The sequence below is a fragment of the Rhododendron vialii genome, chromosome 5a (assembly GCF_030253575.1).
Source record: "Rhododendron vialii isolate Sample 1 chromosome 5a, ASM3025357v1".
Classification (NCBI taxonomy): Eukaryota; Viridiplantae; Streptophyta; class Magnoliopsida; order Ericales; family Ericaceae; genus Rhododendron; species Rhododendron vialii.
In genome coordinates this window covers 21,717,052-21,789,140 of record NC_080561.1, presented here as the reverse complement: position 1 = coordinate 21,789,140, position 72,089 = coordinate 21,717,052, and positions in this window count along the sequence as shown.

The following is a 72,089-nucleotide window of genomic DNA, read 5'->3' as shown; positions in this document are numbered from 1 at the left end:
ATGGATGTACTCGTACGGTATTGTACTGTTTTGGTGTTGTTTGGTACCGTAACGAAGTACTCATACGGTATTGCACCGTTTTGGTGTGGTTTGGTACCGTATGGATGTACTCGTACGGTATTGTACCGTTTTGGTGTGGTTTGGTACCGTCACGAAGTACTCGTACGGTATTGCACCGTTTTGGTGTGGTTTGGTACCGTAACGAAGTACTCATACGGTATTGCACCGTTTTGGTGTGGTTTGGTTCCGTATGGATGTACTCGTACGGTATTGTACCGTTTTGGTGTGGTTTGGTTCCGTAACAAAGTACTCGTACGGTATTGCACCGTTTTGGGGTGGTTTGGTACCGTATGGACGTAGTCGTATGGTATTGGACCGTTTTTGTGTGGTTTGGTACCGTAACGAATTACTCGTACGGTATTGCACCGTTTTGGTGTGGTTTGGTATCGTATGGATGTACTCGTACGGTATTGCACCGTTTTAGTGTGGTTTTGTGCCGTGACGAAGTTCTCATACGGTATTGTACCGTTTTGGTGTGGTTTGGTACCGTAACGAAGTACTCGTACGTTATTGCACCGTTTTGGTGTGGTTTGGTACCGTAACGAAGTACTCGTACGGTATTGCACCGTTTTGGTGTGGTTTGGTACCGTATGGATGTACTCGTACGGTATTGTGCCGTTTTGGTGTGGTTTGGTACCGTAACGAAGTACTCGTACAGTATTGCACCGTTTTGGGGTGGTTTGGTACCGTATGGATGTACTCGTACGGTATTGTACCGTTTTGGTCTGGCTTTGTACCGTAACGAAGTACTCGTACGGTATTGCACCGTTTTGGGGTGGTTTGGTACCGTATGGATGTACTCGTACGGTATTGTACCGTTTTGGTGTGGTTTGGTACCGTCACGAAGTACTTGTACGGTATTGCACCGTTTTGGTGTGGTTTGGTACCGTAACGAAGTACTCATACGGTATTGCACCGTTTTGGTGTGGTTTGGTACCGTATGGATGTACTCGTACGGTATTGTACCGTTTTGGTGTGGTTTGGTACCGTAACAAAGTACTCGTACGGTATTGCACCGTTTTGGGGTGGTTTGGTACCGTATGGACGTAGTCGTATGGTATTGGACCGTTTTGGTGTGGTTTGGTACCGTAACGAATTACTCGTACGGTATTGCACCGTTTTGGTGTGGTTTGGTACCGTATGGATGTACTCGTACGGTATTGCACCGTTTTAGTGTGGTTTGGTGCCTTGACGAAGTTCTCATACAGTATTGGACCGTTTTGGTGTGGTTTGGTATCGTAACGAAGTACTCGTACGTTATTGCACCGTTTTGGTGTGGTTTGGTACCGTAACGAAGTACTCGTACGGTATTGCACAGTTTTGGTGTGGTTTGGTACCGTATGGATGTACTCGTACGGTATTGTGCCGTTTTGGTGTGGTTTGGTACCGTAACGAAGTACTCGTACAGTATTGCACCATTTTGGGGTGGTTTGGTACCGTATGGATGTACTCGTACGGTATTGTACCGTTTTGGTGTGGCTTTTTACCGTAACGAAGTACTCGTACGGTATTGCACCGTTTTGGGGTGGTTTGGTACCGTATGGATGTACTCGTACGGTATTGTACCGTTTTGGTGTGGTTTGGTACCGTAACGAAGTACTTGTACGGTATTGCACCGTTTTAGGGTGGTTTGGTACCGTATGGATGTACTCGTACGGTATTGTACCGTTTTGGTGTGACTTTGTACTGTAACGAAGTACTCGTACGGTATTGCACCGTTTTGGTGTGGTTTGGTACCGTATGGATATGCTCGTACGGTATTGCACCGTTTTGGTGTGGTTTGGTACCGTATGGATATGCTCGTACGGTATTGCACCGTTTTGGTGTGGTTTGGTATCGTATGCACGTACTCGTACGGTATTGCACCGTTTTGGTGTGGTTTGGTGCCGTATGGATGTACTCGTACGGTATTGCACCGTTTTGGTGTGGTTTGGTACCGTATGGATGTACTCGTACGGTATAGCACCGTTTTGGGGTTGTTTGGTACCGTAACGAAGTACTCGTACGGTATTGCACCGTTTTGGTGTGGTTTGGTACCGTAACGAAGTACTCGTACGGTATTGCACCGTTTTGGTGTGGTTTGGTACCGTATGGATGTACTCGTACGGTATTGCACCGTTTTGGTGTGATTTGGTACGGTAACGAAGTACTCGTACGGTATTGCACCGTTTTGGGGTGGTTTGGTACCGTATGGATGTACTCGTACGGTATTGTACCGTTTTGGGGTTGTTTGGTACCGTAACGAAGTACTCGTACGGTATTGCAACGTTTTGGTGTGGTTTTGTACCGTAACGAAGTACTCGTACGGTATTGCACCGTTTTGGTGTGGTTTGGTACCGTATGGATGTACTCGTACGGTATTGCACCGTTTTGGTGTGGTTTGGTACCGTAACGATGTACTCGTACGGTATTGCACCGTTTTGGTGTGGTTTGGTACCGTATGGATTTACTCGTACGGTATTGTACCGTTTTGGTGTGGTTTGGTACCGTAACGAAATACTCGTACGGTATTGCACCGTTTTGCTGTGGTTTGGTACCGTAACGAAGTACTCGTACTGTATTGGACCGTTTTGGTGTGGTTTAGTACCGTAACGAAGTACTCGTACGGTATTGCACCGTTTTGGTGTGGTTTGGTACCGTATGGATGTACTCGTACGGTATTGCACCGTTTTGGTGTGGTTTGGTACCGTAACGAAGATCTCCTACGGTATTGTACCGTTTTGGTGTGGTTTGGTACCGTAACGAAGTTCTCGTACGGTATTGCACCGTTTTGGTGTGGTTTGGTACCGTATGGATGTACTCGTACGGTATTGCACGGTTTTGGTGTGGTTTGGTACCGTAACGAAGTACTCGTACGGTATTGCACCGTTTTGGTGTGGTTTGGTACCGTATGGATGTACTCGTACGGTATTGTACCGTTTTGGTGTGGTTTGGTACCGTAACAAAGTACTCGTACGGTATTGCACCATTTTGGGGTGGTTTGGTACTCTATGGATGTAGTCGTACGGTATTGGACCGTTTTGGTGTAGTTTGGTACCGTAACGAAGTACTCGTACGGTATTGCACCGTTTTGGTGTGGTTTGGTACCGTATGGATGTACTCGTACGCTATTGCACCGTTTTGGTGTGGTTTAGTACCGTAACGAAGTACTCGTACGGTATTGCACCGTTTTGGTGTGGTTTGGTACCGTAACGAAGTACTCGTACGGTATTGCACCGTTTTGGTGTGGTTTGGTACCGTAACGAAGTACTCGTACGGTATTGCACCGTTTTGGTGTGGTTTGGTACCGTAACGAAGTACTCGTACGGTATTGCACCGTTTTGGTGTGGTTTGGTACTGTATGGATTTACTCGTACGGTATTGTACCGTTTTGGTGTGGTTTGGTACCGTAACGAAGTACTCGTACGGTATTGCACCGTTTTGGTGTGGTGTGGTACGGTATGGATGTACTCGTACGGTATTGTACTGTTTTGGTGTGGTTTGGTACCGTAACGAAGTACTCATACGGTATTGCACCGTTTTGGTGTGGTTTGGTACCGTATGGATGTACTCGTACGGTATTGTACCGTTTTGGTGTGGTTTGGTACCGTCACGAAGTACTCGTACGGTATTGCACCGTTTTGGTGTGGTTTGGTACCGTAACGAAGTACTCGTACGGTATTGCACCGTTTTGGTGTGGTTTGGTACGGTATGGATTTACTCGTACGGTATTGTACCGTTTTGGTGTGGTTTGGTACAGTAACGCAGTACTCGTACGGTATTGCACCGTTTTGGTGTGGTGTGGTACCGTATGGATGTACTCGTACGGTATTGTACCGTTTTGGTGTGGTTTGGTACCGTAACGAAGTACTCGTACGGTATTGCACCGTTTTGGTGTGGTTTGGTACCGTATGGATGTACTCGTACGGTATTGTACCGTTTTGGTGTGGTTTGGTACCGTAACGAAGTACTTGTACGGTATTGCACCGTTTTGGGGTGGTTTGGTACCGTATGGATGTACTCGTACGGTATTGTACCGTTTTGGTGTGACTTTGTACTGTAACGAAGTACTCGTACGGTATTGCACCGTTTTGGTGTGGGTTGGTACCGTATGGATATGCTCGTACGGTATTGTACCGTTTTAGTGTGGTTTGGTATCGTATGCACGTACTCGTACGGTATTGTAACGTTTTGGTGAGGTTTGGTGCCGTATGGATGTACACGTACAGTATTGCACCGTTTTGGTGTGGTTTGGCACCGTATGGATGTACTCGTACGGTATAGCACCATTTTGGGGTTGTTTGGTACCGTAACGAAGTACTCGTACGGTATTGCACCGTTTTGGTGTGGTTTTATACCGTAACGAAGTACTCGTACGGTATTGCACCGTTTTGGTGTGGTTTGGTACCGTATGGATGTACTCGTACGGTATTGCACCGTTTTGGTGTGGTTTGGTACCGTAACGAAGTACTCGTACGGTATTGCACCGTTTTGGTGTGGTTTGGTACGGTATGGATTTACTCGTACGGTATTGTACCGTTTTGATGTGGTTTGGTACAGTAACGAAGTACTCGTACGGTATTGCACCGTTTTGGTGTGGTGTGGTACCGTATGGATGTACTCGTACGGTATTGTACCGTTTTGGTGTGGTTTGGTACCGTAACGAAGTACTCGTACGGTATTGCACCGTTTTGGTGTGGTTTGGTACCGTATGGATGTACTCGTACGGTATTGTACCGTTTTGGTGTGGTTTGGTACCGTAACTAAGTACTCGTACGGTATTGCACCGTTTTGGTGTGGTTTGGTACCGTAACGAAGTTCTCGTACGGTATTGCACCGTTTTGGTGTGGTTTGGTACCGTATGGATGTACTCGTACGGTATTGTACCGTTTTGGTGTGGTTTGGTACCGTAACGAAGTACTCGTACGGTATTGCACCGTTTTGGGGTGGTTTGGTACCGTATGGATGTACTCGTACGGTATTGTACCGTTTTGGTGTGGCTTTGTACCGTAACGAAGTACTCGTACGGTATTGCACCGTTTTGGTGTGGTTTTATACCGTAACGAAGTACTCGTACGGTATTGCACCGTTTTGGTGTGGTTTGGTACCGTATGGATGTACTCGTACGGTATTGCACCGTTTTGGTGTGGTTTGGTACCTTATGGATGTACTCGTACGGTATTGTACCGTTTTGGTGTTGTTTGGTACCGTAACGAAGTACTTGTACGGTATTGCACCGTTTTGGGGTGGTTTGGTACCGTATGGATGTACTCGTACGGTATTGTACCGTTTTGGTGTGACTTTGTACTGTAACGAAGTACTCGTACGGTATTGCACCGTTTTGGTGTGGGTTGGTACCGTATGGATATGCTCGTACGGTATTGTACCGTTTTAGTGTGGTTTGGTATCGTATGCACGTACTCGTACGGTATTGTAACGTTTTGGTGAGGTTTGGTGCCGTATGGATGTACACGTACAGTATTGCACCGTTTTGGTGTGGTTTGGCACCGTATGGATGTACTCGTACGGTATAGCACCATTTTGGGGTTGTTTGGTACCGTAACGAAGTACTCGTACGGTATTGCACCGTTTTGGTGTGGTTTTATACCGTAACGAAGTACTCGTACGGTATTGCACCGTTTTGGTGTGGTTTGGTACCGTATGGATGTACTCGTACGGTATTGCACCGTTTTGGTGTGGTTTGGTACCGTAACGAAGTACTCGTACGGTATTGCACCGTTTTGGTGTGGTTTGGTACGGTATGGATTTACTCGTACGGTATTGTACCGTTTTGATGTGGTTTGGTACAGTAACGAAGTACTCGTACGGTATTGCACCGTTTTGGTGTGGTGTGGTACCGTATGGATGTACTCGTACGGTATTGTACCGTTTTGGTGTGGTTTGGTACCGTAACGAAGTACTCGTACGGTATTGCACCGTTTTGGTGTGGTTTGGTACCGTATGGATGTACTCGTACGGTATTGTACCGTTTTGGTGTGGTTTGGTACCGTAACTAAGTACTCGTACGGTATTGCACCGTTTTGGTGTGGTTTGGTACCGTAACGAAGTTCTCGTACGGTATTGCACCGTTTTGGTGTGGTTTGGTACCGTATGGATGTACTCGTACGGTATTGTACCGTTTTGGTGTGGTTTGGTACCGTAACGAAGTACTCGTACGGTATTGCACCGTTTTGGGGTGGTTTGGTACCGTATGGATGTACTCGTACGGTATTGTACCGTTTTGGTGTGGCTTTGTACCGTAACGAAGTACTCGTACGGTATTGCACCGTTTTGGTGTGGTTTTATACCGTAACGAAGTACTCGTACGGTATTGCACCGTTTTGGTGTGGTTTGGTACCGTATGGATGTACTCGTACGGTATTGCACCGTTTTGGTGTGGTTTGGTACCTTATGGATGTACTCGTACGGTATTGTACCGTTTTGGTGTTGTTTGGTACCGTAACGAAGTACTCGTACGGTATTGCACCGTTTTGGTGTGGTTTGGTACCGTAACGAAGTACTCGTACGGTATTGCACCGTTTTGGTGTGGTTTGGTACCGTATGGATGTACTCGTACGGTATTGTACCGTTTTGGTGTGGTTTGGTACCGTAACGAAGTACTCGTACGGTATTGCACCGTTTTGGGGTGGTTTGGTACCGTATGGATGTACTCGTACGGTATTGTACCGTTTTGGTGTGGCTTTGTACCGTAACGAAGTACTCGTACGGTATTGCACCGTTTTGGTGTGGTTTTGTACCGTATGGATGTCCTCGTACGGTATTGCACCGTTTTGGTGTGGTTTGGTATCGTATGCACGTACTCGTTCGGTATTGCACCGTTTTGGTGTGGTTTGGTGCCGTATGGATGTACTCGTACGGTATTGCACCGTTTTGGGGTGGTTTGGTACCGTATGGATGTACTCGTACGGTATTGCACCGTTTTGGTGTGGTTTAGTACCGTAACGAAGTACTCGTACGGTATTGCACCGTTTTGGTGTGGTTTGGTACCGTATGGATGTACTCGTACGGTATTGTACTGTTTTGGTGTGGTTTGGTACCGTAACGAAGTACTCATACGGTATTGCACCGTTTTGGTGTGGTTTGGTACCGTATGGATGTACTCGTACAGTATTGCACCGTTTTGGTGTGGTTTGGTACCGTAACGAAGTACTCGTACGGTATTGCACCGTTTTGGTGTGGTTTGGTACCGTAACGAAGTACTCGTACGGTATTGCACCGTTTTGGTGTGGTTTGGTACCGTAACGAAGTACTCGTACGGTATTGCACCGTTTTGGTGTGGTTTGGTACCGTAACGAAGTACTCGTACGGTATTGCACCGTTTTGGTGTGGTTTGGTACTGTATGGATTTACTCGTACGGTATTGTACCGTTTTGGTGTGGTTTGGTACCGTAACGAAGTACTCGTACGGTATTGCACCGTTTTGGTGTGGTGTGGTACCGTATGGATGTACTCATACGGTATTGTACCGTTTTGGTGTGGTTTGGTACCGTAACGAAGTACTCGTACGGTATTGCACCGTTTTGGTGTGGTTTGGTACCGTATGGATGTACTCGTACGGTATTGTACCGTTTTGGTGTGGTTTGGTACCGTAACGAAGTACTCGTACGGTATTGCACCGTTTTGGTGTGGTGTGGTACCGTATGGATGTACTCGTACGGTATTGTACCATTTTGGTGTGGTTTGGTACCGTAACGAAGTACTCGTACGGTATTGCACCGTTTTGGTGTGGTTTGGTACCGTATGGATGTACTCGTACGGTATTGTACTGTTTTGGTGTGGTTTGGTACCGTAACGAAGTACCCGTACGGTATTGTACCGTTTTGGGGTGGTTTGGTACCGTATGGATGTACTCGTACGGTATTGCACCGTTTTGGTGTGGTTTAGTACCGTAACGAAGTACTCGTACGGTATTGCACCGTTTTGGTGTGGTTTGGTACCATATGGATGTACTCGTACGGTATTGTACTGTTTTGGTGTGGTTTGGTACCGTAACGAAGTACTCGTACGGTATTGCACCGTTTTGGTGTGGTGTGGTACCGTATGGATGTACTCATACGGTATTGTACCGTTTTGGTGTGGTTTGGTACCGTAACGAAGTACTCGTACGGTATTGCACCGTTTTGGTGTGGTTTGGTACCGTATGGATGTACTCGTACGGTATTGTACCGTTTTGGTGTGGTTTGGTACCGTAACGAAGTACTCGTACGGTATTGCACCGTTTTGGTGTGGTGTGGTACCGTATGGATGTACTCGTACGGTATTGTACCATTTTGGTGTGGTTTGGTACCGTAACGAAGTACTCGTACGGTATTGCACCGTTTTGGTGTTGTTTGGTACCGTATGGATGTACTCGTACGGTATTGTACCGGTTTGGTGTGGTTTGGAACCGTAACGAAGTACTCGTACGGTATTGCACCGTTTTGGTGTGGTTTGATACCGTAACGAAGTACTCGTACGTTATTGCACCGTTTTGGTGCGGTTTGGAACTGTATGGATTTACTCGTACGGTATTGTACCGTTTTGGTGTGGTTTGGTACCGTAACGAAGTACTCGTACGGTATTGCACCGTTTTGGTGTGGTTTGGTACCGTAACGAATTACTCGTACAGTATTGCACCGTTTTGGTGTGGTTTGGTACCGTATGGATTTACTCGTACGGTATTGTACCGTTTTGGTGTGGTTTGGTACCGTAACGAAGTCCTCGTACGGTATTGCACCGTTTTGGTGTGGTTTGGTACCGTAACGAAGTACTCGTACGGTATTGTACCGTTTTGGTGGTGTTTGGTACCGTAACGAAGTACTCGTACGGTATTGCACCGTTTTGGTGTGGTTTGGTACCGTAACGAAGTACTCGTATGGTATTGCACCGTTTTGGTGTGGTTTGGTACCGTATGGATGTACTCGTACGGTATTGTACCGTTTTGGTGTGGTTTGGTACCGTAACGAATTACTCGTACGGTATTGCACCGTTTTGGGGTGGTTTGGTACCGTATGGATGTAGTCGGACGGTATTGTACCGTTTTGGTGTGGTTTGGTACCGTAATGAAGTACTCGTACGGTATTGCACCGTTTTGGTGTGGTTTGGTACCGTATGGATGTACTCGTACGGTATTGCACCGTTTTGGTGTGGTTTGGTACCGTAACGAAGTACTCGTACGGTATTGCACTGTTTTGGTGTGGTTTGGAACTGTATGGATTTACTCGTACGGTATTGTACCGTTTGGGTGTGGTTTGGTACCGTAACGAAGTACTCGTACGGTATTGCACCGTTTTGGTGTGGTTTGGTACCGTATGGATGTACTCGTACGGTATTGTACCGTTTTGGTGTGGTTTGGTACCGTAACGAAGTACTCGTACGGTATTGCACCGTTTTGGTGTGGTGTGGTACCGTATGGATGTACTCGTGCGGTATTGTACCATTTTGGTGTGGTTTGGTACCGTAACGAAGTACTCGTACGGTATTGCACCGTTTTGGTGTGGTTTGGTACCGTATGGATGTACTCGTACGGTATTGTACTGTTTTGGTGTGGTTTGGTACCGTAACGAAGTACCCGTACGGTATTGTACCGTTTTGGTGTGGTTTGGTACCGTATGGATGTACTCGTACGGTATTGGACCGGTTTGGTGTGGTTTGGTACCGTAACGAAGTACTCGTACGGTATTGCACCGTTTTGGTGTGGTTTGATACCGTAACGAAGTACTCGTACGTTAATGCACCGTTTTGGTGTGGTTTGGTACCGTATGGATGTGCTCGTACGGTATTGCACCGTTTATGTGTGGTTTGGTACCGTATGGATGTACTCGTACGGTATTGCACCGTTTTGGGGTGGTTTGGTACCGTAACGAAGTACTCGTACGGTATTGCACCGTTTTGGTGTGGTTTGGTACCGTAACGAAGTACTCGTACACTATTGCACCGTTTTGGTGTGGTTTGGTACCGTATGGATGTACTCGTACGGTATTGTACCATTTTGGTGTGGTTTAGTACCGTAACGAAGTACTCGTACGGTATTGCACCGTTTTGGTGTGGTTTGGTACCGTATGGATGTACTCGTACGGTATTGTACCGGTTTGGTGTGGTTTGGAACCGTAACGAAGTACTCGTACGGTATTGCACCGTTTTGGTGTGGTTTGATACCGTAACGAAGTACTCGTACGTTATTGCACCGTTTTGGTGCGGTTTGGAACTGTATGGATTTACTCGTACGGTATTGTACCGTTTTGGTGTGGTTTGGTACCGTAACTAAGTACTCGTACGGTATTGCACCGTTTTGGTGTGGTTTGGTACCGTAACGAATTACTCGTACAGTATTGCACCGTTTTGGTGTGGTTTGGTACCGTATGGATTTACTCGTACGGTATTGTACCGTTTTGGTGTGGTTTGGTACCGTAACGAAGTCCTCGTACGGTATTGCACCGTTTTGGTGTGGTTTGGTACCGTAACGAAGTACTCGTACGGTATTGTACCGTTTTGGTGGTGTTTGGTACCGTAACGAAGTACTCGTACGGTATTGCACCGTTTTGGTGTGGTTTGGTACCGTAACGAAGTACTCGTATGGTATTGCACCGTTTTGGTGTGGTTTGGTACCGTATGGATGTACTCGTACGGTATTGTACCGTTTTGGTGTGGTTTGGTACCGTAACGAATTACTCGTACGGTATTGCACTGTTTTGGTGTGGTTTGGAACTGTATGGATTTACTCGTACGGTATTGTACCGTTTTGGTGTGGTTTGGTACCGTAACGAAGTACTCGTACGGTATTGCACCGTTTTGGTGTGGTTTGGTACTGTATGGATTTACTCGTACGGTATTGTACCGTTTTGGTGTGGTTTGGTACCGTAACGAAGTACTCGTACGGTATTGCACCGTTTTGGTGTGGTGTGGTACCGTATGGATATACTCGTACGGTATTGTACCGTTTTGGTGTGGTTTGGTACCGTAACGAAGTACTCGTACGGTATTGCACCGTTTTGGTGTGGTTTGGTACCGTATGGATGTACTCGTACGGTATTGTACTGTTTTGGTGTGGTTTGGTACCGTAACGAAGTACTCGTACGGTATTGCACCGTTTTGGTGTGGTTTGGTACCGTATGGATGTACTCGTACGGTATTGCACCGTTTTGGTGTGGTTTAGTACCGTAACGAAGTACTCGTATGGTATTGCACCGTTTTGGTGTGGTTTGGTACTGTTTGGATTTACTCGTACGGTATTGTACCGTTTTGGTGTGGTTTGGTACCGTAACGAAGTACTCGTACGGTATTGCGCCGTTTTGGTGTGGTTTGGTACTGTATGGACTTACTCGTACGGTATTGTCCCGTTTTGGTGTGGTTTGGTACCGTAACGAAGTACTCGTACGGTATTGCACCGTTTTGGTGTGGTTTGGTACCGTATGGATGTACTCGTACGGTATTGCACCGTTTTGGGGTGGTTTGGTACCGTAACGAAGTACTCGTACGGTATTGCACCGTTTTGGTGTGGTTTGGTACCGTAACGAAGTACTCGTACACTATTGCACCGTTTTGGTGTGGTTTGGTACCGTATCGATGTACTCGTACGGTATTGTACCGTTTTGGTGTGGTTTGGTACCGTAACGAAGTACTCGTACGGTATTGCACCGTTTTGGTGTGGTTTGGTACCGTAACGAAGTACTCGTACACTATTGCACCGTTTTGGTGTGGTTTGGTACCGTATCGATGTACTCGTACGGTATTGTACCGTTTTGGTGTGGTTTGGTACCGTAACGAAGTACTCGTACGGTATTGCACCGTTATGGTGTGGTTTGGTACCGTATGGATGTACTCGTACGGTATTGTACCGGTTTGGTGTGGTTTGGTATTGTAACGAAGTACTCGTACGGTATTGCACCGTTTTGGTGTGGTTTGATACCGTAACGAAGTACTCGTACGTTATTGCACCGTTTTGGTGTGGTTTGGTACCGTATGGATGTACTCGTACGGTATTGTACCGTTTTGGTGTGGTTTGGTACCGTAACGAAGTACTCGTACGGTATTGTACCGTTTTGGTGTGGTTTGGTACCGTATGGATGTACTCGTACGGTATTGTACTGTTTTGGTGTGGTTTGGTACCGTAACGAAGTACTCGTACGGTATTGCACCGTTTTGGTGTGGTTTGGTACCGTAACGAAGTACTCGTACGGTATTGCACCGTTTTGGTGTGGTTTGAAACTGTATGGATTTACTCGTACGGTATTGTACCGTTTTGGTGTGGTTTGGTACCGTAACGAAGTACTCGTACGGTATTGCACCGTTTTGGTGTGGTTTGGTACCGTAATGAATTACTCGTACACTATTGCACCGTTTTGGTGTGGTTTGGTACCGTATGGATGTACTCGTACGGTATTGTACCGTTTTGGTGTGGTTTGGTACCGTAACGAAGTACTCGTACGGTATTGCACCGTTTTGGTGTGGTTTGGTACCGTATGGATGTACTCGTACGGTATTTTACCGGTTTGGTGTGGTTTGGTACCGTAACGAAGTACTCGTACGGTATTGCACCGTTTTGGTGTGGTTTGATACCGTAACGATGTACTCGTACGTTATTGCACCGTTTTGGTGTGGTTTGGTACCGTATGGATGTACTCATACGGTATTGCACCGTTTTGATGTGGTTTGGTACCGTATGGATGGACTCGTACGGTATTGCACCGTTTTGGGGTGGTTTGGTACCGTAACGAAGTACTCGTACGGTATTGCACCGTTTTGGTGTGGTTTGGTACCGTAACGAAGTACTCGTACACTATTGCACCGTTTTGGTGTGGTTTCGTACCGTATGGATGTACTCGTACGGTATTGTACCGTTTTGGTGTGGTTTGGTACCGTAACGAAGTACTCGTACGGTATTGCACCGTTTTGGTGTGGTTTGGTACCGTAACGAAGTACTCGTACGGTATTGTACCGTTTTGGTGGTGTTTGGTACCGTAACGAAGTACTCGTACGGTATTGCACCGTATTGGTGTGGTTTGGTACCGTAACGAAGTACTCGTACGGTATTGAACCGTTTTGGTGTGGTTTGGTACCGTATGGATGTACTCGTACGGTATTGTACCGTTTTGTTGTGGTTTGGTACCGTAACGAATTACTCGTACGGTATTGCACCGTTTTGGGTAATTTGGTACCGTATGGATGTAGTCGGACGGTATTGTACCGTTTTGGTGTGGTTTGGTACCGTAACATAGTACTCGTACGGTATTGCACCGTTTTGGTGTGGTTTGGTACCGTATGGATGTACTCTTACGGTATTGCACCGTTTTGGTGTTGTTTGGTACCGTAACGAAGTACTCGTACGGTATTGCACCGTTTTGGTGTGGTTTGGAACTGTATGGATTTACTCGTACGGTATTGTACCGTTTTGGTGTGGTTTGGTACCGTAACGAAGTACTCGTACGGTATTGCACCGTTTTGGTGTGGTTTGGTACCGTAATGAATTACTCGTACACTATTGCACCGTTTTGGTGTGGTTTGGTACCGTATGGATGTACTCGTACGGTATTGTACCGTTTTGGTGTGGTTTGGTACCGTAACGAAGTACTCGTACGGTATTGCACCGTTTTGGTGTGGTTTGGTACCGTAACGAAGTACTCGTACGGTATTGTACCGTTTTGGTGGTGTTTGGTACCGTAACGAAGTACTCGTACGGTATTGCACCGTATTGGTGTGGTTTGGTACCGTAACGAAGTACTCGTACGGTATTGCACCGTTTTGGTGTGGTTTGGTACCGTATGGATGTACTCGTACGGTATTGTACCGTTTTGTTGTGGTTTGGTACCGTAACGAATTACTCGTACGGTATTGCACCGTTTTGGGGTTGTTTGGTACCGTATGGATGTAGTCGGACGGTATTGTACCGTTTTGGTGTGGTTTGGTACCGTAACGAAGTACTCGTACGGTATTGCACCGTTTTGGTGTGGTTTGGTACCGTATGGATGTACTCTTACGGTATTGCACCGTTTTGGTGTTGTTTGGTACCGTAACGAAGTACTCGTACGGTATTGCACCGTTTTGGTGTGGTTTGGAACTGTATGGATTTACTCGTACGGTATTGTACCGTTTTGGTGTGGTTTGGTACCGTAACGAAGTACTCGTACGGTATTGCACCGTTTTGGTGTGGTTTGGTACCGTAATGAATTACTCGTACACTATTGCACCGTTTTGGTGTGGTTTGGTACCGTATGGATGTACTCGTACGGTATTGTACCGTTTTGGTGTGGTTTGGTACCGTAACGAAGTACTCGTACGGTATTGCACCGTTTTGGTGTGGTTTGGTACCGTATGGATGTACTCGTACGGTATTTTACCGGTTTGGTGTGGTTTGGTACCGTAACGAAGTACTCGTACGGTATTGCACCGTTTTGGTGTGGTTTGATACCGTAACGATGTACTCGTACGTTATTGCACCGTTTTGGTGTGGTTTGGTACCGTATGGATGTACTCATACGGTATTGCACCGTTTTGATGTGGTTTGGTACCGTATGGATGTACTCGTACGGTATTGCACCGTTTTGGGGTGGTTTGGTACCGTAACGAAGTACTCGTACGGTATTGCACCGTTTTGGTGTGGTTTGGTACCGTAACGAAGTACTCGTACACTATTGCACCGTTTTGGTGTGGTTTCGTACCGTATGGATGTACTCGTACGGTATTGTACCGTTTTGGTGTGGTTTGGTACCGTAACGAAGTACTCGTACGGTATTGCACCGTTTTGGTGTGGTTTGGTACCGTAACGAAGTACTCGTACGGAATTGTACCGTTTTGGTGGTGTTTGGTACCGTAACGAAGTACTCGTACGGTATTGCACCGTATTGGTGTGGTTTGGTACGGTAACGAAGTACTCGTACGGTATTGCACCGTTTTGGTGTGGTTTGGTACCGTATGGATGTACTCGTACGGTATTGTACCGTTTTGTTGTGGTTTGGTACCGTAACGAATTACTCGTACGGTATTGCACCGTTTTGGGGTTGTTTGGTACCGTATGGATGTAGTCGGACGGTATTGTACCGTTTTGGTGTGGTTTGGTACCGTAACGAAGTACTCGTACGGTATTGCACCGTTTTGGTGTGGTTTGGTACCGTATGGATGTACTCTTACGGTATTGCACCGTTTTGGTGTTGTTTGGTACCGTAACGAAGTACTCGTACGGTATTGCGCCGTTTTGGTGTGGTTTGGAACTGTATGGATTTACTCGTACGGTATTGTACCGTTTTGGTGTGGTTTGGTACCGTAACGAAGTACTCGTACGGTATTGCACCGTTTTGGTGTGGTTTGGTACCGTAATGAATTACTCGTACACTATTGCACCGTTTTGGTGTGGTTTGGTACCGTATGGATGTAATCGTACGGTATTGTACCGTTTTGGTGTGGTTTGGTACCGTAACGAAGTACTCGTACGGTATTGCACCGTTTTGGTGTGGTTTGGTACCGTATGGATGTACTCGTACGGTATTTTACCGGTTTGGTGTGGTTTGGTACCGTAACGAAGTACTCGTACGGTATTGCACCGTTTTGGTGTGGTTTGATACCGTAACGATGTACTCGTACGTTATTGCACCGTTTTGGTGTGGTTTGGTACCGTATGGATGTACTCGTACGGTATTGCACCGTTTTGATGTGGTTTGGTACCGTATGGATGTACTCGTACGGTATTGCACCGTTTTGGGGTGGTTTGGTACCGTAACGAAGTACTCGTACAGTATTGCACCGTTTTGGTGTGGTTTGGTACCGTATGGATTTACTCGTACGGTATTGTACCGTTTTGGTGTGGTTTGGTACCGTAACGAAGTACTCGTACGGTATTGCACCGTTTTGGTGTGGTTTGGTACCGTAACGAAGTACTCGTACGGTATTGTACCGTTTTGGTGGTGTTTGGTACCGTAACGAAGTACTCGTACGGTATTGCACCATTTTGGTGTGGTTTGGTACCAAAACGAAGTACTCGTACGGTATTGCACCGTTTTGGTGTGGTTTGGTACCGTATGTATGTACTCGTACGGTATTGTACCGTTTTGGTGTGGTTTGGTACCGTAACGAAGTACTCGTACGGTATTGCACCGTTTTGGTGTGGTTTGGTACCGTATGGATGTACTCGTACGGTATTGTACCGGTTTGGTGTGGTTTGGTACCGTAACGAAGTACTCGTACGGTATTGCACCGTTTTGGTGTGGTTTGATACCGTAACGAAGTACTCGTACGTTATTGCACCGTTTTGGTGTGGTTTGGTACCGTATGGATGTACTCGTACGGTATTGCACCGTTTTGGTGTGGTTTGGTACCGTATGGATGTACTCGTACGGTATTGCACCGTTTTGGGGTGGTTTGGTACCGTAACGAAGTACTCGTACGGTATTGCACCGTTTTGGTGTGGTGTGGTACCGTATGGATATACTCGTACGGTATTGTACCGTTTTGGTGTGGTTTGGTACCGTAACGAAGTACTCGTACGGTATTGCACCGTTTTGGTGTGGTTTGGTACTGTAAGGATTTACTCGTACGGTATTGTACCGTTTTGGTGTGGTTTGGTACCGTAACGAAGTACTCGTACGGTATTGCACCGTTTTGGTGTGGTGTGGTACCGTATGGATGTACTCGTGCGGTATTGTACCGTTTTGGTGTGGTTTGTTACCGTAACGAAGTACTCTTACGGTATTGCACCGTTTTGGTGTGGTTTGGTACCGTATGGATGTACTCGTACGGTATTGTACTGTTTTGGTGTGGTTTGGTACCCTAACGAAGTACTCGTACGGTATTGCACCGTTTTGGTGTGGTTTGGTACCGTATGGATGTACTCGTACGGTATTGTACCGGTTTGGTGTGGTTTGGTACCGTAACGAAGTACTCGTACGGTATTGCACCGTTTTGGTGTGGTTTGATACCGTGACGAAGTACTCGTACGTTATTGCACCGTTTTGGTGTGGTTTGGTACCGTAACGAAGTACTCGTACGGTATTGCACCGTTTTGGTGTGGTTTGGTACCGTATGGATGTACTCGTACGGTATTGTACCATTTTCGTCTGGTTTGGTACCGTAACGAAGTACTTGTACGGTATTGCACCGATTTTGGGTGGTTTGGTACCGTATGGATGTACTCGTACGGTATTGTGCCGTTTTGGTGTGACTTTGTACTGTAACGAAGTACTCGTACGGTACTGCACCGTTTTGGTGTGGTGTGGTACCGTATGGATGTACTCGTACGGTATTGTACCGTTTTGGTGTGGTTTGGTACCGTAACGAAGTACTCGTACGGTATTGCACCGTTTTGGTGTTGTTTGGTACCGTATGGATGTACTCGTACGGTATTGTACTGTTTTGGTGTGGTTTGGTACCGTAACGAAGTACTCGTACGGTATTGCACCGTTTTGGTGTGGTCTGGTACCGTATGGATGTACTCGTACGGTATTGTACCGGTTTGGTGTGGTTTGGTACCGTAACGAAGTACTCGTACGGTATTGCACCGTTTTGGTGTGGTTTGATACCGTAACGAAGTACTCGTACGTTATTGCACCGTTTTGGTGTGGTTTGGTACCGTATGGATGTACTCGTACAGTATTGCACCGTTTTGGTGTGGTTTGGTACCGTATGGATGTACTCGTACGGTATTGTACCGTTTTGGTGTGGTTTGGTACCGTAACGAAGTACTCGTACGGTATTGCACCGTTTTGGGGTGGTTTGGTACCGTACCATACCAAAACGGTGCAATACCGTACGAGTACTTCGTTACGGTACCAAACCACACCAAAACGGTACAATACCGTACGAGTACTTCGTTACGGTACCAAACCACACCAAAACGGTGCAATACCGTACGAGTACATCCATACGGTACCAAACCACAACAAAACGGTTCAATACGGTACGAGTACGTTCATACGGTACCAACCCAAACCAAAACGGTGCAATACCGTGCGAGTACATCCATACGGTGCCAAACCACACCAAAACGGTGCAATACCTTACGAGTACTTCGTTACGGTACAAAACCACACCAAAACGGTGCAATACCGTACGAGTACATCCATACGGTACCAAACCACACCAAAACGGTGCAATACCGTACGAGTACTTCGTTACGGTACCGAACAACACCAAAACGGTACAATACCGTACGACTACATCCATACGGTACCAAACCACCCCAAAACAGTTCAATACCGTACGAGTACTTCGTTACGGTACCGAACCACACCAAAACGGTACAATACCGTACGAGTACATCCATACGGTACCAAACCACACCAAAACGGTTCAATACCGTACGAGTACATCCATACGGCACCAAACCACACCAAAACGGTGCAATACCGTACGAGTACTCTGTTACGGTACCAAACCACACCAAAACGGTGCAATACCGTATGAGTATATCCATACGGTACCAAACCGTATCAAAACGGTGCAATACCGTACGAGTACTTCGTTACGGTACCAAACCACACCAAAACGGTATAATACCGTACGAGAACTTCGTCACGGCACCAAACCACACTAAAACGGTGCAATACCGTACGAGTACATCCATACGGTACCAAACCACCCCAAAACGGTGCAATACCGTACGAGTACTTCGTTACGGTACCAAACCACACCAAAACGGTACAATACCGTACGAGTACATCCATACGGTACCAAACCACCCCAAAACGGTGCAATACCATACGAGTACTTCGTTACGATACAAAGCCACACGAAAACGGTACAATACCGTACGAGTACATCCATACGGTACCAAACCACCCTAAAACGGTGCAATACCGTACGAGTACTTCGTTACGGTACCAAACCACACCAAAACGGTACAATACCGTACGAGTACATCCATATGGTACCAAACCACACCAAAACTGTGCAATACCGTACGAGTACTTCGTTACGGTACCAAACCACACCAAAACGGTGCAATAACGTACGAGTACTTCGTTACGGTACCAAACCACACCAAAACGGTACAATACCGTACGAGTACATCTATACGGTACCAAACCACACCAAAACGGTGCAATACCGTACGAGTACTTCGTTACGGTACCAAACCACACCAAAACGGTACAATACCATACGAGTACATCCATACGGTACCAAACCATACCAAAACGGTGCAATACCGTACGAGTACTTCGTTACGGTACCAAACCACACAAAAACGGTGCAATACCGTACGAGTACTTCGTTACGGTACCAAAAACCACCAAAACGGTACAATACCGTACGAGTACTTCGTTACGGTACCAAACCACACGAAAACGGTACAATACTGTACGAGTACTTCGTTACGGTACCAAACCACACAAAAACGGTACAATACCGTACGAGTAAATCCATACGGTACCAAACCACACCAAAATGTTGCAATACCGTACGAGTACTTCGTTACGGTACCAAACCACACCAAAACGGTGCAATACCGTACGAGTACATCCATACGGTACCAAACCACACCAAAACGGTGCAATACTGTACGAGTACTTCGTTACGGTACCAAACCACACCAAAACGGTGCAATACCGTACGAGTACTTCGTTACGGTACCAAACCACCCCAAAACGGTGCAATACCGTACGAGTACATCCATACCGTACCAAACCACACCAAAACGGTGCAATACCGTACGAGTACTTCGTTACGGTACCAAACCACACCAAAAAGTTACAATACCGTACGAGTAGATCCATACGATACCACACCACACCAAAACGGTGCAATACCGTACGAGTACTTCGTTACGGTACCAAACCACACCAAAACGGTGCAATACCGTCCGAGTACATCCATACGGTACCAAACCACACCAAAACGGTGCAATACCGTACGAGTACTTCGTTCCGGTACCAAACCACACCAAAACGGTACAATACCGTACGAGTACTTCGTTACGGTACCAAACCACACCAAAACGGTGCAATACCGTACGTGTACATCCATACGGTACCAAACCACAACAAAACGGTTCAATACGGTACGAGTACATTCATACGGTACCAAACCAAACCAAAACGGTGCAATACCGTGCGAGTACATCCATACGGTGCCAAACCACACCAAAACGGTGCAATACCTTACGAGTACTTCGTTACGGTACAAAACCACACCAAAACGGTGCAATACCGTACGAGTACATCCATACGGTACCAAACCACACCAAAACGGTTCAATACCGTACGAGTACATCCATACGGCACCAAACCACACCAAAACGGTGCAATACCGTACGAGTACTTCGTTACGGTACCAAACCACACCAAAACGGTGCAATACCGTACGAGTAGATCCATACGGTACCAAACCACACCAAAACGGTGCAATACCGTACGAGTACTTCGTTACGGTACCAAACCACACCAAAACGGTACAATACCGTACGAGTACGCCCATACGGTACCAAACCACCCCAAAACGTTGCAATACCGTACGAGTACTTCGTTACGGTACAAAGCCACACCAAAACGGTACAATACCGTACGAGTACATCCATACGGTACCAAACCACCCCAAAACGGTGCAATACCGTACGAGTACTTCGTTACGGTACAAAACCACACCAAAATGGTACAATACCGTACGAGTACATCCATACGGTACCAAACCACACCAAAACTGTGCAATACCGTACGAGTACTTCGTAACGGCACCAAACCACACCATAACGGTGCAATAACGTACGAGTACTTCGTTACTGTACCAAACCACACCAAAACGGTACAATACCGTACGAGTACATCCTTACGGTACCAAACCACACCAAAACGGTGCAATACCGTACGAGTACTTCGTTACGGTACCAAACCACACCAAAACGGTACAATACCATACGAGAACTTCGTCACGGCACCAAACCACACTAAAACGGTGCAATACCGTACGAGTACATCCATACGGTACCAAACCACACCAAAACGGTGCAATACCGTACGAGTACTTCGTTACGGTACCGAACAACACCAAAACGGTACAATACCGTACGACTACATCCATACGGTACCAAACCACCCCAAAACAGTTCAATACCGTACGAGTACTTCGTTACGGTACCGAACCACACCAAAACGGTACAATACCGTACGAGTACATCCATACGGTACCAAACCACACCAAAACGGTGCAATACCGTACGAGTACTTCGTTACGGTACCAAACCACACCAAAACGGTGCAATACCGTACGAGTACTTCCATACGGTACCAAACCACACCAAAACGGTTCAATACCGTACGAGTACTTCGTTACGGTACCGAACCACACCAAAACGGTACAATACCGTACGACTACATCCATACGGTACCAAACCACCCCAAAACAGTTTAATACCGTACGAGTACTTCGTTACGGTACCGAACCACACCAAAACGGTACAATACCGTACGAGTACATCCATACGGTACCAAACCACACCAAAATGGTGCAATACCGTACGAGTACTTCGTTACGGTACCAAACCACACCAAAACGGTGCAATACCGTACGAGTACTTCGTTACGGTACCAAACCACACCAAAACGGTACAATACCGTACAAGTACATCCATACGGTACCAAACCACACCAAAACGGTGCAATACCGTATGAGTACTTCGTTACGGTACCAAACCACACCAAAACGGTACAATACCGTACGAGTACATCCATACGGTACCAAACCACCCCAAAACGGTGCAATACCGTACGAGTACTTCGTTACGGTACCAAACCACACCAAAATGGTACAATACCGTACGAGTACATCCATACGGTTCCAAACCACACCAAAACTGTGCAATACCGTACGAGTACTTCGTTACGGTACCAAACCACACCATAACGGTGCAATAACATACGAGTACTTCGTTACTGTACCAAACCACACCAAAACGGTACAATACCGTATGAGTACATCCTTACGGTACCAAACCACACCAAAACGGTGCAATACCGTACGAGTACTTCGTTACGGTACCAAACCACACCAAAACGGTACAATACCATACGAGAACTTCGTCACGGCACCAAACCACACTAAAACGGTGCAATACCGTACGAGTCCATCCATACGGTACCAAACCACACCAAAACGGTGCAATACCGTACGAGTACTTCGTTACGGTACCGAACCACACCAAAACGGTACAATACCGTACGACTACATCCATACGGTACCAAACCACCCCAAAACAGTTCAATACCGTACGAGTACTTCGTTACGGTACCGAACCACACCAAAACGGTACAATACCGTACGAGTACATCCATACGGTACCAAACCACACCAAAACGGTGCAATACCGTACGAGTACTTCGTTACGGTACCAAACCACACCAAAATGGTGCAATACCGTACGAGTACTTCGTTACGGTACCAAACCACACCAAAACGGTACAATACCGTACGAGTACATCCATACGGTACCAAACCACACCAAAACGGTGCAATACCGTATGAGTACTTCGTTACGGTACCAAACCACACCAAAACGGTACAATACCGTACGACTACATCCATACGGTACCAAACCACCCCAAAACAGTGCAATACCGTACGAGTACTTCGTTACGGTACCAAACCACACCAAAACGGTACAATACCGTACAAGTACATCCATACGGTACCAAACCACACCAAAACGGTGCAATACCGTATGAGTACTTCGTTACGGTACCAAACCACACCAAAACGGTACAATACCGTACGAGTACATCCATACGGTACCAAACCACCCCAAAACGGTGCAATACCGTACGAGTACTTCGTTACGGTACCAAACCACACCAAAATGGTACAATACCGTACGAGTACATCCATACGGTACCAAACCACACCAAAACTGTGCAATACCGTACGAGTACTTCGTTACGGTACCAAACCACACCATAACGGTGCAATAACATACGAGTACTTCGTTACTGTACCAAACCACACCAAAACGGTACAATACCGTACGAGTACATCCTTACGGTACCAAACCACACCAAAACGGTGCAATACCGTACGAGTACTTCGTTACGGTACCAAACCACACCAAAACGGTACAATACCATAGGAGAACTTCGTCACGGCACCAAACCACACTAAAACGGTGCAATACCGTACGAGTACATCCATACGGTACCAAACCACACCAAAACGGTGCAATACCGTACGAGTACTTCGTTACGGTACCGAACCACACCAAAACGGTACAATACCGTACGACTACATCCATACGGTACCAAACCACCCCAAAATAGTTCAATACCGTACGAGTACTTCGTTACGGTACCGAACCACACCAAAACGGTACAATACCGTACGAGTACATCCATACGGTACCAAACCACACCAAAACGGTGCAATACCGTACGAGTACTTCGTTACGGTACCAAACCACACCAAAATGGTGCAATACCGTACGAGTACTTCGTTACGGTACCAAACCACACCAAAACGGTACAATACCGTACGAGTACATCCATACGGTACCAAACCACACCAAAACGGTGCAATACCGTATGAGTACTTCGTTACGGTACCAAACCACACCAAAACGGTACAATACCGTACGACTACATCCATACGGTACCAAACCACCCCAAAACAGTGCAATACCGTACGAGTACTTCGTTACGGTACCAAACCACACCAAAACGGTACAATACCATACGAGTACATCCATACGGTACCAAACCATACCAAAACGGTGCAATACCGTACGAGTACTTCGTTACGGTACCAAACCACACAAAAACGGTGCAATACCGTACGAGTACTTCGTTACGGTACCAAAAACCACCAAAACGGTACAATACCGTACGAGTACTTCGTTACGGTACCAAACCACACGAAAACGGTACAATACTGTACGAGTACTTCGTTACGGTACCAAACCACACCAAAACGGTACAATACCGTACGAGTAAATCCATACGGTACCAAACCACACCAAAATGTTGCAATACCGTACGAGTACTTCGTTACGGTACCAAACCACACCAAAACGGTGCAATACCGTACGAGTACATCCATACGGTACCAAACCACACCAAAACGGTGCAATACTGTACGAGCACTTCGTTACGGTACCAAACCACACCAAAACGGTGCAATACCGTACGAGTACTTCGTTACGGTACCAAACCACCCCAAAACGGTGCAATACCGTACGAGTACATCCATACCGTACCAAACCACACCAAAACGGTGCAATACCGTACGAGTACTTCGTTACGGTACCAAACCACACCAAAAAGTTACAATACCGTACGAGTAGATCCATACGGTACCACACCACACCAAAACGGTGCAATACCGTACGAGTACTTCGTTACGGTACCAAACCACACCAAAACGGTGCAATACCGTCCGAGTACATCCATACGGTACCAAACCACACCAAAACGGTGCAATACCGTACGAGTACTTCGTTCCGGTACTAAACCACACCAAAACGGTACAATACCGTACGAGTACTTCGTTACGGTACCAAACCACACCAAAACGGTGCAATACCGTACGTGTACATCCATACGGTACCAAACCACAACAAAACGGTTCAATACGGTACGAGTACATTCATACGGTACCAAACCAAACCAAAACGGTGCAATACCGTGCGAGTACATCCATACGGTGCCAAACCACACCAAAACGGTGCAATACCTTACGAGTACTTCGTTACGGTACAAAACCACACCAAAACGGTGCAATACCGTACGAGTACATCCATACGGTACCAAACCACACCAAAACGGTTCAATACCGTACGAGTACATCCATACGGCACCAAACCACACCAAAACGGTGCAATACCGTACGAGTACTTCGTTACGGTACCAAACCACACCAAAACGGTGCAATACCGTACGAGTATATCCATACGGTACCAAACCACACCAAAACGGTGCAATACCGTACGAGTACTTCGTTACGGTACCAAACCACACCAAAACGGTATAATACCGTATGAGAACTTCGTCACGGCACCAAACCACACTAAAACGGTGCAATACCGTACGAGTACATCCATACGGTACCAAACCACACCAAAACGGTGCAATACCGTACGAGTACTTCGTTACGGTACCAAACCACACCAAAACGGTACAATACCGTACGAGTACGTCCATACGGTACCAAACCACCCCAAAACGGTGCAATACCGTACGAGTACTTCGTTACGGTACCAAACCACACCATAACGGTGCAATAACGTCCGAGTACGTCGTTACTGTACCAAACCACACCAAAACGGTACAATACCGTACGAGTACATCCTTACGGTACCAAACCACACCAAAACGGTGCAATACCGTACGAGTACTTCGTTACGGTACCAAACCACACCAAAACGGTACAATACCATACGAGAACTTCGTCACGGCACCAAACCACACTAAAACGGTGCAATACCGTTCGAGTACATCCATACGGTACCAAACCACACCAAAACGGTGCAATACTGTAAGAGTACTTCCTTACGGTACCGAACCACACCAAAACGGTACAATACCGTACGACTACATCCATACGGTACCAAACCACCCCAAAACAGTTCAATACCGTACGAGTACTTCGTTACGGTACCAAACCACACCAAAACGGTACTATACCGTACGAGTACATCCATACGGTACCAAACCACACCAAAATGGTGCAATACCGTACGAGTACTTCGTTACGGTACCAAACCACACAAAAACGGGGCAATACCGTACGAGTACTTCGTTACGGTCCCAAAAACCACCAAAACGGTACAATACCGTACGAGTACTTCGTTACGGTACCAAACCACACGAAAACGGTACAATACTGTACGAGTACTTCGTTACGGTACCAAACCACACCAAAACGGTACAATACCGTACGAGTAAATCCATACGGTACCAAACCACACCAAAATGGTGCAATACCGTACGAGTACTTCGTTACGGTACAAAACCACACCAAAACGGTGCAATACCGTACGAGTACATCCATACGGTACCAAACCACACCAAAACAGTGCAATATTGTACGAGTACTTCGGTACGGTACCAAACCACACCAAAACGGTGCAATACCGTACGAGTACTTCGTTACGGTACCAAACCACCCCAAAACGGTGCAATACTGTACGAGTACATCCATACGGTACCAAACCACACCAAAACGGTGCAATACCGTACGAGTACTTCGTTACGGTACCAAACCACACCAAAAAGTTACAATACCGTACGAGTAGATCCATACGGTACCACACCACACCAAAACGGTGCAATACCGTCCGAGTACATCCATACGGCACCAAACCACACCAAAACGGTGCAATACCGTACATGTACTTCGTTACGGTACCAAACCACACCAAAACGGTGCAATACCGTACGAGTATATCCATACGATACTAAACCACACCAAAACGGTGCAATACCGTATGAGTACTTCGTTACGGTACCAAACCACACCAAAACGGTATAATACCGTATGAGAACTTCGTCACGGCACCAAACCACACTAAAACGGTGCAATACCGTACGAGTACATCCATACGGTACCAAACCACACCAAAACGGTGCAATACCGTACGAGTACTTCGTTACGGTACCAAACCACACCAAAACGGTACAATACCGTACGAGTACGTCCATACGGTACCAAACCACCCCAAAACGGTACAATACTGTACGAGTACTTCGTTACGGTACCAAACCACACCAAAACGGTACAATACCGTACGAGTAAATCCATACGGTACCAAACCACACCAAAATGGTGCAATACCGTACGAGTACTTCGTTACGGTACCAAACCACACCAAAACGGTGCAATACCGTACGAGTACATCCATACGGTACCAAACCACACCAAAACGGTGCAATACTGTACGAGTACTTCGTTACGGTACCAAACCACACCAAAACGGTGCAATACCGTACGAGTACTTCGTTACGGTACCAAACCACCCCAAAACGGTGCAATACTGTACGAGTACATCCATACGGTACCAAACCACACCAAAACGGTGCAATACCGTACGAGTACTTCGTTACGGTACCAAACCACAACAAAACGGTTCAATACGGTACGAGTACATTCATACGGTACCAAACCAAACCAAAACGGTGCAATACCGTGCGAGTACATCCATACGGTGCCAAACCACACCAAAACGGTGCAATACCTTACGAGTACTTCGTTACGGTACAAAACCACACCAAAACGGTGCAATACCGTACGAGTACATCCATACGGTACCAAACCACACCAAAACGGTTCAATACCGTACGAGTACAACCATACGGCACCAAACTACACCAAAACGGTGCAATACCGTACATGTACTTCGTTACGGTACCAAACCACACCAAAACGGTGCAATACCGTACGAGTATATCCATACGGTACCAAACCACACCAAAACGGTGCACTACCGTACGAGTACTTCGTTACGGCACCAAACCACACCAAAACGGTATAATACCGTACGAGAACTTCGTCACGGCACCAAACCACACTAAAACGGTGCAATACCGTACGAGTACATCCATACGGTACCAAACCACACCAAAACGGTGCAATACCGTACGAGTACTTCGTTACGGTACCAAACCACACCAAAACGGTACAATACCGTACGAGTACGTCCATACGGTACCAAACCACCCCAAAACGGTGCAATACCGTACGAGTACTTCGTTACGGTACAAAGCCACACCAAAACGGTACAATACCGTACGAGTACATCCATACGGTACCAAACCACCCCAAAACGGTGCAATACCGTACGAGTACTTCGTTACGGTACCAAACCACACCAAAACGGTACAATACCGTACGAGTACATCCATACGGTACCAAACCACACCAAAACTGTGCAATACCGTACGAGTACTTCGTTACGGTACCAAACCACACCATAACGGTGCAATAACGTCCGAGTACTTCGTTACTGTACCAAACCACACCAAAACGGTACAATACCGTACGAGTACATCCTTACGGTACCAAACCACACCAAAACGGTGCAATACCGTACGAGTACTTTGTTACGGTACCAAACCACACCAAAACGGTACAATACCATACGAGAACTTCGTCACGGCACCAAACCACACTAAAACGGTGCAATACCGTACGAGTACATCCATACGGTACCAAACCACACCAAAACGGTGCAATACTGTAAGAGTACTTCGTTACGGTATCGACCCACACCAAAACGGTACAATACCGTACGACTACATCCATACGGTACCAAACCACCCCAAAACAGTTCAATACCGTACGAGTACTTCGTTACGGTACCAAACCACACCAAAACGGTACAATACCGTACGAGTACATCCATACGGTACCAAACCACACCAAAACGGTGGAATACCGTACGAGTACTTCGTTACGGTACCAAACCACACCAAAACGGTGCAATACCGTACGAGTACTTCGTTACGGTACCAAACCACACCAAAACGGTACAATACCGTACGAGTACTTCCATACGGTACCAAACCACACCAAAACGGTGCAATACCGTATGAGTACTTCGTTACAGTACCAAAGCACACCAAAACGGTACAATACCGTACGACTACATCCATACGGTACCAAACCACCCCAAAACGGTGCAATACCGTACGAGTACTTCGTTACGGTACCAAACCACACCAAAACGGTACAATACCATACGAGTTCATCCATACGGTACCAAACCATACCAAAACGGTGCAATACCGTACGAGTACTTCGTTACGGTACCAAACCACACAAAAACGGTGCAATACCGTACGAGTACTTCGTTACGGTACCAAAAACCACCAAAACGGTACAATACCGTTCGAGTACTTCGTTACGGTACCAAACCACACGAAAACGGTACAATACTGTACGAGTACTTCGTTACGGTACCAAACCACACCAAAACGGTACAATACCGTACGAGTAAATCCATACGGTACCAAACCACACCAAAATGGTGCAATACCGTACGAGTACTTCGTTACGGTACCAAACCACACCAAAACGGTGCAATACCGTACGAGTACATCCATACGGTACCAAACCACACCAAAACGGTGCAATACTGTACGAGTACTTCGTTACGGTACCCAACCACACCAAAACGGTGCAATACCGTACGAGTACTTCGTTACGGTACCAAACCACCCCAAAACGGTGCAATACCCTACGAGTACATCCATACGGTACCAAACCACACCAAAACGGTGCAATACCGTACGAGTACTTCGTTACGGTACCAAACCACACCAAAACGGTGCATTACCGTACGAGTACTTCGTTACGGTACCAAACCACACCAAAATGGTGCAATACCGTACGAGTACTTCGTTACGGTACCAAACCACACCAAAACGGTGCAATACCGTACGAGTACATCCATACGGTACCAAACCACACCAAAACGGTGCAATACCGTACGAGTACTTCGTTACGGTACCAAACCACACCAAAACGGTGCAATACCGTACGAGTACTTCGTTACGGAACCAAACCACACCAAAACGGTACAATACCGTACGAGAACTTCGTCACGGCCCCAAACCACACTAAAACGGTGCAATACCGTACGAGTACATCCATACGGTACCAAACCACTCCAAAACGGTGCAATACCGTACGAGTACTTCGTTACGGAACCAAACCACACCAAAACGGTACAATACCGTACGAGAACTTCGTCACGGCACCAAACCACACTAAAACGGTGCAATACCGTATGAGTACATCCATACGGTACCAAACCACACCAAAACGGTGCAATACCGTACGAGTACTTCGTTACGGTACCAAACCACACCAAAACGGTGCAATACCGTACGAGTACTTCGTTACGGTACCAAACCACACCAAAACAGTACAATACCGTACGAGTACATCCATACGGTACCACACCACACCAAAACGGTGGAATACCGTACGAGTACTTCGTTACGGTACCAAACCACACCAAAACGGTGCAATACCGTACGAGTACATCCATACGGTACCAAACCACACCAAAACGGTGCAATACCGTACGAGTACTTCGTTACGGTACCAAACCACACCAAAACGGTGCAATACCGTACGAGTACTTCGTTACGGTACCAAACCACACCAAAACGGTACAATACCGTACGAGTACGATACCAAACCACACCAAAACGGTACAATACCGTACGACTACATCCATACGGTACCAAACCACCCCAAAACGGTGCAATACCGTACGAGTACTTCGTTAGGGTACCAAACCACACCAAAACGGTACAATACCGTACGAGTACGTCCATACGGTACCAAACCACCCCAAAACGGTCCAATACCGTACGAGTACTTCGTTACGGTACAAAGCCACACCAAAACGGTACAATACCGTACGAGTACATCCATACGGTACCAAACCTCACCAAAACTGTGCAAGACCGTACGAGTACTTTGTTAGGGTACCAAACCACACCAAAACGGTGCAATAACGTACGAGTACTTCGTAACTGTACCAAACCACACCAAAACGATACAATACCGTACGAGTACATCCTTACGGTACCAAACCACACCAAAACGGTGCAATAACGTACGAGTACTTCGTTACGGTACCAAACCACACCAAAACGGTACAATACCATACGAGAACTTCGTCACGGCACCAAACCACACTAAAACGGTGCAATACCGTATGAGTACATCAATACGGTACCAAACCACACCAAAACGGTGCAATACCGAACGAGTACTTCGTTACGGTACCGAACCACACCAAAACGGTACAATACCATACGACTACATCCATACGGTACCAAACCACCCCAAAACGGTTCAATACCGTACGAGTACTTCGTTACGGTACCAAACCACACCAAAACGGTACAATACCGTACGAGTACATCCATACGGTACCAAACCACACAAAAACGGTGCAATACCGTACGAGTACTTCGTTACGGTACCAAACCACACCAAAACGGTGCAATACCGTACGAGTACTTCGTTACGGTACTAAACCACACCAAAACGGTGCAATACCTTACGAGTACATCCATACGGTACCAAACCACACCAAAACGGTGGAATACCGTACGAGTACTTCGTTACGGTACCAAACCACACCAAAACGGTGCAATACCGTACGAGTACATCCATACGGTACCAAACCACACCAAAACGGTGCAATACCGTACGAGTACTTCGTTACGGAACAAAACCACACCAAAACGGTACAATACCGTACGAGAACTTCGTCACGGCACCAAACCACACTAAAACGGTGCAATACCGTACGAGTACATCCATACAGTACCAAACCACCCCAAAACGGTGCAATACCGTACGAGTACTTCGTTACGGTACCAAACCACACCAAAACGGTACAATACCGTACGAGTACATCCATACGGTACCAAACCACCCCAAAACGGTTCAATACCGTACGAGTACTTCGTTACGGTACAAAGCCACACCAAAACGGTACAATACCGTACGAGTACATCCATACGGTACCAAACCACCCCAAAACGGTGCAATACCGTACGAGTACTTCGTTACGGTACCAAACCACACCAAAACGGTACAATACCGTACGAGTACATCCATACGGTACCAAACCACACCAAAACTGTGCAAGACCGTACGAGTACTTCGTTAGGGTACCAAACCACACCAAAACGGTGCAATAACGTACGAGTACTTCGTAACTGTACCAAACCACACCAAAACGATACAATACCGTACGAGTACATCCTTACGGTACCAAACCACACCAAAACGGTGCAATAACGTACGAGTACTTCGTTACGGTACCAAACCACACCAAAACGGTACAATACCATACGAGAACTTCGTCACGGCACCAAACCACACTAAAACGGTGCAATACCGTATGAGTACATCCATACGGTACCAAACCACACCAAAACGGTGCAATACCGAACGAGTACTTCGTTACGGTACCGAACCACACCAAAACGGTACAATACCATACGACTACATCCATACGGTACCAAACCACCCCAAAACGGTTCAATACCGTACGAGTACTTCGTTACGGTACCAAACCACACCAAAACGGTACAATACCGTACGAGTACATCCATACGGTACCAAACCACACCAAAACGGTGCAATACCGTACGAGTACTTCGTTACGGTACCAAACCACACCAAAACGGTGCAATACCGTACGAGTACTTCGTTACGGTACCAAACCACACCAAAACGGTGCAATACCGTACGAGTACATCCATACGGTACCAAACCACACCAAAACGGTGGAATACCGTACGAGTACTTCGTTACGGTACCAAACCACACCAAAACGGTGCAATACCGTACGAGTACATCCATACGGTACCAAACCACACCAAAACGGTGCAATACCGTACGAGTACTTCGTTACGGAACCAAACCACACCAAAACGGTACAATACCGTACGAGAACTTCGTCACGGCACAAAACCACACTAAAACGGTGCAATACCGTACGAGTACATCCATACAGTACCAAACCACCCCAAAACGGTGCAATACCGTACGAGTACTTCGTTACGGTACCAAACCACACCAAAACGGTACAATACCGTACGAGTACATCCATACGGTACCAAACCACCCCAAAACGGTTCAATACCGTACGAGTACTTCGTTACGGTACAAAGCCACACCAAAACGGTACAATACCGTACGAGTACATCCATACGGTACCAAACCACCCCAAAACGGTGCAATACCGTACGAGTACTTCGTTACGGTACCAAACCACACCAAAACGGTACAATACCGTACGAGTACATCCATACGGTACCAAACCACACCAAAACTGTGCAAGACCGTACGAGTACTTCGTTAGGGTACCAAACCACACCAAAACGGTGCAATAACGTACGAGTACTTCGTAACTGTACCAAACCACACCAAAACGATACAATACCGTACGAGTACATCCTTACGGTACCAAACCACAACAAAACGGTGCAATAACGTACGAGTACTTCGTTGCGGTACCAAACCACACCAAAACGGTACAATACCATACGAGAACTTCGTCACGGCACCAAACCACACTAAAACGGTGCAATACCGTATGAGTACATCCATACGGTACCAAACCACACCAAAACGGTGCAATACCGAACGAGTACTTCGTTACGGTACCGAACCACACCAAAACGGTACAATACCATACGAGTACATCCATACGGTACCAAACCACCCCAAAACGGTTCAATACCGTACGAGTACTTCGTTACGGTACCAAACCACACCAAAACGGTACAATACCGTACGAGTACATCCATACGGTACCAAACCACACCAAAACGGTGCAATACCGTACGAGTACTTCGTTACGGTACCAAACCACACCAAAACGGTGCAATACCGTACGAGTACATCCATACGGTACCAAACCACACCAAAACGGTGCAATACCGTACGAGTACTTCGTTACGGTACCAAACCTTACCAAAACGGTGCAATACCGTACGAGTACTTCGTTACGGTACCAAACCACACCAAAACGGTACAATACCGTAAGAGTACATCCATACGGTACCAAACCACACCAAAACGGTGCAATACCGTATGAGTACTTCGTTACGGTACCAAACCACACCAAAACGGTACAATACCGTACGAGTAAATCCATACGGTACAAAACCACACCAAAATGGTGCAATACCGTACGAGTACTTCGTTACGGTGCCGAACCACACCAAAACGGTGCAATACCGTACGAGTACATCCATACGGTACCAAACCACACCAAAACGGTGCAATACTGTACGAGTACTTCGTTACGGTACCAAACCACACCAAATCGGTGCAATACCGTACGAGTACATCCATACGGTACCAAACCACACCAAAACGGTGCAATACCGTACGAGTACTTCGTTACGGTACCAAACCACACCAAAACGGTACAATACCATACGAGAACTTCGTCACGGCACCAAACCACACTAAAACGGTGCAATACCGTACGAGTACATCCATACGGTACCAAACCACCCCAAAACGGTGCAATACCGTACGAGTACTTCGTTACGGTACAAAGCCTCACCAAAACGGTACAATACCGTACGAGTACATCCATACGGTACCAAACCACCCCAAAACGGTGCAATACCGTACGAGTACTTCGTTACGGTACCAAACCACACCAAAATGGTACAATACCGTACGAGTACATCCATACGGTACCAAACCACACCAAAACTGTGCAATACCGTACGAGTACTTCGTTACGGTACCAAACCACACCAAAACGGTGCAATACCGTACCAAACCACATCAAATCGGTGCAATACCGTACGAGTACATCCATACGGTACCAAACCACACCAAAACGGTGCAATACTGTACGAGTACTTCGTTACGGAACCAAACCACACCAAAACGGTACAATACCGTACGAGAACTTCGTCACGGCACCAAACCACACTAAAACGGTGCAATACCGTACGAGTACATCCATACAGTACCAAACCACCCCAAAACGGTGCAATACCGTACGAGTACTTCGTTACGGTACCAAACCACACCAAAACGGTACAATACCGTACGAGTACATCCATACGGTACCAAACCACCCCAAAACGGTTCAATACCGTACGAGTACTTCGTTACGGTACAAAGCCACACCAAAACGGTACAATACCGTACGAGTACATCCATACGGTACCAAACCACCCCAAAACGGTGCAATACCGTACGAGTACTTCGTTACGGTACCAAACCACACCAAAACGGTACAATACCGTACGAGTACATCCATACGGTACCAAACCACACCAAAACTGTGCAATATCGTACGAGTACTTCGTTAGGGTACCAAACCACACCAAAACGGTGCAATAACGTACGAGTACTTCGTAACTGTACCAAACCACACCAAAACGATACAATACTGTACGAGTACATCCTTACGGTACTAAACCACATCAAAACGGTGCAATAACGTACGAGTACTTCGTTACGGTACCAAACCACACCAAAACGGTACAATACCATACGAGAACTTCGTCACGGCACCAAACCACACTAAAACGGTGCAATACCGTATTAGTACATCCATACGGTACCAAACCACACCAAAACGGTGCAATACCGAACGAGTACTTCGTTACGGTACCGAACCACACCAAAACGGTACAATACCATACGACTACATCCATACGGTACCAAACCACCCCAAAACGGTTCAATACCGTACGAGTACTTCGTTACGGTACCAAACCAGACCAAAACGGTACAATACCGTACGAGTACATCCATACGGTACCAAACCACACCAAAACGGTGCAATACCGTACGAGTACTTCGTTACGGTACCAAACCACACCAAAATGGTGCAATACCGTACGAGTACTTCGTTACGGTACCAAACCACACCAAAACGGTACAATACCGTACGAGTACATCCATACGGTACCAAACCACACCAAAACGGTGCAATACCGTACGAGTACTTCGTTACGGTACCAAACCACACCAAAACGGTGCAATACCGTACTAGTACATCCATACGGTACCAAACCACACCAAAACGGTACAATACCGTACGAGTACATCCATACGGTACCAAACCACACCAAAACGGTGCAATACCGTACGAGTACTTCGTTACGGTACCAAACCACACCAAAACGGTACAATACCGTACGAGTACATCCATACGGTACCAAACCACCCCAAAACGGTGCAATACCGTACGAGTACTTCGTTACCGTACCAAACCACACCAAAACGGTACAATACCGTACGAGTACATCCATACGGTACCACACCACACCAAAACGGTGCAATACCGTACGAGTACTTCGTTACGGTACCAAACCACACCAAAACGGGGCAATACCGTCCGAGTACATCCATACGGTACGAACCCACACCAAAACGGTGCAATACCGTACGAGTACTTCGTTACGGTACCAAACCACACCAAAACGGTACAATACCGTACGAGAACTTCGTCACGGCACCAAACCACACTAAAACGGTGCAATACCGTACGAGTACATCCATACGGTACCAAACCACCCCAAAACGGTGCAATACCGTACGAGTACTTCGTTACGGTACCAAACCACACCAAAACGGTACAATACCGTACGAGTACATCCATACGGTACCAAACCACCCCAAAACGGTGCAATACCGTACGAGTACTTCGTTACGGTACAAAGCCACACCAAAACGGTACAATACCGTACGAGTACATCCATACGGTACCAAACCACCCCAAAACGGTGCAATACCGTACGAGTACTTCGTTACGGTACAAAACCACACCAAAACGGTGCAATACCGTACGAGTACATCCATACGGTACCAAACCACAGCAAAACGGTTCAATACCGTACGAGTACTTCGTTACGGTACCAAACCACACCAAAACGGTACAATACCGTACGAGTACATCCATACGGTACCAAACCACACCAAAACGGTGCAATACCGTATGAGTACTTCGTTATGGTACCAAACCACACCAAAACGGTACAATACCGTACGACTGCATCCATACGGTACAAACCACCCCAAAACGGTGCAATACCGTACGAGTACTTCGTTACGGTACCAAACCACACCAAAACGGTACTACACCATACGAGTACATCCATACGGTACCAAACCACACCAAAACGGTGCAATACCGTACGAGTACTTCGTTACGGTACCAAACCACACAAAAACGGTGCAATACCGTACGAGTACTTCGTTACGGTACCAAAAACCACCAAAACGGTACAATACCGTACGAGTAAATTCATACGGTACCAAACCACACCAAATTGGTGCAATACCGTACGAGTACTTCGTTACGGTACCAAACCACACCAAAACGGTGCAATACTGTACGAGTACTTCGTTACGGTACCAAACCACACCAAAACGGTGCAATACCGTACGAGTACTTCGTTACGGTACAAAACCACCCCAAAACGGTGCAATACCGTACGAGTACATCCATACGGTACCAAACCACACCAAAACGGTGCAATATCGTACGAGTACTTCGTTACGGTACCAAACCACACCAAAACGGTGCAATACCGTGCGAGTACGTCCATACCGTACCGAACCACACCAAAACGGTGCAATACCGTACGAGTACTTCGTTACGGTACAAAACCACACCAAAACAGTGCAATACCGTACGAGTACATCCATACGGTACAAAACCACACCAAAACGGTGCAATACTGTACGAGTACTTCGTTACGGTACCAAACCACACCAAAACGGTGAAATACCGTACGAGTACTTCGTTACGGTACCAAACCACCCCAAAACGGTGCAATACCGTACGAGTGCATCCATACGGTACCAAACCACACCAAAACGGTGCAATACCGTACGAGTACTTCGTTACGGTACCAAACCACACCAAAACGGTGCAATACCGTACAAGTACTTCGTTACGGTACCAAACCACACCAAAACGGTACAATACCGTACGAGTACATCCATACGGTACCAAACCACACCAAAACGGTGCAATACCGTAGGAGTACTTCGTTACGGTACCAAACCACACCAAAACGGTACAATACCGTACGACTGCATCCATACGGTACCAAACCACCCCAAAACGGTGCAATAACGTACGAGTACTTCGTTACGGTACCAAACCACACCAAAACGGTACAACACCATACGAGTACATCCATACGGTACCAAACCACACCAAAACGGTGCAATACCGTACGAGTACATCGTTACGGTACAAAACCACACCAAAACGGTGCAATACCGTACGAGTACATCCATACGGTACCAAACCACACCAAAACGGTTCAATACCGTACGAGTACTTCGTTACGGTACCAAACCACACCAAAACGGTGCAATACCGTACGAGTACTTCGTTACGGTACCAAACCACACCAAAACGGTGCAATACCGTACGAGTACATCCATACGGTACCAAACCACACCAAAACGGTGCAATACCGTACGAGTACTTCGTTACGGTACCAAACCACACCAAAACGGTGCAATACCGTACGAGTACTTCGTTACGGCACCAAACAACCCCAAAACGGTACAATACCGTACGAGTACATCCATACGGTACCAAACCACACCAAAACGGTGCAATACCGTATGAGTACTTCGTTACGGTACCAAACCGAACCAAAACGGTACAATACCGTACGAGTACTTCGTTACGGTACCAAACCACACCAAAACGGTGCAATACCGTACGAGTACTTCGTTACGGTACCAAACCACACCAAAACGGTGCAATACCGTACGAGTACATCCATACGGTACCAAACCACACCAAAACGGTGCAATACCGTACGAGTACTTCGTTACGGTACCAAACCACACCAAAACGGTGCAATACCGTACGAGTACTTCCTACGGCACCAAACAACCCCAAAATGGTACAATACCGTACGAGTACATCCATACGGTACCACACCACACCAAAACGGTGCAATACCGTACGAGTACTTCGTTACGGTACCAAACCACACCAAAACAGGGCAATACCGTCCGAGTACATCCATACGGTACCAAACCACACCAAAACGGTGCAATACCGTACGAGTACTTCGTTACAGTACCAAACCACACCAAAACGATACAATACCGTACGAGTACATCCATACGGTACCACACCACACCAAAACGGTGCAATACCGTACGAGTACTTCGTTACGGTACCAAACCACACCAAAACGGGGCAATACCGTCCGAGTACATCCCTACGGTACCAACCCACACCAAAACGGTGCAATACCGTATGAGTACTTCGTTACGGTACCAAACCATACCAAACGGTACAATACCGTACGAATACTTCGTTACGGTACCAAACCACACCAAAACGGTGCAATACCGTACGAGTACATCCATACGGTACCAAACCACATCAAAACGGTGCAATACGGTACGAGTACATTCATACGGTACCAAACCAAACCAAAACGGTGCAATACCGTGCGAGTACATCAATACGGTACCAAACCACACCAAAACGGTGCAATACCGTACGAGTACTTCGTTACGGTACAAAACCACACCAAAACGGTGCAATACCGTACGAGTACATCCATACGGTACCAAACCACACCAAAACGGTTCAATACCGTACGAGTACTTCGTTACGGTACCAAACCACACCAAAACGGTGCAATACCGTACGAGTACTTCGTTACGGTACCAAACCACACCAAAACGGTGCAATACCGTACGAGTACATCCATACGGTACCAAACCACACCAAAACGGTGCAATACCGTACGAGTACTTCGTTACGGTACCAAACCACACCAAAACGGTACAATACCGTACGACTACATCCATACGGTACCAAACCACCCCAAAACGGTTCAATACCGTACGAGTACTTCGTTACGGTTCCAAACAACACCAAAACGGTGCAATACCGTACGAGTACTTCGTTACGGTACCAAACCACACCAAAACGGTACAATACCGTACGAGTACAGCCATACGGTACCAAACCACCCCAAAACGTTGCAATACCGTACCAGTACTTCGTTACGGTACCAAACCACACCAAAACGGTTCAATACCGTACGAGTACTTCATTACGGTACCAAACCACACCAAAACGGTGCAATACCGTACGAGTACTTCGTTACGGTACCAAACCACACCAAAACGGTACAATACCGTACGAGTACATCCATACGGTACCAAACCACACCAAAACGGTGCAATACCGTAGGAGTACTTCGTTACGGTACCAAACCACACAAAAACGGTACAATACCGTACGACTACATCCATACGGTACCAAACCACACTAAAACGGTGCAATACCGTACGAGTACTTCGTTACGGTACCAAACCACACCAAAACGTTACAATACCGTACGAGTACATCCATACGGTACCAAACCACACCAAAACGGTGCAATACCGTACGAGTACTTCGTTACGGTACCAAACCACACCAAAACGGTGCAATACCGTACGAGTACTTCGTTACGGTACCAAACCACACCAAAACGGTCCGATACCGTACGAGTACATACATACGGTACCAAACCACACCAAAACGGTGCAATACCGTAGGAGTACTTCGTTACGGTACCAAACCACACCAAAACGGTACAATACCGTACGACTACATCCTTACGGTACCAAACCACACCAAAACGGTGCAATACCGTACGAGTACTTCGTTACAGTACCAAACCACACCAAAACGATACAATACCGTACGAGTACATCCATACGGTACCACACCACACCAAAACGGTGCAATACCGTACGAGTACTTCGTTACGGTACCAAACCACACCAAAACGGGGCAATACCGTCCGAGTACATCCCTACGGTACCAACCCACACCAAAACGGTGCAATACCGTATGAGTACTTCGTTACGGTACCAAACCATACCAAAACGGTACAATACCGTACGAATACTTCGTTACGGTACCAAACCACACCAAAACGGTGCAATACCGTACGAGTACATCCATACGGTACCAAACCACATCAAAACGGTGCAATACGGTACGAGTACATTCATACGGTACCAAACCAAACCAAAACGGTGCAATACCGTGCGAGTACATCCATACGGTACCAAACCACACCAAAACGGTGCAATACCGTACGAGTACTTCCTTACGGTACAAAACCACACCAAAACGGTGCAATACCGTACGAGTACATCCATACGGTACCAAACCACACCAAAACGGTTCAATACCGTACGAGTACTTCGTTACGGTACCAAACCACACCAAAACGGTGCAATACCGTACGAGTACTTCGTTACGGTACCAAACCACACCAAAACGGTGCAATACCGTACGAGTACATCCATACGGTACCAAACCACACCAAAACGGTGCAATACCGTACGAGTACTTCGTTACGGTACCAAACCACACCAAAACGGTACAATACCGTACGACTACATCCATACGGTACCAAACCACCCCAAAACGGTTCAATACCGTACGAGTACTTCGTTACGGTTCCAAACAACACCAAAACGGTGCAATACCGTACGAGTACTTCGTTACGGTACCAAACCACACCAAAACGGTACAATACCGTACGAGTACAGCCATACGGTACCAAACCACCCCAAAACGTTGCAATACCGTACCAGTACTTCGTTACGGTACCAAACCACACCAAAACGGTGCAATACCGTACGAGTACTTCATTACGGTACCAAACCACACCAAAACGGTGCAATACCGTACGAGTACTTCGTTACGGTACCAAACCACACCAAAACGGTACAATACCGTACGAGTACATCCATACGGTACCAAACCACACCTAAACGGTGCAATACCGTAGGAGTACTTCGTTACGGTACCAAACCACACAAAAACGGTACAATACCGTACGACTACATCCATACGGTACCAAACCACCCCAAAACGGTGCAATACCGTACGAGTACTTCGTTACGGTACCAAACCACACTAAAACGGTGCAATACCGTACGAGTACTTCGTTACGGTACCAAACCACACCAAAACGTTACAATACCGTACGAGTACATCCATACGGTACCAAACCACACCAAAACGGTGCAATACCGTACGAGTACTTCGTTACGGTACCAAACCACACCAAAACGGTGCAATACCGTACGAGTACTTCGTTACGGTACCAAACCACACCAAAACGGTACGATACCGTACGAGTACATACATACGGTACCAAACCACACCAAAACGGTGCAATACCGTAGGAGTACTTCGTTACGGTACCAAACCACACCAAAACGGTACAATACCGTACGACTACATCCATACGGTACCAAACCACACCAAAACGGTGCAATACCGTACGAGTACTTCGTTACGGTACCAAACCACACCAAAACGGTGCAATAACGTACGAGTACTTCGTTACGGTACCAAACCACACCAAAACGGTACAATACCGTACGAGTACATCCATACGGTACCAAACCACACCAAAACGGTGCAATACCGTACGAGTACTTCGTTACGGTACCAAACCACACCAAAACGGTACAATACCGTACGACTACATCCATACGGTACCAAACCACCCCAAAACGGTGCAATACCGTACGAGTACTTCGTTACGGTACCAAACCACACCAAAACGGTACAACACCATACGAGTACATCCATACGGTACCAAACCACACCAAAACGGTGCAATACCGTACGAGTACTTCGTGACGGTACCAAACCACACCAAAACGGTGCAATACCGTACGAGTACATCCATACGGGTACCAAACCACACAAAAACGGTGCAATACCGTACGAGTACTTCGTTACGGTACCAAACCACACAAAAACGGTGCAATACCGTACGAGTACTTCGTTACGGTACCAAAAACCACCAAAACGGTACAATACCGTACGAGTAAATTCATACGGTACCAAACCACACCAAAATGGTGCAATACCGTACGAGTACTTCGTTACGGTACCAAACCACACCAAAACGGTGCAATACCGTACGAGTACTTCGTTACGGTACCAAACCACCCCAAAACGGTGCAATACCGTACGAGTACATCCATACGGTACCAAACCACACCAAAACGGTGCAATATCGTACGAGTACTTCGTTACGGTACCAAACCACACCACAACGGTGCAATACCGTGCGAGTACGTCCATACGGTACCGAACCACACCAAAACGGTGCAATACCGTACGAGTACTTCGTTACGGTACAAAACCACACCAAAACAGTGCAATACCGTACGAGTACATCCATACGGTACCAAACCACACCAAAACGGTGCAATACTGTACGAGTACTTCGTTACGGTACCAAACCACACCAAAACGGTACAATACCGTACGAGTACTTCGTTACGGTACCAAACCACCCCAAAACGGTGCAATACCGTACGAGTGCATCCATACGGTACCAAACCACACCAAAACGGTGCAATACCGTACGAGTACTTCGTTACGGTACCAAACCGCACCAAAACGGTGCAATACCGTACGAGTACTTCGTTACGGTACCAAACCACACCAAAACGGTACAATACCGTACGAGTACATCCATACGGTACCAAACAACACCAAAACGGTGCAATACCGTAGGAGTACTTCGTTACGGTACCAAACCACACCAAAACGGTACAATACCGTACGACTGCATCCATACGGTACAAACCACCCAAAAACGGTGCAATACCGTACGAGTACTTCGTTACGGTACCAAACCACACCAAAACGGTACTACACCATACGAGTACATCCATACGGTACCAAACCACACCAAAACGGTGCAATACCGTACGAGTACTTCGTTACGGTACCAAACCACACAAAAACGGTGCAATACCGTACGAGTACTTCGTTACGGTACCAAAAACCACCAAAACGGTACAATACCGTACGAGTAAATTCATACGGTACCAAACCACACCAAATTGGTGCAATACCGTACGAGTACTTCGTTACGGTACCAAACCACACCAAAACGGTGCAATACTGTACGAGTACTTCGTTACGGTACCAAACCACACCAAAACGGTGCAATACCGTACGAGTACTTCGTTACGGTACCAAACCACCCCAAAACGGTGCAATACCGTACGAGTACATCCATACGGTACCAAACCACACCAAAACGGTGCAATATCGTACGAGTACTTCGTTACGGTACCAAACCACACCAAAACGGTGCAATACCGTGCGAGTACGTCCATACCGTACCGAACCACACCAAAACGGTGCAATACCGTACGAGTACTTCGTTACGGTACAAAACCACACCAAAACAGTGCAATACCGTACGAGTACATCCATACGGTACAAAACCACACCAAAACGGTGCAATACTGTACGAGTACTTCGTTACGGTACCAAACCACACCAAAACGGTGAAATACCGTACGAGTACTTCGTTACGGTACCAAACCACCCCAAAACGGTGCAATACCGTACGAGTGCATCCATACGGTACCAAACCACACCAAAACGGTGCAATACCGTACGAGTACTTCGTTACGGTACCAAACCACACCAAAACGGTGGAATACCGTACGAGTACTTCCTTACGGTACCAAACCACACCAAAACGGTACAATACCGTACGAGTACATCCATACGGTACCAAACCACACCAAAACGGTGCAATACCGTAGGAGTACTTCGTTACGGTACCAAACCACACCAAAACGGTACAATACCGTACGACAGCATCCATACGGTACCAAACCACCCCAAAACGGTGCAATAACGTACGAGTACTTCGTTACGGTACCAAACCACACCAAAACGGTACAACACCATACGAGTACATCCATACGGTACCAAACCACACCAAAACGGTGCAATACCGTACGAGTACTTCGTTACGGTACAAAACCACACCAAAACGGTGCAATACCGTACGAGTACATCCATACGGTACCAAACCACACCAAAACGGTTCAATACCGTACGAGTACTTCGTTACGGTACCAAACCACACCAAAACGGTGCAATACCGTACGAGTACTTCGTTACGGTACCAAACCACACCAAAACGGTGCAATACCGTACGAGTACATCCATACGGTACCAAACCACACCAAAACGGTGCAATACCGTACGAGTACTTCGTTACGGTACCAAACCACACCAAAACGGTGCAATACCGTACGAGTACTTCGTTACGGCACCAAACAACCCCAAAACGGTACAATACCGTACGAGTACATCCATACGGTACCAAACCACACCAAAACGGTGCAATACCGTATGAGTACTTCGTTACGGTACCAAACCACACAAAAACGGTACAATACCGTACGAGTACTTCGTTACGGTACCAAACCACACCAAAACGGTGCAATACCGTGCGAGTACTTCGTTACGGTACCAAACCACACCAAAACGGTGCAATACCGTACGAGTACATCCATACGGTACCAAACCACACCAAAACGGTGCAATACCGTACGAGTACTTCGTTACGGTACCAAACCACACCAAAACGGTGCAATACCGTACGAGACCAAACCACACCAAAACGGTGCAATACCGTACGAGTACTTCGTTACGGCACCAAACAACCCCAAAACGGTACAATACCGTACGAGTACATCCATACGGTACCACACCACACCAAAACGGTGCAATACCGTACGAGTACTTCGTTACGGTACCAAACCACACCAAAACAGGGCAATACCGTCCGAGTACATCCATACGGTACCAAACCACACAAAAACGGTGCAATACCGTACGAGTACTTCGTTACAGTACCAAACCACACCAAAACGATACAATACCGTACGAGTACATCCATACGGTACCACACCACACCAAAACGGTGCAATACCGTACGAGTACTTCGTTACGGTACCAAACCACACCAAAACGGGGCAATACCGTCCGAGTACATCCCTACGGTACCAACCCACACCAAAACGGTGCAATACCGTATGAGTACTTCGTTACGGTACCAAACCATACCAAAACGGTACAATACCGTACGAATACTTCGTTACGGTACCAAACCACACCAAAACGGTGCAATACCGTACGAGTACATCCATACGGTACCAAACCACATCAAAACGGTGCAATACGGTACGAGTACATTCATACGGTACCAAACCAAACCAAAACGGTGCAATACCGTGCGAGTACATCCATACGGTACCAAACCACACCAAAACGGTGCAATACCGTACGAGTACTTCGTTACGGTACAAAACCACACCAAAACGGTGCAATACCGTACGAGTACATCCATACGGTACCAAACCACACCAAAACGGTTCAATACCGTACGAGTACTTCGTTACGGTACCAAACCACACCAAAACGGTGCAATACCGTACGAGTACATCCATACGGTACCAAACCACACCAAAACGGTGCAATATCGTACGAGTACTTCGTTACGGTACCAAACCACACCAAAACGGTACAATACCGTACGAGAACTTCGTCACGGCACCAAACCACACTAAAACGGTGCAATACCGTACGAGTACATCCATACGGTACCAAACCACCCCAAAACGGTGCAATACCGTACGAGTACTTCGTTACGGTACCAAACCACACCAAAACGGTACAATACCCTACGAGTACATCCATACGGTACCAAACCACACCAAAACTGTGCAATACCGTACGAGTACTTCGTTACGGTACAAAACCACACCAAAACGGTGCAATACCGTACGAGTACTTCGTTACGGTACCAAACCACACCAAAACGGTACAATACCGTACGAGTACATCCATACGGTACCAAACCACACCAAAACGGTGCAATACCGTACGAGTACTTCGTTACAGTACCAAACCACACCAAAACGGTACAATACCGTACGAGTACATCCATACGGTACCAAACCACACCAAAACGGTGCAATACCGTACGAGTACATCCATACGGTACCACACCACACCAAAACGGTGCAATATCGTACGAGTACTTCGTTACGGTACCAAACCACACCAAAACGGTAGAATACCGTACGAGAACTTCGTCACGGCACCAAACCACACTAAAACGGTGCAATACCGTACGAGTACATCCATACGGTACCAAACCACCCCAAAACGGTGCAATACCGTACGAGTACTTCGTTACGGTACCAAACCACACCAAAACGGTACAATACCCTACGAGTACATCCATACGGTACCAAACCACACCAAAACGGTGCAATACCGTACGAGTACTTCGTTACGGTACCAAACCACACCAAAACGGTGCAATACCGTACAAGTACATCCATACGGTACCAAACCACACCAAAACGGTACAATACCGTACGAGTACATCCATACGGTACCAAACCACACCAAAACGGTGCAATACCGTACGAGTACTTCGTTACGGTACCAAACCACACCAAAACGGTACAATACCGTACGAGTACATCCATACGGTACCAAACCACACCAAAACGGTGCAATACCGTACGAGTACTTCGTTACAGTACCAAACCACACCAAAACGGTACAATACCGTACGAGTACATCCATACGGTACCACACCACACCAAAATGGTGCAATACCGTACGAGTACTTCGTTACGGTACCAAACCACACCAAAACGGGGCAATACCGTCCGAGTACATCCATACGGTACCAACCCACACCAAAACGGTGCAATACCGTACGAGTACTTCGTTACGGTACCAAACCACACCAAAACTGTACAATACCGTACGAATACTTCGTTACGGTACCAAACCACACCAAAACGGTAGAATACCGTACGAGAACTTCGTCACGGCACCAAACCACACTAAAACGGTGCAATACCGTACGAGTACATCCATACGGTACCAAACCACCCCAAAACGGTGCAATACCGTACGAGTACTTCGTTACGGTACCAAACCACACCAAAACGGTACAATACCCTACGAGTACATCCATACGGTACCAAACCACACCAAAACGGTGCAATACCGTACGAGTACTTCGTTACGGTACCAAACCACACCAAAACGGTGCAATACCGTACAAGTACATCCATACGGTACCAAACCACACCAAAACGGTACAATACCGTACGAGTACATCCATACGGTACCAAACCACACCAAAACGGTGCAATACCGTACGAGTACTTCGTTACGGTACCAAACCACACCAAAACGGTACAATACCGTACGAGTACATCCATACGGTACCAAACCACACCAAAACGGTGCAATACCGTACGAGTACTTCGTTACAGTACCAAACCACACCAAAACGGTACAATACCGTACGAGTACATCCATACGGTACCACACCACACCAAAATGGTGCAATACCGTACGAGTACTTCGTTACGGTACCAAACCACACCAAAACGGGGCAATACCGTCCGAGTACATCCATACGGTACCAACCCACACCAAAACGGTGCAATACCGTACGAGTACTTCGTTACGGTACCAAACCACACCAAAACTGTACAATACCGTACGAATACATCGTTACGGTACCAACCCACACCAAAACGATGCAATACCGTACGAGTACATCGATACGGTACTAAACCACATCAAATTGGTGCAATACGGTACGAGTACATTCATACGGTACAAAACCAAACCAAAACGGTGCAATACCGTGCGAGTACATCCATACGGTACCAAACCACACCAAAACGGTGCAATACCGTACGAGTACTTCGTTACGGTACAAAACCACACCAAAACGGTGCAATACCGTACGAGTACATCCATACGGTACCAAACCACACCAAAACGGTTCAATACCGTACGAGTACTTCGTTACGGTACCAAACCACACCAAAACGGTGCAATACCGTACGAGTACATCCATACGGTACCAAACCACACCAAAACGGTGCAATATCGTACGAGTACTTCGTTACGGTACCAAACCACACCAAAACGGTACAATACCGTACGAGAACTTCGTCACGGCACCAAACCACACTAAAACGGTGCAATACCGTACGAGTACATCCATACGGTACCAAACCACCCCAAAACGGTGCAATACCGTACGAGTACTTCGTTACGGTACCAAACCACACCAAAACGGTACAATACCCTACGAGTACATCCATACGGTACCAAACCACACCAAAACTGTGCAATACCGTACGAGTACTTCGTTACGGTACCAAACCACACCAAAACGGTGCAATAACGTACGAGTACTTCGTTACGGTACCAAACCACACCAAAACGGTACAATACCGTACGAGTACATCCATATGGTACCAAACCACACCAAAACGGTGCAATACCGTACGAGTACTTCGTTACGGTACCAAACCACACCAAAACGATACAATACCGTACGAGTACATCCATACGGTACCAAACCACACCAAAACGGTGCAATACCGTACGAGTACTTCGTTACGGTACGAAACCACACCAAAACGGTGCAATACCGTACAAGTACATCCATACGGTACCAAACCACACCAAAACGGTACAATACCGTACGAGTACATCCATACGGTACCAAACCACACCAAAACGGTGCAATACCGTACGAGTACTTCGTTACGGTACCAAACCACACCAAAACGGTACAATACCGTACGAGTACATCCATACGGTACCACACAACACCAAAACGGTGCAATACCGTACGAGTACTTCGTTACGGTACCAAACCACACCAAAACGGGGCAATACCGTCCGAGTACATCCATACGGTACCAACCCACACCAAAACGGTGCAATAACGTACGAGTACTTCGTTACGGTACCAAACCACACCAAAACGGTACAATACCGTACGAATACTTCGTTACGGTACCAAACCACACCAAAACGTTGCAATACCGTACGAGTACATCCATACGGTACCAAACCACATCAAAACGGTGCAATACGGTACGAGTACATTCATACGGTACCAAACCAAACCAAAACGGTGCAATACCGTGCGAGTACATCCATACGGTACCAAACCACACCAAAACGGTGCAATACCGTACGAGTACTTCGTTACGGTACAAAACCACACCAAAACGGTGCAATACCGTACGAGTACATCCATACGGTACCAAACCACACCAAAACGGTTCAATACCGTACGAGTACTTCGTTACGGTACCAAACCACACCAAAACGGTGCAATACCGTACGAGTACTTCGTTACGGTACCAAACCACACCAAAACGGTGCAATACCGTACGAGTACATCCATACGGTACCAAACCACACCAAAACGGTGCAATACCGTACGAGTACTTCGTTACGGTACCAAACCACACCAAAACGGTACAATACCGTACGACTACATCCATACGGTACCAAACCACCCCAAAACGGTTCAATACCGTACGAGTACTTCGTTACGGTTCCAAACAACACCAAAACGGTGCAATACCGTACGAGTACTTCGTTACGGTACCAAACCACACCAAAACGGTACAATACCGTACGAGTACAGCCATACGGTACCAAACCACCCCAAAACGTTGCAATACCGTACCAGTACTTCGTTACGGTACCAAACAACACCAAAACGGTGCAATACCGTACGAGTACTTCATTACGGTACCAAACCACACCAAAACGGTGCAATACCGTACGAGTACTTCGTTACGGTACCAAACCACACCAAAACGGTACAATACCGTACGAGTACATCCATACGGTACCAAACCACACCAAAACGGTGCAATACCGTAGGAGTACTTCGTTACGGTACCAAACCACACAAAAACGGTACAATACCGTACGACTACATCCATACGGTACCAAACCACCCCAAAACGGTGCAATACCGTACGAGTACTTCGTTACGGTACCAAACCACACTAAAACGGTGCAATACCGTACGAGTACTTCGTTACGGTACCAAACCACACCAAAACGTTACAATACCGTACGAGTACATCCATACGGTACCAAACCACACCAAAACGGTGCAATACCGTACGAGTACTTCGTTACGGTACCAAACCACACCAAAACGGTGCAATACCGTACGAGTACTTCGTTACGGTACCAAACCACACCAAAACGGTACGATACCGTACGAGTACATACATACGGTACCAAACCACACCAAAACGGTGCAATACCGTAGGAGTACTTCGTTACGGTACCAAACCACACCAAAACGGTACAATACCGTACGACTACATCCATACGGTACCAAACCACACCAAAACGGTGCAATACCGTACGAGTACTTCGTTACGGTACCAAACCACACCAAAACGGTGCAATAACGTACGAGTACTTCGTTACGGTACCAAACCACACCAAAACGGTACAATACCGTACGAGTACATCCATACGGTACCAAACCACACCAAAACGGTGCAATACCGTACGAGTACTTCGTTACGGTACAAAACCACACCAAAACGGTACAATACCGTACGACTACATCCATACGGTACCAAACCACCCCAAAACGGTGCAATACCGTACGAGTACTTCGTTACGGTACCAAACCACACCAAAACGGTACAACACCATACGAGTACATCCATACGGTACCAAACCACACCAAAACGGTGCAATACCGTACGAGTACTTCGTGACGGTACCAAACCACACCAAAACGGTGCAATACCGTACGAGTACATCCATACGGGTACCAAACCACACAAAAACGGTGCAATACCGTACGAGTACTTCGTTACGGTACCAAACCACACAAAAACGGTGCAATACCGTACGAGTACTTCGTTACGGTACCAAAAACCACCAAAACGGTACAATACCGTACGAGTAAATTCATACGGTACCAAACCACACCAAAATGGTGCAATACCGTACGAGTACTTCGTTACGGTACCAAACCACACCAAAACGGTGCAATACCGTACGAGTACTTCGTTACGGTACCAAACCACCCCAAAACGGTGCAATACCGTACGAGTACATCCATACGGTACCAAACCACACCAAAACGGTGCAATATCGTACGAGTACTTCGTTACGGTACCAAACCACACCAAAACGGTGCAATACCGTGCGAGTACGTCCATACGGTACCGAACCACACCAAAACGGTGCAATACCGTACGAGTACTTCGTTACGGTACAAAACCACACCAAAACAGTGCAATACCGTACGAGTACATCCATACGGTACCAAACCACACCAAAACGGTGCAATACTGTACGAGTACTTCGTTACGGTACCAAACCACACCAAAACGGTACAATACCGTACGAGTACTTCGTTACGGTACCAAACCACCCCAAAACGGTGCAATACCGTACGAGTGCATCCATACGGTACCAAACCACACCAAAACGGTGCAATACCGTACGAGTACTTCGTTACGGTACCAAACCGCACCAAAACGGTGCAATACCGTACGAGTACTTCGTTACGGTACCAAACCACACCAAAACGGTACAATACCGTACGAGTACATCCATACGGTACCAAACCACACCAAAACGGTGCAATACCGTAGGAGTACTTCGTTACGGTACCAAACCACACCAAAACGGTACAATACCGTACGACTGCATCCATACGGTACAAACCACCCCAAAACGGTGCAATACCGTACGAGTACTTCGTTACGGTACCAAACCACACCAAAACGGTACTACACCATACGAGTACATCCATACGGTACCAAACCACACCAAAACGGTGCAATACCGTACGAGTACTTCGTTACGGTACCAAACCACACAAAAACGGTGCAATACCGTACGAGTACTTCGTTACGGTACCAAAAACCACCAAAACGGTACAATACCGTACGAGTAAATTCATACGGTACCAAACCACACCAAATTGGTGCAATACCGTACGAGTACTTCGTTACGGTACCAAACCACACCAAAACGGTGCAATACTGTACGAGTACTTCGTTACGGTACCAAACCACACCAAAACGGTGCAATACCGTACGAGTACTTCGTTACGGTACCAAACCACCCCAAAACGGTGCAATACCGTACGAGTACATCCATACGGTACCAAACCACACCAAAACGGTGCAATATCGTACGAGTACTTCGTTACGGTACCAAACCACACCAAAACGGTGCAATACCGTGCGAGTACGTCCATACCGTACCGAACCACACCAAAACGGTGCAATACCGTACGAGTACTTCGTTACGGTACAAAACCACACCAAAACAGTGCAATACCGTACGAGTACATCCATACGGTACAAAACCACACCAAAACGGTGCAATACTGTACGAGTACTTCGTTACGGTACCAAACCACACCAAAACGGTGAAATACCGTACGAGTACTTCGTTACAGTACCAAACCACCCCAAAACGGTGCAATACCGTACGAGTGCATCCATACGGTACCAAACCACACCAAAACGGTGCAATACCGTACGAGTACTTCGTTACGGTACCAAACCACACCAAAACGGTGCAATACCGTACGAGTACTTCGTTACGGTACCAAACCACACCAAAACGGTACAATACCGTACGAGTACATCCATACGGTACCAAACCACACCAAAACGGTGCAATACCGTAGGAGTACTTCGTTACGGTACCAAACCACACCAAAACGGTACAATACCGTACGACTGCATCCATACGGTACCAAACCACCCCAAAACGGTGCAATAACGTACGAGTACTTCGTTACGGTACCAAACCACACCAAAACGGTACAACACCATACGAGTACATCCATACGGTACCAAACCACACCAAAACGGTGCAATACCGTACGAGTACTTCGTTACGGTACCAAACCACACAAAAACGGTGCAATACCGTACGAGTACTTCGTTACGGTACCAAAAACCACCAAAACGGTACAATACCGTACGAGTACTTCGTTACGGTACCAAACCACACCAAAACGGTACAATACCGTACGAGTAAATTCATACGGTACCAAACCACACCAAAATGGTGCAATACCGTACGAGTACTTCGTTACGGTACCAAACCATACCAAAACGGTGCAATACCGTACGAGTACTTCGTTACGGTACCAAACCACACCAAAACGGTACAATACCGTACGAGTAAATTCATACGGTACCAAACCACACCAAAATGGTGCAATACCGTACGAGTACTTCGTTACGGTACCAAACCACACCAAAACGGTGCAATACTGTACGAGTACTTCGTTACGGTACCAAACCACCCAAAAACGGTGCAATACCGTACGAGTACATCCATACGGTACCAAACCACACCAAAACGGTGCAATATCGTACGAGTACTTCGTTACGGTACCAAACCACACCAAAACGGTGCAATACCGTGCGAGTACGTCCATACGGTACCAAACCACACCAACACGGTGCAATACCGTACGAGTACTTCGTTACGGTGCAAAACCACACCAAAACAGTGCAATACCGTACGAGTACATCCATACGGTACCAAACCACACCAAAACGGTTCAATACCGTACGAGTACATCCATACGGCACCAAACCACACGAAAACGGTGCAATACCGTACGAGTACTTCGTTACGGTACCAAACCACACCAAAACGGTGCAATACCGTACGAGTACATCCATACGGTACCAAACCACACCAAAACGGTGCAATACCGTACGAGTACTTCGTTACGGTACCAAACCACACCAAAATGGTACAATACCGTACGAGAACTTCGTCACGGCACCAAGCCACACTAAAACGGTTCAATACCGTACGGGTACATCCATACGGTACCAAACCACCCCAAAACGGTGCAATACCGTATGAGTACTTCGTTACGGTACCAAACCACACCAAAACGGTACAATACCGTACGAGTACATCCATACGGTACCAAACCACCCCAAAACGGTGCAATACCGTACGAGTACTTCGTTACGGTACAAAGCCACACCAAAACGGTACAATACCGTACGAGTACGTCCATACGATACCAAACCACCCCAAAACGGTGCAATACCGTACGAGTACTTCGTTACGGTACCAAACCACACCAAAACGGTAATATACCGTACGAGTACATCCATACGGTACCAAACCACACCAAAACTGTGCAATACCGTACGAGTACTTCGTTACGGTACCAAACCACACCAAAACGGTGCAATACCGTACGAGTACTTCGTTACGGTACCAAAAACCACCAAAACGGTACAATACCGTACGAGTACTTCGTTACGGTACCAAACCACACCAAAACGGTATAACACCATACGAGTACATCCATACGGTACCAAACCACACCAAAACGGTTCAATACCGTACGAGTACTTCGTTACGGTACCAAACCACAAAAAAACGGTGCAATACCGTACGAGTACTTCGTTACGGTACAAAACCACACCAAAACGGTACAATACCGTACGAGTACTTCGTTACGGTACCAAACCACACAAAAACGGTGCAATACCGTACGAGTACATCCATACGGTACCAAACCACACCAAAACGGTGCAATACCGTATGAGTACTTCGTTACAGTACCAAACCACACCAAAACGGTACAATACCGTACGAGTACATCCATACGGTACCACACCACACCAAAACGGTGCAATACCGTGCGAGTACTTCGTTACGGTACCAAACCACACGAAAACGGGGCAATACCGTCCGAGTACATCCATACGGTACCAAACCACACCAAAACGGTGCAATACCGTACGAGTACTTCGTTACGGTACCAAACCACACCAAAACGGTACAATACCGTACGAGTACATCCATACGGTACCAACCACACCAAAACGGTGCAATACCGTACGAGTACATCCATACGGTACCAAACCGCATCAAAACAGTGCAATACGGTACGAGTACATTCATAAGGTACCAAACCAAACCAAAACGGTGCAATACCGTGCGAGTACATCCATATGGTACCAAACCACACCAAAACGGTGCAATACCGTACGAGTACTTCGTTACGGTACAAAACCACAGCAAAATGGTGCAATACCGTACGAGTACTTCGTTACGGTACAAAACCACACCAAAACGGTGCAATACCGTACGAGTAAATCCATACGGTACCAAACCACACCAAAACGGTGCAATACCGTACGAGTACTTCGTTACGGTACCAAACCACACCAAAACGGTACAATACCGTACGAGAACTTCGTCACGGCACCAAACCACACTAAAACGGTGCAATACCGTACGAGTACATCCATACGGTACCAAACCACCCCAAAACGGTGCAATACCGTATGAGTACTTCGTTACGGTACCAAACCACACCAACACGGTACAATACCGTACGAGTACATCCATACGGTACCAAACCACCCCAAAACGGTGCAATACCGTACGAGTACTTCGTTACGGTACAAAGCCACACCAAAACGGTACAATACCGTACGAGTACATCCATACGGTACCAAACCACCCCAAAACGGTGCAATACCGTACGAGTACTTCGTTACGGTACCAAACCACACCAAAACGGTACAATACCGTACGAGTACATCCATACGGTACCAAACCACACCAAAACTGTGCAATACCGTACGAGTACTTCGTTACGGTACCAAACCACACCAAAACGGTGCAATAACGTACGAGTACTTCGTTACGGTACCAAACCACACCAAAACGGTACAATACCGTACGAGTACATCCATACGGTACCAAACCACACCAAAACGGTGCAATACCGTACGAGTACTTCGTTACGGTACCAAACCACACCAAAACGGTGCAATACCGTACGAGTACATCCATACGGTACCAAACCACACCAAAACGGTGCAATACCGTACGAGTACTTCGTTAAGGTACCAAACCACACCAAAACGGTGCAATACCGTACGAGTACTTTGTTACGGTACCAAACCACACCAAAACGGTACAATACCGTACGAGTACATCCATACGGTACCAAACCACACCAAAACGGTGCAATACCGTACGAGTACTTCGTTACAGTACCAAACCACACCAAAACGGTACAATACCGTACGAGTACATCCATACGGTACCACACCACACCAAAACGGTGCAATACCGTACGAGTACTTCGTTACGGTACAAAGCCACACCAAAACGGTACAATACCGTACGAGTACATCCATACGGTACCAAACCACCCCAAAACGGGGCAATACCGTACGAGTACTTCGTTACGGTACCAAACCACACCAAAACGGTACAATACCGTACGAGTACATCCATACTGTACCAAACCACCCCAAAACGTTGCAATACCGTACGAGTACTTCGTTACGGTACCAAACCACACCAAAACGGTACAATACTGTACGACTACATCCATACGGTACCAAACCACCCCAAAACGGTTCAATACCGTACGAGTACTTCGTTACGGTACGAAACCACACCAAAACGGTACAACACCGTACGAGTACATCCATACGGTACCAAACCACACCAAAACGGTGCAATACCGTACGAGTACTTCGTTACGGTAGCAAACCACACCAAAACGGTACAATACCGTACGAGTACATCCATACGGTACCAAACCACACCAAAACGGTGCAATACCGTACGAGTACTTCGTTACGGTACCAAACCACACCAAAACGGTGCAATACCGTACGAGTACTTCGTTACAGTACCAAACCACACCAAAACGGTACAATACCGTATGAGCACATCCATACGGTACCACACAACACCAAAACGGTGCAATACCGTACGAGTACTTCGTTACGGTACCAAACCACACCAAAACGGTGCAATACCGTACGAGTACATCCATACGGTACCAAACCACATCAAAACGGTGCAATACGGTACGAGTACATTCATACGGTACCAAAGCAAACCAAAACAGTGCAAAACCGTGCGAGTACATCCATACGGTACCAAACCACACCAAAACGGTGCAATACCGTACGAGTACTTCGTTACGGTACAAAACCACACCAAAACGGTGCAATACCGTACGAGTACATCCATACGGTACCAAACCACACCAAAACGGTGCAATACCGTACGAGTACTTCGTTACGGTACCAAACCACACCAAAACGGTACAAAACCGTACGAGTACATCCATACGGTACCACACCACACCAAAACGGTGCAATACCGTACGAGTACTTCGTTACGGAACTAAACCACACCAAAACGGTGCAATACCGTACGAGTACATCCATACGGTACCAAACCACACCAAAACGGTTCAATACGGTACGAGTACATTCATACGGTACCAAACCAAACCAAAACTGTGCAATACCGTGCGAGTACATCCATACAGTGCAAAACCACACCAAAACGGTGCAATACCGTACGAGTACTTCGTTACGGTACAAAACCACACCAAAACGGTGCAATACCATACGAGTACATCCATACGGTACCAAACCACACCAAAACGGTTCAATACCGTACGAGTACATCCATACGGCACCAAACCACACCAAAACGGTTCAATACCGTACGAGTACTTCGTTACGGTACCAAACCACACCAAAACGGTGCAATACCGTACGATTACATCCATACGGTACCAAACCACACCCAAACGGTGCAATACCGTACGACTACTTCGTTACGGTTCCAAACCACACCAAAACGGTACAATACCGTACGAGCACTTCGTCACGGCACCAAACTACACTAAAACGGTTCAATACCGTACGAGTACATCCATTCGGTACCAAACCACCCCAAAACGGTGCAATACCGTATGAGTACTTCGTTGCGGTACCAAACCACACTAAAACGGTACAATACCGTACGAGTACATCCATACGGTACCAAACCACCCCAAAACGGTGCAATACCGTACAAGTACTTCGTTACGGTACAAAGCCACACCAAAATGGTACAATACCGTACGAGTACATCCATACGGTACCAAACCACCCCAAAACGGTTCAATACCGTACGAGTACTTCGTTACGGTACCAAACCACCCCAAAACGGTACAATACCGTACGAGTACATCCATACGGTACCAAACCACACCAAAATTGTGCAATACCGTACGAGTACTTCGTTACGGTACCAAACCACACCAAAACGGTGCAATAACGTACGAGTACTTCGTTACGGTACCAAACCACACCAAAACGGTACAATACCGTACGAGTACATCCATACGGTACCAAACCACACCAAAACGGTGCAATACCGTATGAGAACTTTGTTACGGTACCAAACCACACCAAAACGGTACAATACCGTACGAGTACATCCATACGGTACCAAACCACACCAAAACGGTGCAATACCGTACGAGTACTTCGTTACGGTACCAATCCACACCAAAACGGTGCAATACCGTACGAGTACATCCATACGGTACCAAACCACACCAAAACGGTGCAATACCGTACGAGTACTTCGTTAAGGTACCAAACCACACCAAAACGGTGCAATACCGTACGAGTACTTCGTTACGGTACAAAACCACACCAAAACGGTACAATACCGTACGAGTACATCCATACGGTACCACACCACACCAAAACGGTGCAATACCGTACGAGTACTTCGTTACGGTACCAAACCACACCAAAACGGGGCAATACCGTCCGAGTACATCCATACGGTACCAACCCACAACAAAACGGTGCAATACAGTACGAGTACTCCGTTACGGTACCAAACCACACCAAAACGGTGCAATACCGTATGAGCACTTCGTTACGGAACCAAACCACACCAAAACGGTGCAATACCGTACGAGTACATCCATACGGTACCAAACCACATCAAAACGGTGGAATACGGTACGAGTACATTCATACGGCACCAAACCAAACCAAAACCGTGCAATACCGTGCGAGTACATCCATACGGTACCAAACCACACCAAAACGGTGCAATACCGTACGAGTACTTCGTTACGGTACAAAACCACACCAAAACGGTGCAATAGCGTACGAGTACATACATACGGTACCAAACCACACCAAAACGGTTCAATACCGTACGAGTACTTTGTTACGGTACCAAACCACACCAAAACGGTGCAATACCGTACGAGTACATCCATACGGTACCAAACCACACCAAAACGGTGCAATACCGTACGAGTACTTCGTTACGGTACCAAACCACACCAAAACGGTACAATACCGTACGAGAACTTCGTCACGGCACCAAACCAAACTAAAACGGTGCAATACCGTACGAGTACATCCATACGGTACCAAACCACCCCAAAACGGTGCAATACCGAACGAGTACTTCGTTACGGTACCAAACCACACCAAAACGGTACAATACCGTACGAGTACATCCATACGGTACCAAACCACCCCAAAACGGTGCAATACCGTACGAGTACTTCGTTACGGTACAAAGCCACACCAAAACGGTACAATACCGTACGAGTACATCCATACGGTACCAAACGACCCCAAAACGGTGCAATACCGTACGAGTACTTCGTTACGGTACCAAACCACACCAAAACGGTACAGTACCGTACGAGTACATCCATACGGTACCAAACCACACCAAAACTGTGCAATACCCTACGAGTACTTCGTTACGGTACCAAACAACACCAAAACGGTGCAATAACGTACGAGTACTTCGTTACGGTACCAAACCACACCAAAACGGTACAATACCGTACGAGTACATCCATACGGTACCAAACCACACCAAAACGTTGCAATACCGTACGAGTACTTCGTTACGGTACCAAACCACTCGAAAACGGTACAATACCGTATGAGTACATCCATACGGTACCAAACCACACCAAAACGGTGCAATACCGTACGAGTACTTCGTTACGGTACCAAACCACACGAAAACGGTGCAATACCGTACGAGTACTTCGTTACGGTACCAAACCACACCAAAACGGTGGAATACCGTACGAGTAGTTCGTTACGGTACCAAACCACACCAAAACGGTACAATACCGTACGAGTACATCCATACGGTACCAAACCACACCAAAACGGTGCAATACCGTACGAGTACTTCGTTACGGTACCAAACCACACCAAAACGGTACAATACCGTACGAGTACATCCATACGGTACCACACCACACCAAAACGGTGCAATACCGTACGAGTACTTCGTTACGGTACCAAACCACACCAAAACGGGGCAATACCGTCCGAGTACATCCATACGGTACCAACCCACACCAAAACGGTGCAATACCGTACGAGTACTTCGTTACGGTACCAAACCACACCTAAACGGCACAATACCGTACGAGTACTTCGTTACGGTACCAAACCACACCAAAACGGTGCAATACCGTACTAGTACATCTATACGGTACCAAACCACATCAAAACGGTGCAATACGGTATGAGTACATTCATACGGTACCAAACCAAACCAAACCAAAACGGTGCAATACCGTGCGAGTACATCCATACGGTACCAAACCACACCAAAACGGTGCAATACCGTACGAGTACTTCGTTACGGTGCAAAACCACACCAAAACGGTGCAATACCGTACGAGTACATCCATACGGTACCAAACCACACCAAAACGGTTCAATACCGTACGAGTACATCCATACGGCACCAAACCACACCAAAACGGTGCAATACCGTACGAGTACTTCGTTACGGTAGCAAACCACACCAAAACGGTGCAATACCGTACGAGTACATCCATACGGTACCAAACCACACAAAAACGGTGCAATACCGTACGAGTACTTCGTTACGGTACCAAACCACACCAAAACGGTACAATACCATCCGAGAACTTCGTCACGGCACCAAACCACACTAAAACGGTGCAATACCGTACGAGTACATCCATACGGTACCAAACCACCCCAAAACGGTGCAATACCGTACGAGTACTTCGTTACGGTACCAAAGCCACACCAAAATGGTCCAATACCGAACGAGTACATCCATACGGTACCAAACCACACCAAAACGGTGCAATACCGTACGAGTACTTCGTTACGGTACCAAACCACATCAAAATGGGGCAATACCGTACGAGTACTTCGTTACGGTACCAAACACCACCAAAACGGTACAATACCGTACGAGTACTTCGTTACGGTACCAAACCACACCAAAACGGTGCAATACCGTACGAGTACTTCGTTACGGTGCCAAACCACACCAAAACGGTGCAATAACGTACGAGTACTTCGTTACGGTACCAAACCACACCAAAATGGTACAATACCGTACGAGTACATCCATACGGTACCAAACCACACCAAAACGGTGCAATACCGTACGAGTACTTCGTTACGGTACCAAACCACACCAAAACGGTACAATACCGTACGAGTACATCCATACGGTACCAAACCACACCAAAACGGTGCAATACCGTACGAGTACTTCGTTACGGTACCAAACCACACCAAAACGGTGCAATACCGTACGAGTACTTCGTTACGGTACCAAACAACCCCAAAACGGTACAATACCGTACGAGTACATCCATACGGTACAAAACCACACCGAAACGGTGCAATACCGATGAGTATTTCGTTACGGTACCAAACAACACCAAAACAGTACAATACCGTACGAGTACATCCATACGGTACCAAACCACACTAAAACGGTGCAATACCGTACGAGTACATCGTTACGGTACCAAACCACACCAAAACGGTGCAATACCGTACGAGTACATCCATACGGTACCAAACCACACCAAAACGGTGCAATACCGTACGAGTACATCCATACGGCACCAAACCACACCAAAACGGTGCAATACTGAACGAGTACGTGCATACGATACCAAACCACACCAAAACGGTGCAATACCATACGAGGACATCCATACGGTACCAAACCACACCAAAACGGTGCAATACCGTACGAGTACTTCGTCACGGTACAAAGCCACACCAAAACGGTACAATACCGTACGAGTACAACCATACGGTACCAAACCACCCCAAAACGGTGCAATATCGTACGAGTACTTCGTTACGGTACCAAACCACACCAAAACGGTACAATACCGTACGAGTACATCCATACGGTACCAAACCACACCAAAACGGTGCAATACCGTACGAGTACTTCGTTACGGTACCAAACCACACCAAAACGGTGCAATAACGTACGAGTACTTCGTTACGGCACCAAACCACACCAAAACGGTACAATACCGTACGAGTACATCCATACGGTACCAAACCACACCAAAACGGTGCAATACCGTACGAGTACTTCGTTACGGTACCAAACCGCACCAAAACGGTACAATACCGTACGAGTACATCCATACGGTACCACACCACACCAAAACGGTGCAATACCGTACGAGTACTTCGTTACGGTACCAAACCACACCAAAACGGGGCAATACCGTCCGAGTACATCCATACGGTACGAAACAACACCAAAACGGTGCAATACAGTACGAGTACTTCGTTACGGTACCAAACCACACCAAAACGGTACAATACCGTACGAGTACTTCGTTACGGTACCAAACCACACCAAAACGGTGCAATACCGTACGAGTACATCCATACGGTACCAAACCACATCAAAACGGTGCAATACGGTACGAGTACATTCATACGGTACCAAACCAAACCAAAACAGTGCAATACCGTGCGAGTACATCCATACGGTACCAAACCACACCAAAACGGTGGAATACCGTACAAGTACTTCGTTACGGTACAAAACCACACCAAAACGGTGCAATACCGTACGACTACATCCATACGGTACCAAACCACACCAAACCACCCCAAAACGGTGCAATACCGTACGAGTACATCCATACGGCACCAAACCACACTAAAACGGTACAATACCGTACGAGTACTTCGTTACGGTACCAAACCACACCAAAACGGTGCAATACCGTACGAGTACATCCATACGGTACCAAACCACACCAAAACAGTGCAATACCGTAAGAGTACTTCGTTACGGTACCAAACCACACCAAAACGGTGCAATACCGTACGAGTACTTCGTTACGGTACAAAACCACACCAAAACGGTGCAATACCGTACGAGTACATCCATACGGTACCAAACCACACCAAACCACACCAAAACGGTTCAATACCGTACGAGTACATCCATACGGCACCAAACCACACCAAAACGGTGCAATACCGTACGAGTACTTCGTTACGGTACCAAACCACACCAAAACGGTGCAATACCATACGAGTACATGCATACGGTACCAAACCACACCAAAACAGTGCAATACCGTACGAGTACTTCGTTACGGTACCAAACCACACCAAAACGGTACAATACCGTACGAGAACTTCGTCACGGCACCAAACCGCACTAAAACGGTGCAATACCGTACGAGTACATCCATACGGTACCAAACCACACCAAAACGGTGCAATACCGTACGAGTACTTCGTTACGGTACCAAACCACACCAAAACGGTACAATACCGTACGAGTACATCCATACGGTACCAAACCACACCAAAACAGTGCAATACCGTACGAGTACTTCGTTACGGTACGAAACCACACCAAAACGGTGCAATACCGTACGAGTACATCCATCCGGTACCAAACCACACCAAAACTGTGCAATACCGTACGAGTACTTCGTTACGGTACCAAACCACACTAAAACGGTGCAATAACGTACGAGTACTTCGTTACGGTATCAAACCACACCAAAACGGCGCAATACCGTACGAGTACTTAGTTACGGTACCAAACCACACCAAACCGGTACAATACCGTACGAGTACATCCATACGGTACCAAACCACACCAAAACGGTGCAATACCGTACGAGTACTTCGTTACGGTACCAAACCACACCAAGACGGTACAATACCGTACGAGTACATCCATACGGTACCACACCACACCAAAACGGTGCAATACCGTACGAGTACTTCGTTACGGTACCAAACCACACCAAAACGGGGCAATACCGTCCGAGTACATCCATACGGTACCAACCCACACCAAAACGGTGCAATACCGTACGAGTACTTCGTTACGGTACCAAACCACACCTAAACGGCACAATACCGTACGAGTACTTCGTTACGGTACCAAACCACACCAAAACGGTGCAATACCGTACTAGTACATCTATACGGTACCAAACCACATCAAAACGGTGCAATACGGTATGAGTACATTCATACGGTACCAAACCAAACCAAAACGGTGCAATACCGTGCGAGTACATCCATACGGTACCAAACCACACCAAAACGGTGCAATACCGTACGAGTACTTCGTTACGGTGCAAAACCACACCAAAACGGTGCAATACCGTACGAGTACATCCATACGGTACCAAACCACACCAAAACGGTTCAATACCGTACGAGTACATCCATACGGCACCAAACCACACCAAAACGGTGCAATACCGTACGAGTACTTCGTTACGGTAGCAAACCACACCAAAACGGTGCAATACCGTACGAGTACATCCATACGGTACCAAACCACACAAAAACGGTGCAATACCGTACGAGTACTTCGTTACGGTACCAAACCACACCAAAACGGTACAATACCATCCGAGAACTTCGTCACGGCACCAAACCACACTAAAACGGTGCAATACCGTACGAGTACATCCATACGGTACCAAACCACCCCAAAACGGTGCAATACCGTACGAGTACTTCGTTACGGTACCAAAGCCACACCAAAACGGTCCAATACCGAACGAGTACATCCATACGGTACCAAACCACACCAAAACGGTGCAATACCGTACGAGTACTTCGTTACGGTACCAAACCACATCAAAATGGGGCAATACCGTACGAGTACTTCGTTACGGTACCAAACACCACCAAAACGGTACAATACCGTACGAGTACTTCGTTACGGTACCAAACCACACCAAAACGGTGCAATACCGTACGAGTACTTCGTTACGGTGCCAAACCACACCAAAACGGTGCAATAACGTACGAGTACTTCGTTACGGTACCAAACCACACCAAAATGGTACAATACCGTACGAGTACATCCATAGGGTACCAAACCACACCAAAACGGTGCAATACCGTACGAGTACTTCGTTACGGTACCAAACCACACCAAAACGGTACAATACCGTACGAGTACATCCATACGGTACCAAACCACACCAAAACGGTGCAATACCGTACGAGTACTTCGTTACGGTACCAAACCACACCAAAACGGTGCAATACCGTACGAGTACTTCGTTACGGTACCAAACAACCCCAAAACGGTACAATACCGTACGAGTACATCCATACGGTACAAAACCACACCGAAACGGTGCAATACCGATGAGTATTTCGTTACGGTACCAAACAACACCAAAACAGTACAATACCGTACGAGTACATCCATACGGTACCAAACCACACTAAAACGGTGCAATACCGTACGAGTACATCGTTACGGTACCAAACCACACCAAAACGGTGCAATACCGTACGAGTACATCCATACGGTACCAAACCTCACCAAAACGGTGCAATACCGTACGAGTACATCCATACGGCACCAAACCACACCAAAACGGTGCAATACTGAACGAGTACGTGCATACGATACCAAACCACACCAAAACGGTGCAATACCATACGAGGACATCCATACGGTACCAAACCACACCAAAACGGTGCAATACCGTACGAGTACTTCGTCACGGTACAAAGCCACACCAAAACGGTACAATACCGTACGAGTACAACCATACGGTACCAAACCACCCCAAAACGGTGCAATATCGTACGAGTACTTCGTTACGGTACCAAACCACACCAAAACGGTACAATACCGTACGAGTACATCCATACGGTACCAAACCACACCAAAACGGTGCAATACCGTACGAGTACTTCGTTACGGTACCAAACCACACCAAAACGGTGCAATAACGTACGAGTACTTCGTTACGGCACCAAACCACACCAAAACGGTACAATACCGTACGAGTACATCCATACGGTACCAAACCACACCAAAACGGTGCAATACCGTACGAGTACTTCGTTACGGTACCAAACCGCACCAAAACGGTACAATACCGTACGAGTACATCCATACGGTACCACACCACACCAAAACGGTGCAATACCGTACGAGTACTTCGTTACGGTACCAAACCACACCAAAACGGGGCAATACCGTCCGAGTACATCCATACGGTACGAAACAACACAAAAAACGGTGCAATACCGTACGAGTACTTCGTTACGGTACCAAACCACACCAAAACGGTACAATACCGTACGAGTACTTCGTTACGGTACCAAACCACACCAAAACGGTGCAATACCGTACGAGTACATCCATACGGTACCAAACCACATCAAAACGGTGCAATACGGTACGAGTACATTCATACGGTACCAAACCAAACCAAAACAGTGCAATACCGTGCGAGTACATCCATACGGTACCAAACCACACCAAAACGGTGCAATACCGTACAAGTACTTCGTTACGGTACAAAACCACACCAAAACGGTGCAATACCGTACGACTACATCCATACGGTACCAAACCACACCAAACCACCCCAAAACGGTGCAATACCGTACGAGTACATCCATACGGCACCAAACCACACCAAAACGGTACAATACCGTACGAGTACTTCGTTACGGTACCAAACCACACCAAAACGGTGCAATACCGTACGAGTACATCCATACGGTACCAAACCACACCAAAACAGTGCAATACCGTAAGAGTACTTCGTTAGGGTACCAAACCACACCAAAACGGTGCAATACCGTACGAGTACTTCGTTACGGTACAAAACCACACCAAAACGGTGCAATACCGTACGAGTACATCCATACGGTACCAAACCACACCAAACCACACCAAAACGGTTCAATACCGTACGAGTACATCCATACGGCACCAAACCACACCAAAACGGTGCAATACCGTACGAGTACTTCGTTACGGTACCAAACCACACCAAAACGGTGCAATACCATACGAGTACATGCATACGGTACCAAACCACACCAAAACAGTGCAATACCGTACGAGTACTTCGTTACGGTACCAAACCACACCAAAACGGTACAATACCGTACGAGAACTTCGTCACGGCACCAAACCGCACTAAAACGGTGCAATACCGTACGAGTACATCCATACGGTACCAAACCACACCAAAACGGTGCAATACCGTACGAGTACTTCGTTACGGTACCAAACCACACCAAAACGGTACAATACCGTACGAGTACATCCATACGGTACCAAACCACACCAAAACGGTGCAATACCGTACGAGTACTTCGTTACGGTACGAAACCACACCAAAACGGTGCAATACCGTACGAGTACATCCATCCGGTACCAAACCACACCAAAACTGTGCAATACCGTACGAGTACTTCGTTACGGTAGCAAACCACACTAAAACGGTGCAATAACGTACGAGTACTTCGTTACGGTATCAAACCACACCAAAACGGCGCAATACCGTACGAGTACTTAGTTACGGTACCAAACCACACCAAACCGGTACAATACCGTACGAGTACATCCATACGGTACCAAACCACACCAAAACGGTGCAATACCGTACGAGTACTTCGTTACGGCACCAAACCACACTAAAACAGTACAATACCATATGAGTACATCCATACGGTACCAAACCACACCAAAACGGTGCAATACCGTACGAGTACTTCGTTACGGTACCAAACCACACCAAAACGGTACAATACCGTACGAGTACATCCATACGGTACCAAACCACACCAACACGGTGCAATACCGTACGAGTACATCCATACGGTACCAAACCACACCAAAACGGTGCAATACCGTTTGAGTACTTCGTTACGGTACCAAACCACACCAAAACGGTACAATACCGTACGACTACATCCATACGGTACCAAACCACCCCAAAACGGTGCAATACCGTACGAGTACTTCGTTACGGTACCAAACCACACCAAAACGGTACATTACCGTACGAGTACATCCATACGGTACCAAACCACACCAACACGGTGCAATACCGTACGAGTACTTCGTTACGGTACCAAACCACACCAAAACGGTGCAATACCGTAAGAGTACTTCGTTACGGTACCAAACCACACCAAAACGGTACAATACCGTACGAGTACATCCATACAGTACCAAACCACACCAAAACGGTGCAATACCGTATGAGTACTTCGTCACGGTACCAAACCACACCAAAACAGTACAATACCGTACGAGTACATCCATACGGTACCAAACCACACCAAAACGGTGCAATACCGTACGAGCACATCCATACGGTACCAAACCACACCAAAACGGTGCAATACCGTATGAGTACATCCATACGGCACCAAACCACACCAAAACGGTGCAATACCGAACGAGTACGTGCATACGATACCAAACCACACCAAAACGGTGCAATACCATACGAGGACATCCATACGGTACCAAACCACACCAAAACGGTGGAATACCGTACGAGTACTTCGTTACGGTACAAAGCCACACCAAAACGGTACAATACCGTACGAGTACATCCATACGGTACCAAACCACCCCAAGACGGTGCAATACCGTACGAGTACTTCGTTATGGTACCAAACCACACCAAAACGGTACAATACCGTACGAGTACATCCATACGGTACCAAACCACACCAAAACGATGCAATACCGTACGAGTACTTCGTTACGGTACCAAACCACACCAAAACGGTGCAATACCGTACGAGTACATCCATACGGTACCAAACCACACCAAAACGGTGCAATACCGTACGAGTACTTCGTTACGGTACCAAACCACACCAAAACGGTGCAATACCGTACGAGTACTTGGTTAAGGTACGAAACCACACCAGAACGGTACAATACCGTACGAGTACATCCATACGGCACCAAACCACACCAAAACGGTGCAATACCGTACGAGTACTTCGTTACGGTACCAAACCACACCAAAATGGTACAATACCGTACGAGTACATCCATACGGTACCACACCACACCAAAACGGTGCAATACCGTACGAGTACTTCGTTACGGTACCAAACCACACCAAAACGGTGCAATACCGTACGAGTACATCCATACGGTACCAAACCACATCAAAACGGTGCAATACGGTACGAGTACATTCATACGGTACCAAACCAAACCAAAACGGTGCAATACCGTGCGAGTACATCCATACGGTACCAAACCACACCAAAACGGTGCAATACCGTACGAGTACTTCGTTACGGTACAAAACCACACCAAAACGGTGCAATACCGTACGAGTACATCCATACGGTACCACACCACCCCAAAACGGTGCAATACCGTACGAGTACTTCGTTACGGTACCAAACCACTCCAAAACGGTACAATACCGTACGAGAACTTCGTCACGGCACCAAACCGCACTAAAACGGTGCAATACCGTACGAGTACATCCATACGGTACCAAACCACACCAAAACGGTGCAATACCGTACGAGTACTTCGTCACGGCACCAAACCGCACTAAAACGGTGCAATACCGTACGAGTACTTCGTTACGGTACAAAACCACACCAAAACGGTGCAATACCGTACGAGTACATCCATACGGTACCAAACCACACCAAACCACACCAAAACGGTTCAATACCGTACGAGTACATCCATACGGCACCAAACCACACCAAAACGGTGCAATACCGTACGAGTACTTCGTTACGGTACCAAACCACCCCAAAACGGTGAAATATCATACGAGTACATGCATACGGTACCAAACCACACCAAAACGGTGCAATACCGTACGAGTACTTCGTTACGGTACCAAACCACACCAAAACGGTACAATACCGTACAAGAACTTCGTCACGGCACCAAACCGCACTAAAACGGTGCAATACCGTACGAGTACATCCATACGGTACCAAACCACACCAAAACGGTCCAATACCGTACGAGTACTTCGTTACGGTACCAAACCACACCAAAACGGTACAATACCGTACGAGTACATCCATACGGTACCAAACCACACCAAAACGGTGCAATACCGTACGAGTACTTCGTTACGGTACGAAACCACACCAAAACGGTGCAATACCGTACGAGTACATCCATACGGTACCAAACCACACCAAAACTATGCAATACCGTACGAGTACTTCGTTACGGTACCAAACCACACTAAAACGGCGCAATACCGTACGAGTACTTAGTTACGGTACCAAATCACACCAAACCGGTACAATACCGTACGAGTACATCCATACGGTACCAAACCACACCAAAACGGTGCTATACCGTACGAGTACTTCGTTACGGTACCAAACCACACTAAAATAGTACAATACCATACGAGTACATCCATACGGTACCAAACCACACCAAAACGGTGCAATACCGTACGAGTACTTCGTTACGGTACCAAACCACACCAAAACGGTACCATACCGTACGAGTACATTCATACGGTACCAAACCACACCAACACGGTGCAATACCGTACGAGTACATCCATACGGTACCAAACCACACCAAAATGGTGCAATACCGTACGAGTACTTCATTACGGTACCAAACCACACCAAAACGGTACAATACCGTACGACTACATCCATACGGTACCAAACCACCCCAAAACGGTGCAATACCGTACGAGTACTTCGTTACGGTACCAAACCACACCAAAACGGAACATTACCGTACGAGTACATCCATACGGTACCAAACCACACCAACACGGTGCAATACCGTACGAGTACTTCGTTACGGTACCAAACCACACCAAAACGGTGCAATACCGTAAGAGTACTTCGTTACGGTACCAAACCTCACCAAAACGGTACAATACCGTACGAGTGCATCCATACAGTACCAAACCACACCAAAACGGTGCAATACCGTATGAGTATTTCGTTACGGTACCAAACCACACCAAAACAGTACAATACCGTACGAGTACATCCATACGGTACCAAACCACACCAAAACGGTGCAATACCGTACGAGCACATCCATACGGTACCAAACCACACCAAAACGGTGCAATACCGTATGAGTACATCCATACGGCACCAAACCACACCAAAACGGTGCAATACCGAACGAGTACGTGCATACGATACCAAACCACACCAAAACGGTGCAATACCATACGAGGACATCCATACGGTACCAAACCACACCAAAACGGTGCAATACCGTACGAGTACTTTGTTACGGTACAAAGCCACACAAAAACGGTACAATACCGTACGAGTACATCCATACGGTACCAAACCACCCCAAAACGGTGCAATACCGTACGAGTACTTCGTTACGGTACCAAACCACACCAAAACGGTACAATACCGTACGAGTACATCCATACGGTACCAAACCACACAAAAACGGTGCAATACCGTACGAGTACTTCGTTATGGTACCAAACCACACCAAAACGGTGCAATACCGTACGAGTACATCCATACGGTACCAAACCACACCAAAACGGTGCAATACCGTTCGAGTACTTCGTTACGGTACCAAACCACACCAAAACGGAACAATACCGTACGAGAACTTCGTCACGGCACCAAACCGCACTAAAACGGTGCAATACCGTACGAGTACATCCATACGGTACCAAACCACACCAAAACGGAGCAATACCGTACGAGTACTTCGTTACGGTACCAAACCACACCAAAACGGTACAATACCGTACGAGTACATCCATACAGTACAAAACCACACAAAAACGGTGCAATACCGTACGAGAACTTCGTTACGGTACCAAACCACACCAAAACGGTGCAATACCGTACGAGTACTTCGTTAAGGTACGAAACCACACCAGAACGGTACAATACCGTACGAGTACATCCATACGGTACCAAACCACACCAAAACGGTGCAATACCGTACG